Below are 72,089 nucleotides of genomic sequence, written 5' to 3'. Positions count from 1 at the left end.
CTTTCCATCTGTATGAGTATTTTCTGGAATAATTTCTTGAATATTTTGGATCACATGAAAGAAACATTTAAAATTTAATAGATAGTAATTAAGCAATTAGTACTTCTAAACCAAGCACTGAACACCGTCACTGTGTTAATCCTCCAACACTACTATACCCCAAACCATTCCCTAAATATACTCCAAAAATAAAAAGAAAAGAAAGAAAATAAAAACGAAAACCAGTGATAAATTCATTCACCTTTAAAAATGACCTTGAGAATTATTGCAAAAATTACACTCTAGACAATGGTTGTTTGATATTTTAAGTACAGGCATACCTGGGAGAAATTTGAGGTTCAGTTTAGACCATTGCAATAGAGTAAGTTTCACAATAAAGTGAGTCAAAGGAATCTTTTGGAGTCCTAGTGCATACAAAAGTTAGTTTCCACCATACTGTAGTCTGTTAAGTGTGCAACGGTATTATGTCTAAAAATACAATGTATATACTTTAATCAGAATATACTTTAGTGCTAAAAAAATACTAACCATCATCTGAGCTTTCAGTGAGTCATAATGACCGATCAGGGATCACCATAAGAGGTGTAATATTAATTTAAAAGTTTAAAATATTGTGAAAATTACCAAAATGTGATACAGACACATGAAGTGAGCATATCCTGTTGGAAGAAAATGGCACCAATAGACATGCTCAATTCAGGGTTGCCACAAACCTTCAATCTGTAAAAAATATATCTGTGAAGAATAAAAAATTAAGGTATGCTTGTAGTTGCCATCACAAGTTCTTTGTCAAAATTTCATCTTTGCTACTTCAATCATTTTTAAATTGTGTTTCTTACATAAGCAAATAGATTGAATGCAGACATTTTTACAAGACTGTTGTTTATTTTTTGAATTAACTTGTAGTGTTCTTTAACCCTTTTTCTTTGTAGTATGTACCTTGTTTTGCATTTGTAAATGTTCCATGCACAGCAATGATTTATCCTACTTAATATCAATTTGTTGCTAACACTTTCCCAGTATTCCCATTGTACTGCAAATTTTGCTTCTCATTATTTAAGTCTTATTTAGAATGATATTTTAATTTTTACTCATGAAGATTTTTTCCAATTTCCACTTTGACAAAATTATTAACTTTTGTTTGCCATTGGATTACCAGCTCTAGTGTCTTATATGGAGAGGATTTCCCCACTTTTTGCCTTTGCATATGTGTTTTTGTATAAAAGTGGGTGAAATCTCTCAAAAGAGAGAAATAAAAAGAAAAACAGAAAGAGAGAAGGAGGAATTTAGGCTTTTTTATATCCAGTTTCCCCAAATAATTATCGGAAGCAATGTAGGAAAGGGGGGAGATACAAAAAGTTTTAAATTAAGTGGATTTATAGGATAATCTTTACTTTTGACTCCCTCAGAATCTTATTGTCCTTACAAATTTATCTCCAGGTAAATTTCTTTTCCTTCAAACTTTTGGAAGTTGAGTCTTGTTTCAAATTGGATTCTCTTGAACAGTGATTTTCAAATGCCTGTCATATAAGTACATTTTACTCAGACTTCCCAATGGTCAAGTTCCCAATTTGATTACTCCCAAATTCATCATCTTCCTCACATGAGACCTACCCTTTTCCACAAAAGTTCAATGTCTCCCGATAAGAGGCAGCCCCATTCAGCTCAGTCCCAGCAACAGAAGGCAGTTCTCCTGCCACTGGCCATGTTTGCACAATCAATTTTGGCTTAAGAACTGCAGGTAATGCCTAGGTGATCCAACTAGAATTTGAATTATGATCCACATTCAGGTTCACTGCCTTCCTTCAAGCATGGGGACCTCTATGATTTGTCACAGGAGAGGGGGTTCCTGAATAACCTTATTCTGTTACCACTTGGTGATTATATGGGATACCCCCAATTACCTTAAGTACTATAATACAAATACTGTTTTTCTTAATAGATAAATGTACCATTAAATGCCTATATTTTGCATAAGCCACATGAAAAACAGGAGTGCTTGCACTTTCCTAAATTTTAGAGGCTTTCTTGGAAACATTTCTTTGGCAAATCTAGAAAGTCCAATCTCTAGATTTCTTATGAAGGCCAGTCTTTCTGTAGGTGCGTGTCACCACCCTCACATGTATGGTAGATTGATTTGGTACGGGGACAGCTCTTCACGTCTCTCGTATTTATTTTAGTCTTTCCAAGTGACATTGATTTTTTGTTCAAGAAGTTTGTATAGCAAACACTTTTGGAAGACAGAGACAGTGTCTCCCTCGAGGGCAGAGAACAGATTTTTTCCTTGACTAAGACAAGAAAGAAAACATATTTCTCCAGGGCACATTTTGGGTATATTTGCTGGCTTCTGTTGATATGATTGAGGGTTTCCCAAGTTTGAGGTTCTTCTGCTCTGACCCAAACTTACGGTATCTTCAGGATCTCCTTTTGGGAGCCAGGGGAGTTGATGTGAACACAAACCCCATGCTTCCTGCTCTGCTGAGAGAAATGAAATCCTTGGTCTCTGACCAGGAGTCTTCTGTCACCATCTATGAAATTGTGCCACTACTTGTCATTATAGAAGTCGGGTCAAAACTCAGACCCTTCACGTTTTAGACAAATTTATACTCTTAAAAGTCTCAATCAAAACACACTTAATTCAGTAAAATGTTTTTTGAGGAAAAAATTTTTAATTAGCCTGCAAAGCAGGGTGGACAAAAATGCTGTAGAGGGACCAGGTATATAAAAGAAACAAGTAAACTAGGTCACACGAGATAAAGGAATATCGGAAGGAATGAGCAAGCCGTGATGTACCTGTCCTGCATAAAGGACATTTTTATATTATGCTTCACATTTTTATATTATGCTGCTTCTTTTGTTTTTTCTCTCATTTATTTAACATTTGCTTGCCAAATAAACTACATAATTAGACCAAACTTGGCTTAAGCACTGGCACTGTGTGAATCTAGAGCATGAGTTTTAAATTTTGTGATAATTCTCTATGTAGCTAAGTGGGCTTACTTTCAACAAGTAGAATAAAGAGATCCCAAGAGAAGGTTTTGAAAAATCTCTTGCTTCTGCCCCTCTTTCTGGGTAATTTCTCCTGAAAATGAAGAGAATCTGAGGCATTCAGAAATTGTTTTCAATCCTTTACTCATACATGTTTTTTTTCCTCCTCCAGGCTACTGCATTCGGTCAGGATAGTGACTCCACAGGACTCTTTTAATTCAGTCTCATCATAGTTCAGTGACATTGCTGAAATCAGCAGTAACTTTTGAGAAGACACCTACTCTCTGAACATCAGTTATTCCACAAGGTCAAAACACTTGCATCAAAAAGAATGCTAAATTTTTACAGTTTGTAATCAGTTCATAGCATAGTTCATGTACCACATAAAAAATTTTAGCAATGTGTAATAAATAATCATTTAATCTATAAACTGTCTGCAAGAAAAAATTATTCTCTCTGTTTTCCATGACTCAAACTAATTTTGCTTTTATGCTCCTTCCACTGAGTGATGGAACTTTTAACTTCAAGTATTCTTAGAGTTTCCTTCCTTCCCATACTCTTACTGCCAAAGTTTCAAAGGTCTTATGCAGTGACAATATGTTGGGATGGTGTTCCAGTCATTTGTCCATAAATTTCTGAAATGTCCATTTACCTGATCAGCAGGCCTTCAAGTCTGGTGATTCCCTCCCCAGTGTTGCTTGAATTAAATTTGTATTACAAGATCAGAAGGGGCGCCTCGGTGGCGCAGTCGTTAAGCATCTGCCTTTGGCTCAGGGCGTGATCCCGGCGTTCTGGGATCTAGCCCCACATCAGGCTCCTCGCTAGGAGACTGCTTCTTCCTCTCCCACTCCCCCTGCTTGTGTTCCCTCTCTTGCTGGCTGTCTTTCTGTGTCAAATGAATAAATAAAATCTTAAAAAAAAAAAATCAGGAAACAAAGGACGGGTAGCCTGGGTGGCTTAGTTAAGCATCTGCCTTTGGTTCAGGTCATGATCCCAGGGTTCTGGGATCAGTCATGTACCTGGCTCCTTGCTCAGTGGGGGGTCTGCTTCACCCTTTCCCTCTGCCTGCCACTCTCCCTGTTTGTGCTCTCTCTCTCCCTCTCTCTCTCTCTGTGACAAATAAATAAATAAAATCCTTAAAAAAAAAAAAAGAAAACAAAGGACAAGAGGAAGAAGATGACTGTGGGGGCAAGGGGAACATGGTGGGGTTGGGGGGGAGCCATAGTGCAGGCAAGCTCCGTCAGTAGATTTTCATCTTTATAATGTTTTCCTTTGTCTATTTTGGGCCTGTCTAATTATAAAATCTCTATGTTGCTATCCAGGTTTTATACTTCCTACCTATTTATGTTTCTCAACAATTTCCTGCCACCTGGAAATTTTTGGCTTTGTTGTCATGTAACCTAAATAAACCTGGGATGCTTTGATACCATTTAAAGACTCACGTCAGTATGAGATCTATAAAACATACAGGTGCACATGCATACATGTCCAACACAAATAAGATTACACATTTGAAACATATGTCCTTAAAGCAGTATTCTAGAGGGTGGAAAAGGGATTACATCACAGAAAACATAATGAAACTCAGTTAAAATCCTTTTTACCCATCAACCTGTTAAAAATCACAATGGTTCATAGCAACTCTCCAGATGTCTCATCTCTTCCAACTTCCCATGTGTGTTGCTTCTCTCTTCACTTTTCTTACCTTTCTCATATTTGACTTTGTCTTCTCTCTTGTACTGTTTCGTTTTCTTCCAGAAAGTAGTGCTACTTTCTTTGCCTATAAAAGGATTCGTTGTCTCCCCAATTCTATTTTTCTTATCATCACTCATTTATTAATCAATTTTGGAGTACAACGTAGGTGAAAGTGGTCAGCTTATTCTTATTCCCAATATACCTATTATGTAAATCGTAACTTCTTCCATTGACACCGCTTTCCAACAATACATACACTTTGAAAAAAATAAGCTCCATAATACTTTTGTTAATTAAATATGTATTCGGTAACTACTATATTCTAGCTTGCCCTTCCACATTAAAAGTTGAGAGTTGATAATTTCATTCATATTTTAAATAATTTGATATTCTCCTTTCATAATTCTGAAATAATCTCTCAAGAATTACTGTTAATGAATTTAATATTACTTATTTTGAAGGAAATATTTATTTATTTATTTATTTTAAGATTTTATTTATTTATTTGACAGAGACAGCCAGTGAGAGAGGGAACACAAGCAGGGGGAGTGGGAGAGGAAGAAGCAGGCCCCTAGCAGAGGAGCCTGATGTGGAGCTCGATCCCAGAACGCTGGGATCAAGCCCTGAGCCAAAGGCAGATGCTTAACACTGCGCCACCCAGGCGCCCCATGAAGGAAATATTTAAAGTCTGTTGTATTCCACTTAACTTTCAGATGACCTTTAAACTTTAAGAAATGTGCTTTAAAATATCATATTCTTATTTATATTTGAATTTCATATTATAAATATAGGTTGGTTCATCATCTATATTTTTCATAGAGATTTCAAAATGCTTTTCAAAAAATGTGGCTAGAATTTCAGACTGAGGATAAAGTGGTTATTTTAATCTGGTGACTATAACAAAATATTTTTCAACTACATATATACTCTGATAATATTGTATCTGAATCAGAACTTATTTATTAAATGGTATTTCCTAACTCGGATAAAATTTCATATCTAATGTGACTACTTTTCAAAATATATCTTTTTTTAAAATAACATTATCTTTATCAGCCTCATCACAAATTTTAAATACTCATGTTATAGACTGAATGTGTATATCCCTCCCAAATTCCTATGTTGAAGTCCTAACCACCAGTGTGGCTGTATTTGGAGTGGGGAAGAAATTGTAGTTAAATGAGGTTATTGGAGTGGGACCCTGATTTGATAAAATTAGTGTCTTACGAGAAAAGGCACCAGAGCTGGCTCACTCTTGCTGTTTCTCTCTCTCTCTCTCTCTCTGCCTACACAAAGAAGTTATGTGACTATAAATCAAGAAGGTGGGAGTCTGCAGCCTAAGGGAGAATTGTCATCAGACACCATCCCTGCTGGCACCTTGATCTCAGACTTCCAGTCTCAAGAACTGCGAGAAGATAAATTTCCATCATTTAAGCCATACTCTATGGCATTTTGTTACAGCAGCCTGAGAAGACTAATGCATTTATAAGCAAGTTTTTTGCATATTCAAGATAAGTTCGTTAGCCATTCACTTACCCATTGTAGAAATTTAGATTTCTCTATGATCACTTTTTTTCCCAAATAAGAAACAGTTATTGTTAGAGATTTTTTTTACAGATCTTTACATTAAATAAGGTATGACAATGTATGTATCAATGATACAAATAAACCAGAAATACATATAAATTACATGTAAATATATTTCTGTTTAGGTAAATGTTAGTAGATTAGGAACACAATAAAATGGTGTTTGGGAAAAGAAATGAAATGTTATTCATGTAAACCTGATAAACAGTGCATAAAGTCCTTAAAATTTTTTAAGTAAGTGACTGGGAATGTTGGCTTAGAGTTGCTTTGGAGAACTAAATGTTTTTTGGTTGGTGGTTGGTCAATATGTTTTCAGTAGAGTTAATATGCCTAGAGGTCAAGAACAAGCTTAAAGTTGAATAAATCAAAAAGGAAGCACATATCAGTCTAGGATAAAAAATATAAAATAGATTTAACCTTATATGTCAATGATAAAATAAGAATATTGGGGCATGATAAAACTATAGATGAAGTGAAGTGAGTGAAAACATGCCAATAGGGATCCAGAGAACAAAATAAAAGAGAAAACAATGTTGTACATGTCCAAGTTAAGAACTGTGTTATACTTTGTTAAGAAAGAACCTTTTTAAACTGCTATAAATGGAAAATATTCAGTAGAGCTCAATTTAAACCACATTTGTAAAAAGGATGGGGACACAAAAGACTGAGAAAACTGTATCTATTCTATACAAGACAGACCTATGCAGAAAATTATTATTTGCAAATATATAAAGATGTTTTTTCTTTTTTAAAGATTTTTCTCTTCAAAACTTCTGAAGGAAATAAAAGGAAGGGGCTTCTATGACAGTAGATAAAATGTCCATTGTATGAGACACACATATATTGTTTGAAGATTTTTTTCTGTCATGTTGATCAGACAGCTTGCACAAGGGTTTACAGAAAGTAATTATTTTTTGAACACTTTGAATTCTTTAGCTGTTGATATAAAAAGCTATTTTGAATTTTAAATATACTATTCTTTCAGTAACAATCTATTGCCAGGACTTCAATTTTTTGTTTCTCTGTTATTTGGGACTTGCAGGTATATAGCTTTCTATAAATTATTTATTGATTAATGAGCCTTATGTTCACTTCTGCAAATGGAAACTTGGAAAGAAAAAAATGAAAATAAATACAAGAATAATATTATTTACATTGTAAAAAATATACTTGAGCTTTATTAGTTTTTGTTTATTTGAAATAAAAAAATAAGGATACATCTTTAAATCTCTGAATCACTTATCCTTAAAACACTAGCAAATGCGATGTATTGCGCATTTATAGGCAATGACATAAATATCATCTGAGAAGTTTGTCTACTTGCAGCTATGTAAATGAGTAAAACTGGATTAGTTCTAAAGACAGTGCAAAAAAAAATAACATTCTAGAGGCATTCTACAAGTAACATGGAGTCAAGTCTTAAAATTGAAAGACTGATAATGCACTTATTTTTTTTTTATTAAATACACATCCTTCTGCTCTCAATATGCTGATCTTTTTAAGGCAGTTTTCATTATTTCTTGGAAGACAATAGGTAACAATAGCCGATCCACATTGTAAGTGCCAAATGCTAAAGTTGAGGTATATGAAAGGGACACAAAAGCAGAGTATAGATAATAGCTAAGGCATTTGAAAAATGATATGCAGAATTTGTACCCATTGAGCTTGAACTTCGTGGATTTATTTATTTATTTATTTTATTTTCTTGAAAGAGAGAGAGAGAGAAAGCTGAGAGGGGAGGGGCGCAGGGAGAGGGAGAGAGAGAATCTTAAGGTGGGCGTGGAGCCCGATGTTGGGCTCTATCTTACAACCCTGAGATCATGACCTGAGCCAAAATCAAGAGTCAGACACTTAACTGACTGAGCCACCCCGGTGCCCCTGAACTTCATGGATTTAAGAAACTTTATTTAACCAAGAAGCAGTGAAAGCATTCCAAGAAACATGGACTATGCCATTCAAGACCTGGGGAAAATGAATTTATTTTTCTTTATATGTCCACCTATATAAAATGGATATAAAATAAGTACCCTATGTATCAATCACATATTAAATCTAAATCTCAATTTTTAAAAATATTTGCTAACATAATATAATAAAAAATCATTAAAAAAATAAAAATAAAAATATTTGCAATAGTAAAAAGCTGTTTCTCAGCACCCATTGCCCTTTTTCAAGGCACAGCAATTCACTACATTGGTCACTCTTAGAAGGTACAGGTGTCTGTGACAGAAATCACTGGAACTCACTGGGAACTTACTGGGAAAGTGTCCTCCTTGATGTTAAGCAAGACCATGTGACTTGATTTAGTCAATGCAATATAAGTAGATGGAATATATATAAGCATAACTGCATTGCCAACAATCTTTGGACATGTCATACAAGTGAAACATAGGCTTTTGTTATATTAAGTCACTGGAACTTTAAAGTTGCATTACTCTAGCATTATATAGTTCATACTGAGGGCCCTGGTGACGTTTCACCTGGTGATTTCCTCTCACCACTACAGCTTGGGCCAGTGAACTTTAAAAAAATTAATGATACAAGTGAGGAGGAAATACAACAAAAGTTGAAATGTCTTCAGTGGATACATGTAGGCAAAACTGATGAATTATTTCTTCTTCTAAGACTATGTGGAACTGCCTGGGTTCTGTTTTTTCCTGGAAGAATTTTCAACCTTCCCTTTGATTCAAGAAACTTTCAAATAGTTGTCAGTTCATTATATGTTGTTTTATGTTATCCTGAACAGAGAAACATAGCTCCTATAGAATATGATATTGCTGATAAACTACACATCTGCATTCAAATATACTATTATCGTCAACATGCCTCACGGTATTCACATAAAACACTACCATATTGAATTAGCAACCAATCCCGAGGGAATTTCCAAAACTACTTAGAGGTTTTAAAATATCTCATTTTTAATATAGCTTACTTAATATAGCTTACTTGATGAGTGATTCAAAATTTAAATAAATTAGAAAACTGATTTGCAACAGTCAGTGATGATTTCCCTAGTTATTCCTCGACATTCATCAAAGATCACCCCTCTTTTCCCACCATTGCCCTTTCTATATCTACTATGGAGTAAAGATTACGTCCCCTTTTCCACTATTTTCCTTTCTTTCCCTGCTACTCCTGGTCTCACTGTTCCTTGACTGGCTCACCTCCAAATATCTTTTAGTATTTCACATCAGCTACTTATTTGAAAAAAATATAAAAATAATAACTGTGCTACATCTTGTATCTAGATATAAAGAATTCCATTCTCTACTTAAATTCTGTCATTCATTGGCTGTGGGAATCACTCCATTCCTCACACTCTTAGTATCTTACTTCTCTCTCCCTCCATATCTCACATTGTCTAAACCCAAAATTTGTAAGAGTTCAATCTCTGTATCTTATGTGTAATATTGAATTGATTATCATACCTATCTGAGCATGTTGTCATAAATGAGTTTATATATTTAAAATACTTAGTACAACAATTACTACAATAATCATTAGTGATTACAGTTAGCCTAGTCTATACCAGCACCTGCACAACCATCTGTAGCTGGGGAAATTAACATTCATGTTGAGTGATCTCTAATTCATCATCAAAAATCTCAAATACTAACTCAACATTGCCCAGAATTGTATTGTCCTTCCCTATGATGTGTGCTCTCCCACATTCTATAACATCTATTTTTACACTATTTCTTTCCCCCTCAAACCTCCAACACTGTCTCTCACTTCTCACTCTAAATGGGTGACACAACTTGTATTTCTCTCAAATATGGGTATTGCAATAGGTATCTACACAGAAACTGATAACAGATATAAACTTAGTTGCACAGTAATGACTTCATCTTCCCCACACCAAGTGTATCAAACCACCTGCATCTTATCCATGTCCTCTGCCTTCCTTCCTGCGTCCCTGAACTCAAGTCAGAGTCTGTCCTCATTCATGGGCTTTAGAATCATCTACCTTTTTACCTTCTTAAGGACATTTGATCCTATAAATACAGCTTTCTGAATCACTCTTCTATCTTCTTTATCAGATCAATGTCATTAACGAATTTCAAACATTGCACATACTTCTAAACATGCAGATGCACAGTAAAATTTAGGTCACTCCCTTGAATGTTTCTTACTTTCAGGAGGTATAGTCATGGTCTTAGAAAGTTTCTAATACAAAGAGACTGAATCTGGGTTGGAGCCAGGAAAAACAGTTGGCCTGCCTTGGTGTTTGTTGGGTGAGTAAACACGCAAGTACCTTCTCACTGTGACGCACAATACATTTTTGAATTCCTTCAAATGTATTTTCAGCTTACACTGCAAAACAGTCACAGCACTGTATGCCCTCTGAAATGTACTGAAAAATATTAAGACTGAAGAATATTTCAAGTTGAGCAACCGCTATTTGTGTTTTCCAGCCTCCCAATCCTGTTGCTGTGTTCATGTATTTCCTGCCCAGATTTTCTTAAGGCCATTTACCAATTAAAGACAACAGGACTTTGTGATGTTGTAGATTTAATTAATTTAGAGAGCTGAAGTTAATTAATGTATTGAGTTGGCTAATATGTTGAACTGACAAACAAAATAATTATAAATATTATCAAAATATACACATTAATACAGTAAGAGTAAAGTTCTTCTATCAACAAATAGTAATATTTCATTTTAAAATAGAAGTAATTAAAACTAATTCCTCTGAAAAAGATTCTAATACTTGGTGCAAAGAATATTTTCGCATTCATCTTAAATTTTCCATTAATTATACCAGAGGTTACAAACTAAATTATCAAGAAAGAAAGTCAAAGAATATAAATGAATAAAATGAGTTGGGGAAAGGGGCTATTTTTAACTGCTGAGCATATGCCCCATCTAGATTAGGAAGCTAATAGTTGACATTAACTGATTATTACCATGAGGAAAAGTAGACCCAGTTTTACTACTTACTTATGGAGTTTAAATTCAAATATATTTATTTTAAAATTTTGGTTAATAATTTACTTTTTAAATCAATATTACCAGAGCCAGATAAAGCTCATAGCTGGACCACATATGATCTACTATATCACTAGTTTGCAGAGTCTGCCAACACAGCTTGCTTATTAATAATTTTTTGCCTAGGTCTTATAAAACAGAAAATGCTAAGCCTGAAAAAAACAAATAACATAAAATCTCAATCTAAAGGACCTTATTAGTAAACAAGAGATAGTTACAGGCATATGGTTGCTATGAAAAGTGAATATATTCTTTCAAGTAATATTTATAGGGAACCTGCTATGTGCTTAACATGGGTAGACAGCAGTGAGCAAAACAGACAATATCCTTTATAGAATTTTCATTTGGTACAATATCTAGAATATTAACCAAAATAAGTATTTTCAATGAGAAGAATTGTCAAAGATAGAAATGTATATAGAATTTGCTAGGTTAGGGAGGGTGGTGATTGTAATATTAAATATGCTGTTTTGAGATGGTTCCTATGAGACTCAACTTGATAAATACCTACATAGGATTAAGTCATGTACTATCTAGAGATAAAGTCTTTCAAATAGAATGGATAACAATTGCAAATGCCCCAAGGCGAGAGATGACTGGCATGTGTGTCAAACAGAAAGGAGAGCACTGTGGCTTGAGCAGAGTAAGTGAGGAAGAGAATAGTCAAATAACCAGGGAGGATTTTGCAGGTGGATCATAGCATGTTGTGTGGGGCTCAAGATAATTGCTACTGAGTAAAATAAAGCTGGAAATGAAAAGGGGGTGCCAATTTGGGGTTAGGGGTATTTGTAAGCATGAGAAGTTTTTGCACACCCTACTCTTTGGTACACATCATAGTAATCAATAAGTAATGTAATGGTATCATTCTCCACTAAAAACTGCTCAGCACTTACACACCATTTCTGATCTGATGTGCATATATTTATCTTGACATACATGGTTTAGCTGATCTAACTCTAAGCAAGCCCTCCCAGGTTTTTATCTTTCTACTCCTCACTACATACTATGTGTCTCAGTCTAAATTAGCCATACTCTATACCTTTTAGAGTCCTTTTCTCAAGTACTGAAAAGCCATCTTTCATTCTTGCCTACTGAGGGAAGCCCTCGGTACATTTTTATATTTCTATTGAAGTATTTTTACATTTTATTCTTTTTTTCTTTTTTTCATTTTGTCTACCTAGCTGAGATTTTCTTCAGGATTAATAATACACTTAGAAGACACCATTGGTGCCCTACTCAACAGTTCTTCCTCTTTTTTCCCTTTTGTATGAGCCTCTCTCCCATGATTCAATGTGAAAGTGTCAGTCAATCCCCTTTAGCCTCTGTAGCCCGTTCTGCCTATGTGGATTGATACAATAAACAACATGTAAATTAAGTTTGTGAGCTATCTTCTAAGAAAGGTTTTCCTTTCTAATATAAAGATGGAGATATGAAAAACCCCACTCTTTCCTTTCCCCATTTAGATATTTTAAATAAGGATCTTATTCTCAGAGTTTCTGAAAACAGTATGCGTCCATGAAGACCTACACTTGGACACCCTCATGGTAGAGCCAAAGATGAGAGGTACTTAGGCTTCTGGTAAAATTTATGAACTTCTGAAATAACACCTGAATACCTAACTTTGAACTTCTGGTCAGGATGAAAAAAAACCATATATATATATATATATATATATATATATATATATATATATATATATATATATAAAATTCATTAAATATATATTATATATTAATTATATATGATTAATATACAAATTATATTTAATGAATTATAATTAAATATATAATTAATTATATATGTGTATATTATATATATTAACAAATATATATATATTTAACAAATATATATATTTTTATTTGTAAGACCAAAGTTCCTGTATATTATATATATAACTTTTATATATAAGTTTTGTTATATATAATATATATAAATTATATATATAATTTTTTGTTTGTTTATATGACCAAAGTCCCTGTATATTATATATATAATTTATATATATATAAATTTTATGTTATATATAATATACATAACAATTATATACATATAATTTTTTTGTTTTTAAGATCAAAGTCCCTGCTAAACTGTTGCCTTTTAACTCCATTATCTGATAAACTGTTCTTTTCTAGTTGTTTTAACTTTATGTTCTAGAGCTGCTCTGTCCAAAGAGGTAGCCATCTGTGGCTCTATAAAATGAAAATGAACTTAAATGCCATTAAAAATTCACTGTAACAAGCTAACCACATTTCAAGTTCTCAACAGCAACATGTGGCTCATGGGTATTTTGTAATGCATAGTACAGATATAGAACAATTCCACCTATTCATATATTTGCATCCTACAGTGCTGGTCCAGACTTTTCTGTTTCTTTAACTCTCAGTATAACTATAGTTGATCTCTATAGTCAAACGACTATAATAGTATTCCACGTATGTGTATTGGATCAGCATCATCCAGCTCATCCACAATCTTGGTAGAAAACAAATTATTCACTCTAAGAAACGTAACTAGGAACAATTTTTCTGAAGTTCATGCATAACCAGAAACCTTCCGTCTGTATCGGCCAAGGAGGGACAAATACATTACATTTAAACTGGCACCACCATTATGTATTTGGCATAGGTGTTCTGCAATGAAACCCATATCACTAATGTATTTTTTTGATGTTCCTATACTGCCTGCATTTTAACAAATCTGAAGAACCACAGTTCTTCATTGTCACTGCCTTGCCATCATGACTCTTCTGAATTTTGACCCTGAGCTGATAGTCTGTTTCATTATAATTCTGTCTTCATCCCTTGTCACAGTCCTCCCTCACAAGCAGAATTTGATACTGTATTTCCAAATGATAGCTCAGTCCATTTGGGAGTAAATAGATTGTGTACTACCATAGGAGGGTTGTTGCTTGTCAGATTCAACACATTCTATTACCTGAGTGCGTCACATTATACATCAAATCCCCTATGGTACTTGAACGATACTACCCAGCTAATTGTGCAGTACCAGCCTACATTGTTGTTAGTTTCTCAATTGCTTCCTCCCCCATTCAACTGTACATTGACTTACTTTAGTATTCCACTGTTCTGTTATGGTTCTAGTAAACTTTTTCTCTGAGAATATGCTAAACAGGTGTTCAGAATGGCTTCTGCAAGTATCTTCATCACTTTTCTTACCTCATCACAGGCAAATACACAGTATTTAACGAACTGACCATGATTAGAAAAACATGTAAGTTAAAAAAAATGAATATGATAAGAAAGCAATCCTTAGGGAAATAAATGTATTCATAGATCCAGAGATATGTTGACAAAAGGACAATAGTTCTAAAATGGTAATATAAAATAAAATAAAATGATAATGTAATTTACTACATTTAAAAAATACAAAATTTTGTTAAGCAAACTAATATTTCCTTTCACTGGCTCATGCCATATGTAGATTCTCATATCCACATTCAAAATATTGCTGTGATCATTAGGATGTTCCTATTTTTAATTTACTTTGTTTCTATTTACTAGCTTGCACAAAATAATTTCATAATGTGATGTGGCATTCTTTGATGTTTGTTTCACAAGGCATTTCTGCCCAGTGAAGTAGATCATGATATGCCTGTTACGGTTACATTCTTTGACTTCAGACACATGAAGATATTTCTCCCTATTCAAGGTACCATTGAAGTTTTATTTGAGTTTGCTTTTCAACATGTTCTCCATCCAGCTAGAGTTCTATCAGTGAGCTCTGAGGCAGGAGATCCTGCCTGTCAGCTTGCCACTTAACTAAAACTCATACTTCAGCCTTAGCTGAACAGACACTGCCTCTGATTTGTTCTTTTTTTTTCAAGCAATACATAAACTAAGCAACACGCTGTTACCCTTTTTTATGACTGTTCTGTCAAATGACATGGATTTAGATGACCTATGAATATCAGAGGAAAAACACATAACTTACCATTTAAACTTTACTTTGCTTATTAGTTCAAATATATATCTATTTATAAATAAAAAGAATTACTACATAGCATCACTCATATGATGATCTAAGGCCAGAGTAGTTTTATCTTTCAGTGAGTTTAATTACATAAGTATTATTTTCTCTTAAATGAAAATACATCTCTTAAATAAAGATACATCATATGGATTGGGAAATGAGGTGTCATTAAAAACATATTAATAAAATGGATGAGACACTCTCAGTTTTTTATATTAGTGAAATGTAGCACTCCTCACTATGAAGTTGGAAATGACAATTTATATGTTATTCTTTATAGTACAAGCTATGGAATGACACTAGAGCTACACATTGCAATCTCATACAAGAATAAGTCTATTTAAGAAGAAAGATTTTTCAAGACGGCTTTCATTTATAGGTATTTTTGCCTACACACCTTTTACCCTTACATGTTGCAGAGTTAAAGAAATTCCACTCTTGGGGCACCTGGGTGGTTCAGTCATTAAGCATCTGCCTTCAGCTCGGGGCCTGATCCCAGGGTCCTGGGATCGAGCCCTGCATCGGGCTCCTCTGCTGGGAGCCTGCTTCTTCCTCTCCCACTTCCCCTGTTTGTGTTCCCTCTCTCACTGGCTGTCTCTAGCTCTGTCAAATAAATAAATAAAATCTTAAAAAAAAAAAAAAAAGAAATTCCATTCTCAAAAGAAAGGGGAAAAAGATCATACTCCCCTTAAGGGACAGTTACTTTGGGAATTTAGCTACACGGATGGCAATCCCTCTTCCTGTTTAGTCTTGATTGACAGTTAGCTGTGATATTTTCTGCCTTTTAATAACTTTTTCTGCACCCTCTCATCCTTCCATCATGTTGAGAGTCAGAAGCAATAAGTCTGGCAATCTAAAAAACCATGATATAAGAGACCTTAAGTACAGTATGTACTACTTGCATTTATTGACATATACAATAGAAAGTTATTTTAAAAGTATGTGTATCTTCCCACCCCTGTTAGATAAGTCCTTAGGAATTGTAAACTTTGCATAGAGAAAGGGGGGGAAATCCTTATCAGAGATTAAAAATTGGATACTTTCAGCATTTCCAGTAATCTAAAGGAGTTCCTCTTTAGAAATGGCATCATCGGGGCGCCTGGGTGGCACAGCGGTTAAGCCTCTGCCTTCGGCTCAGGGCGTGGTCCCGGCGTTATGGGATCGAGCCCCACATCAGGCTCCTCTGCTATGAGCCTGCTTCTTCCTCTCCCACTCCCCCTGCTTGTGTTCCCTCTCTCGCTGGCTGTCTCTATCTCTGTCAAATAAATAAATAAAATCTTTAAAAAAAAAAAAAGAAATGGCATCGTCATTAGAAGATGACATAATTAAACGAATGAAAGACACAATAAGACTAATTTTATGTCAGCATTATAACTAATCATTATTCATGAAATGCAAACCAAAGCCCTTCCATAACATCAGGTATGATCTTATGGAGAGGCACACAAGATGTGTCCTTAATTTTTTTATTACTTTGGTTTTTTTAGAGACATTTTAAATTCACTTCAAAATTTTAATGATTTCCCAGATAACCCTTCCTCCAACACATGCATGGCTCCCCCATTGTTGCCATCCTCCACCAGTGGTACATTTGTTACAATTGATCAACTTATATTGACAAATCATAATCACAGGAAGTCCATAGCTTACATTAGGGTCACTCTTGGTGTTTTATATTCTGTACTTTTGGACAAAAATATAATGACATGTATCCACCATTTTAATATCATGTAGAGTATTTTCTCTGCCCTAAAGATCCTCTGTGCTCTGCCTATTTAACCCTCCCTCCTATTACAACCCTATCAACCACTCATATTTTTACTGTTTCCATTGTTTTGCTTTTATAGAATGTCATATAGTTGGAATCATACAACATGTAGCCTTTTTAGATTGGCTTCTTTCACCAAGTAATATGCATTTAAGTTTCCTCCATGTCTTTTTATGGTTTGAAAAGCTTATTTCTTTTTAGTGCTGAATGATATTCCATTGTTTGGGCGTACCACAGTATATTTATCCAGCCACCTACTGAAGAGCATCTTGGTTGCTTCCAAGTTTTGTCAATTATGAATAAAGCTGCTATAAATACCCATGTGCATGTTTTTGCATGGACATACATTTTCACATCCTTTGGGTAAATGCCAAAGAGCATTTGCTGAATCATATGGTATAAGTATATTTAGTTTTATAAGAAACTGCCAACTATTTTCCAAAGTGGCCGCACCATTTTGCACTCTCTCCAGTAATACATCAGATTTCCTGTTTCCCCACATCTTTGCCAGCATTTGGTGTTGTCAGTGTTCCAAATTTGGAGCATTCTAGTAAATGTCTAGTGATATCACACTGCTGGTTTAATTTGCCTTTCCATAATGACATATGATGAAAAGTGTCTTTTCATACACTTATTTATTTGTTAGCTGCTTTTCTTTGGTGAGGCGCCTGTTAATGTCTTTGGCTCAATATTTAATCAGGTTGCTTGTCTTCTTATTGTTGAGTATTTAGAGTTCTTATATATTTTGAATAATAGTCCTTTATCAGATGTGTCTTTTGCAAATATTTTGTGCCAGTCTGTGGCTTTTCTTCTAACTCTCTTGACATGGTCTTTCACAAAGAAGCTTTTAATTTTAATAAAATTTATCTTACCAATTATTTCTTTCATGTATCATGCCTTTTGTGTTATATCCAAAAAGTCATCACCTTACTCTAAGTCATCTAGATTTTCTCCTATGTATCCTCTAGGAGATTTATAATTCTATGTTTCATATTTAGGTGTGTGATCTACTCTGAGTTAATTTTTGTGAAGAGTGTAGGTGTGTGTCTACGTTCTGTTTGCTGCATATGGATGTCTAGTTGTTCTAACACCTTTTTTTGACAAGACTATCTATGGTCCATTGTATTGCCTTTACTCCTTTTGAAATATCAGCTGGCTATATTCATGTGGTTTTTCTTCCGGGTTCTCTGTTCTGTTCCATTGACCTAGCTGTCTATTATTTTAACAATTGACACTATCTTGATTACTTGATTACTGTAGCTTTATAGTACATCTTGGAGTTGGGTAGCATCAGTTCTTCAACTTTGTTTTACTTCAATACCGTGTTGGTTATTCTGGGTCTTTTGTCTCAATATCCACAATGTAACTTGTTGGTGCTTTGACTGGCATTGCATTGAAACTGTAGGTCAGGCTGGGAAGAACTGACATGTTGATAATATTGAGTCTTCTAATTCATGAATATAGAATATCTCCCTATTTAACTCTTCTTTGATTTCATTCATTGGAATTTTCTAGTTTTCCTAATATAGAGATACATATTTTGTTAGATTTATACCAAAATATTTCATTTTGGGGATGCTAATGTAAATAGGATCATGTTTTTAAATCCAGATTTCATTTGTTCATTGCTGGTATATAAGAAAAAGATTACTTGTTATATATATATATATATATATATATATATATATATATATATATATTTTAAGATTTTATTTATTTATTTGACAGAGATAGAGACAGCCAGCGAGAGAGGGAACACAAGCAGGGGGAGCAGGAGAGGAAGAAGCAAGCTCATAGCGGAGGAGCCTGATGTGGGGCTCGATCCCATAACGCCAGGATCATGCCCTGAGCCGAAGGCAGATGCTTAACCGCTGTGCCACCCAGGCGCCCCTACTTGTTATATATTAACCTTATATTCTGCACCTTGCCATAATTGCTTATTTGTTCTAGTAAAAAAAAAAAATCTGATTCTTTTAGTTTTTTACATAGGAAATCATATCATCTGTAAACAGAGACACTTTTATGTCTTCCTCCCTATCTGTATACCTTTTCTTTCCTTCTCTTGTCTTACTGCATTAGCTAGAACGTCCACTACATGTTGAAAAGCAGTGGTGAGAGGTGACATCCTTGCTTTGTAACTGATCCCAGTGGGAAGGCTTCACATTTCTCACCACTAAGTCTGTTGTTAGTTGTAGATTTTTTTGTAGAAATTCTTTATCAAGTTGAGGAACTTCCTCTTTATTCCTAGTTTATCAAGAATTTTTATCATGAATGGGTGTTGTGTTTTGTTAAATCCTTTCTCTGTATCAACTGATATGATCATGTGATTTTTCTATTTTGGTCTGCTGATGATTACATTAAATAATTTTCAAATGTTGAACCATTCTTACATAACTGGGAGAAATCACATTTGGTCATGGTATGTAATTGTTTTTTGTCCATTCAATTTGTTAATTCAATTTGTTAATATTCTGTTTAGGATTGTATGCTCAATTCTTGATTGTATCTCCAAGAAAACATACTGAATTTTGCTAATTGAGGTACTTCTAAACAGTAAATTATCTTTTTAAAAAATCTATTGATATCAAAGAATTTAAAAATATCAATTAAATATAATTTTATATTGAAACACATTTAGTTAACAGTAACAATGGTATGGGGGGAGGCCTGTTTTTCTTTCCTTTTTTGAAAAAGAAAAATATATAATCAGAGCTCCTAATGTATGCACTTAAAAATGAAGGGTCTTGTTGTATCAAGCAAAATACTCTGAATCATTAACCTTAAATTTGGGATCTATCCAAATGGATCTTAAGTAGACAAAAAATCATTTGTTTATTTCTGTTAAAATTCTTTTTTTTTTTTAAGATTTTATTTATTTATTTGACAGAGAGAGACAGCCAGCAAGAGAAGGAACACAAGCAGGGGGAGTGGGAGAGCGAGATGCAGGCTCCCAGGGGAGGAGCCTGATGTGGGGCTCGATCCCAGAATGCCGGGATCACGCTCTGAGCCAAAGGCAGATGCTTAAGGACTGAGGCACCCAGGTGCCCCTCTGTTAAAATTCTTATTGAAATTTTTTATGACAAATAAATACATTTTAGAAAACATTTGGTCCACAGGGGTTATTTCATTATTAAGAAAGGGAATGGTGGCTGTAGGCCAAAGGAAACTAGTAAAGCAGGTAAATCTCTCTTTCTCAATGTGTCAGTCACAAGTCCCCAGATGCTCACTATTAATTACATTTGCCAAAACTCAGTAAAATTAAGAATATTTGGAATTAACTTAACCAGAGACGTAAAGGATCTATATTCTAGAAACTATAAATCACTCTTCAAAGACACTGAAGAAGACACAAAAAGATGGAAAAATATTCCATGCTCATGGATCAGAAGAATTAACATAGTTAAAATGTCCATGCTACCCAGAGCAATCTACACTTTCAATGCTATCCCGATCAAAATACCAATGACATTTTTCAAAGAACTGGAACAAATAGCCCCTAAATTTGTATGGAACCAGAAAAGGCCCCGAATCACCAAGGAACTGTTGAAAAGGAAAAGCAAAGGTGGGGGCATCACAATGCCGGATTTCGAGCTGTACTGCAAAGCTGTGATCACAAAGACAGCATGGTACTGGCACAAAAACAGACACATAGACCAGTGGAACAGAATAGAGAACCCAGAAATGGACCATCGGCTCTTTGGGCAACTAATCTTTGGTAAAGCAGGAAAAAACATCCAGTGGAAAAAAGACAGTCTCTTCACTAAATGGTGCTGGGAAAATTGGACAGCTACATGCAAAAGAATGAAACTTGACCATTCTCTCACATCATACACAAAGATAAACTCCAAATGGATGAAAGACCTCGATGTGAGACAGGAATCCATCAAAATCATAGAGGAAAACATAGGCAGTAACCTCTATGACATCGGCCAAAGCAACCTTTTTCATGACACATCTCCAAAGGCAAGAGAAACAAAAGATAAAATGAACTTGTGGGACTTCATCAAGATAAAAAGCTTCTGCACAGCCAAGGAAACAGTCAAAAAAACTAAGAGGTAGCCTACGGAATGGGAGAATATATTTGCAAATGATACTACAGATAAAAGACTGGTATCCAAGATCTACAAAGAACTTCTCAAACTCAATATGCGAGACACAAATAAACAAATCATAAAATGGGCAGAAGATATGAACAGACACTTTTCCAATGAAGACATACAAATGGCTAACAGACACATGAAAAAATGTTCAAAATCATTAGCCATCAGGGAAATTCAAATCAAAACCACACTAAGATACCACCTTACGCCAGTTAGAATGGCAAAAATTGACAAGGCAAGAAACAACAATTGCTGGAGAGGATGTGGAGAAAGGGGATCCCTCCTACATTGTTGGTGGGAATGCAAGTTGGTACAGCCACTCTGGAAAACAGTGTGGAGGTCCCTTAAAAAGTTAAAAATTGAGCTACCCTGTGATCCAGCAATTGCACTACTGGGTATTTACCCCAAAGATACAGACGTAGTGAAGAGAAGGGCCATATGCACCCCTATGTTCATACCAGCATTGTCCATAATAGCTAAATCGTGGAAGGAGCCGAGATGCCCTTCAATAGATGACTGGATTAAGAAGTTGTGGTCCATATATACAATGGAATATTACTCAGCTATCAGAAAGAATGAGTTCTCAACATTTGCTGCAACTTGGACGGCCCTGGAGGAGATAATGCTAAGTGAAATAAGTCAAGCAGAGAAAGACAATTATCATATGATTTCTCTCATCTGGAACATAAGAACTAGGAAGATTGGTAGGGGAAGAAAGGGATAAAGAAAGGGGGGGGGTAATCAGAAGGGGGAATGAAGCATGAGAGACTATGGACTCTGAGAAACAAACTGCGGGCTTCAGAGGGGAGAGGGGTGGGGGAATGGGATAGGCTAGTGATGGGTAGTAAGGAGGGCACGTATTGCACGGTGCACTGGGTGTTAAATGCAACTAATGAATCTCAAACTTTACATAAAAAACCAGGGATGTACTGGATGGTGACTAACATAATATAATAAAAAAAATTAAAAAAATAAATAAAATTTAAAAAAAAGTATATTTGGTCACTTTAAAAGATTGTAGGGGCACCTGGGTTGCTCAGTTGGTTGAACGTCTGACTTTTGGTTTCAGCTCAGGTCAGATCAGGGTCAAGACATGGAGCCCTCTTGGAGCTCCAACCTCAGCACAGAGCCTGCTTGAGAGATTCTCTCTCTCCCTCTGCCCCTCCCCCCACTCATGCTCACACTCTCTCTCTCCCTAAGATAAATAAATAAATCTTTAATTAAAAAAAAAAGGATTGTAGAATTGTGCCTCATAATAACTACTCAATATGTATTACTTTTCTTCTCTCCTGTCCATCTAGAAAACAAAACAATCACCTACCCCAAATGATGCATTTTCCTTCATAAAGTCCAGATATTTGTCAAAATGGTTATCATGAAAATAATACACAAGCTTAAAGTTTCAATGATCAAAACACAGAGTTGGTGATAATACTAGGAGAAAATAGATAATTAATTCTATCTCTTTATTTTCTTTATTTAAATGGAATAGATAGTATGTGCCAAGTTTAGTAACACCCATCTATATATATTTAATTTTGTTTTATTTAATTAGCCATAATCTTAGAGGACAATTTTACATTTTCTGAACTTATTTTTGATAAAGAGAAGACAAATGTGCAACTGTCTTAAGGAAGAGATTAGTTGAAATGTTTCCTTCCATTATCAAGAAAAATCTTAGTTAAGATAATGTCTTATTTATTTAAAGATATTTAATTAAAGATGTTTAATTCAGATCCAGTTTTTCAAATGATCATACTGATAATGCATCTCTACCACTGAAAGCAACAATACCAAGAACAGAGTATGTCATTAGGTGCTAAAGTGTCTGCTCCTACAGATAGTAATAAAAATTACAAATCATACGCAATGTTGATGTGTTATGAGGAAAGTAACTGGAGTTCATGATGCACATTTCTGATGAATTTCAAATCAATGATATTGCCCAAAGTCCACTCTTTATGCTGATATGAACATATGTAATCCTATATATGACAGAATTATTACATTGAACATAATAAAAAAATTACAAAGAACTTTGTCACATATGATTAGGATCTCTGTTCTCACATATTAATCCCTCAGTTCTTATTTTCTTCAGTAATTTTCCCATTCAAAGCGCATTGTGGAATTGTGCATTAAACTTTCATAGCAATTAATTTATCCCCATGGATGAATAATATATATTCATTACTTTGCAATTCATTACAGGTGTTTTCCAGAACTGCACATATACAGGTAGACATTTGAAATTCCATATACTGTAATTGTATATTGATATCTTACAAATGTCACAGTATACTTTGTATTATCTAATGCTTGAAGAACTTAAGGATTAAGGACAAGATACCTACTTTACATTCTATAGCTATCATTATAAAAATTTGGATACACTCATTGTTAATGCCAGTGTGTATTAAGTATATTTATAAAATTATATTTTCAAAATTTCTGGAAACACATGTTAATTTTTAAAAGTCTGATCACATCAATAACTGCAATACAATTTAAAAATATTTAATAACCTAACATGTCATAGAATTCTCTAAACTTAATCTGTTACACTTTTCCTTTTCTAAAAAACAAGCAATATATATATATATATATTTAAGATTTTATCTATTCATTTGACAGAGAGAGAGAGAGAGAGAGAGAGAGAGAGCCAGCGAGAGAGGGAACACAAGCAGGAGGAGTGGGAGAGTAAGAAGCAGGCTCCAGAAAAGCAGGAAGCCCAATGCGGGACTCGATCCCAGGACCCTGGGATCAGGCCCTGAGCCGAAGGCAGATGCTTAATGACTGAGCCACCCAGGGGCCCCAAGTAATTTATATTTTGTTCTTAAATCGAAACAACTTGTATTTGCTAGTTCTGTGAGACTTTAACTTTCATTTCAGGAAATTGATATAATTAGGCAAATGTAATTTTTCTCTATATGTGTTACTGATGATATTTCCAGGAAAGATTTCATTCTATGAACATGGGCAGATGAATGAATTTATTTTAAACAGCTGGCAATGCTGGTAACAGCTCAAGTTTTCCATCACACGACAGGAAAGAGCCTCAATATTTTGTTCGAGATGGACCCTCCAACACATGTTTTGCTAAAGGCAAAATGTTAATTTTATTCTTCTCTCATATTCTAGAACCATGAGAATGAAAACAGGTGTAAATCATATTCTAAAGCACTGAGTCCCTCACCAGTGTCAGGTGTAACACCTACATCACTTAGGGAATTCTTAGAAATGTAAATTCTTGGGCCAACCTCAAATCTACTCAAGTGGAAACTCTGAAGCAAGAACCAGCAATCTGTGTTTTAACAAATCTTCCCTGTTATTTTACTGCATGCTAGAATTTGAAAACCACTGTTCTAAAAAGATGGCATTCATGATGCATTAGGTAAAAATAAATTTGAGTACTTATATCTGGCAAACACATTTAATGGGATATTCTATATGACTACAAAATATCCAGTAATATTTGAGAATAACACAGCGGGAAAAAAATTAGAATTTGCTCTCCATTAGAGAGGAAAAATTCCCCAGTAATAATAATTGGGTAAGAGTTTCTGGAGGACAAAACCAAAGACGTATTAAGCAGACCATTTTGTTCCTAATGAGTACGCCATAGCTCTTTGATTTTAGTAAATGAAAAAAAGTATAGCATGAGCCATATGATATAAAAAGTCCAAGGCTGACAGTAATTAAGCAGAAACTTAAAGGATAAAAATATTACATAGATATCTATTTTTTCTATATTTAAGCACACAGAACTACAATCTTGGGGCCCCTGGGGGGCTCAGTTGGTTAAGTGGCTAATTCTTGATTTCAGCTCAGGTCATAATCTTAGGGTCCTAGGATTGAGCCCCATATCAGGCTCCGCACTCAGCAGGGCATCTGCTTCAGGATTCTTTCTTTTCCTCTACCTCTCCCCCGACTTGCTCTCTCTCTGTCTCTAAAATAAATAAATCTTTAAAAAAAGAATTATAATCTTAAACAAAATATTAATGTTTAATTATTTTCACCTATCTTCATTGAAAATACTGTATGCACAGTAATATTTTTTCAGTGTGATTTTTTGAAGATTTTATTTATTTGAGAGACAGCACAAGAGAGAGAGAGAGAGACAGCAAACAAGCAAGAGAGAGGGGTAGAGGGAGAGGAAGAAGCAGGATCCCACCAATGTGGGGCTTAATCTCAGGACCCTGGATCATGACCTGAGCCCACAGCAGATCCCCAACCAACTGAGCCACCCAGGCACCCCTCAGTGTGATTTCTTGGCCTGGAAAGAAAAGTCACTCCAATTAAAATAAATTGTAAATAACAGAACATTCTAGATTTTGTGATTCCTGGCCAGATTTGAACCTGCAGATTACTTTATCATTCTTTAAAATACCTTCCTTTACATATTTATTTTATAACTGAAAGTATAGGCAATAATATTGTAAACACACTTATCATGGTAAATATGTCATTAAATATAACTAAATCACCATGCTATACACCTGAGACTAATTTAATATTATATATTAACTATATTTCAGTCAAAACAATTTTTAAGAAAAAGTACTATCCTTTAACTTCTGTGTAATTTCATGCTCTCGATAATTTTTTAGCTCTCTAACTTTTACAACGACTCCTTTGATCAATTGTTTTCCTTTTCATGCCATATTGAAGGCTTCTCAAGGTTGAAACCTTTCTTTTTAGTCCTTTTTATTTTTATCCATACTTTATGACTAATACACTATAAAACATTTTTGCATAGAGACTTCATTTCTATATCCCCATTACAAAAATATCTTCTGAAGGTTGAAATTTTGCTTCCAATGTTATGATAGTAGTTACTACTTTAAATGTGCTATGTGCTAAGCAATACCTGGGTTAATTAGTAAAGTATCTGTATTATCTCATATGACCCTTAAATCATATAAAATAGTGGTAAAAAACAATGATTAATTATGTAACCCATTCTGCTTTCCTATCAAGGATTCTTAGATTATTCATTATGTCTCTATGTAATTAGTACCAGTGTTCTGTATGTTCATTGATATTACTCTCAAATCATGACAATAATTCAAGTTTAGAATATCAGTAAACATACAGAATTTTTCAAGTGTGCTCTTTCCCTCTATACAGATTCTTTTTTTTATTTAGAATAGTTGTAGATATCCAGCATTTTACTATTTTATTTACCAACTATTTCTTTATGAGACCTTTATTAAATATTGAAGCACGTCCACTTAAGGTCAATTATAGTATAACTCCATGAACAAGTGAAGATTGGGAAAGAAGAGCACATCTTTTCCATTTCCTATGGGTACAATCTAAAAAATTTATAGTATTCCATTTAATTATAAGGATGCTGAAGTTATGGCCTTCTTTTGTAAAAACAGAGTTAAAACTCCTAGACAATATCAGAACATTCTACCTATGAACCTTGAGTGGATGTGACCAATGTCCTTCACCTTGAGAGATGTCATGTTACCAATATCTTCATATGATTTTTCTCTTTCTAAGTAAAAGGTTAATCTCAGCTGGTCTGTTGAAGTGCTGTGTTTATATTCAGAGATGCTTAGAGCCATTGTCCTGACTGATCATTGGCAAAGTTGGATCACTAACTACTGATTAATATATCCCAGGGTCCAAACAGACCAGGGGACAACCTGTACCAACATATCAGAAATGTTTATGGAAAGTGTCCAGATTGTCAATTTGTACCTGGTTTCTCTTACAGTCTTTTGGTTTCTGTTTTTGATCTTGGTCTAATGGTCTGGTAGAGGTTATGTGAGCAGAAATGTATAAAATATCTCTCCTCAGATGAGTCTGTGGGTTCCCTGAGTCCAAGATAATTTCATACATATCCTGGTGGTTCATGATCCAAATCATGATCCAAAGATGAAATGTGTTTTGTGTAACCAAAGAATCTTTGCAGCTATATTTGGAATTCTTAGACATCTCTGATGGGTGTTTGTGCTTTATTTATCCTGCTGTTCTATAACTTTTGCTTTATTAAAGTCTTATGTGAGTGTTCAATGTGAATCTCATGAATTATTTCAATTATACAACCATATGTAATAGCTGCAGGCCATCAATTTTTATTTTAGTTAAGTTCCTCTAAGATCCTGATATAAACACAGATATAAAGGATAAGATATTCTGATGATTCTCAAGGTAAAGATAAATGTCTTTATTTCTTATGTATTCTTAGCTATTAGATTGTTTTCTTCAAAAAAAGTCATGAGGAAATATGTTGTTATGAATTTTTAACATCTAGGAATAATTGGCTATAATACAATATTTTTAAAATTCATATCATGTTTTATTGATATACCTTAGGCATTCACAGCAATGTTATATATTTTTTATTTCAAGTACACAACTTAAAAAGACTCTAAGTCTTTAAAAATAAATTTCTCTTTAAATAAAAATGGTGCTTTGTATTTGATATGAGCTTTCCAAATTATGCAGGAACACATGCCTAGGTCTTCTCAAAGACATTATTTACTAAACATCACCCGTAATTGTTTCCATCTTTCTATTTTGTTTCACATAACTCGGAATTGTAAATATTTGTTTTTAGTTACTTTCAGAAAATTATTTTCATTTGCTTGCTTCTCCTATCCCCTGAGTGATATTTTGATCCAAATACTGGTTACATGTATTCTAGAGTAACTCCTGTGGGAAGACATCATTGTTCTTTGTACTTAAATAATTCTCCTCTTTCCACATTAAAAGGGACATAAAATATTTAGCTTCCCTTAGCTTATCTAGAATAAATAAAAACTTATTTCCCTCACATTCTCAAAAATATATTCTGATTACTGCCACCTCTTAATGAAAAAAAACCTAGTGTGAAAACGTCGACATTAAGACTATTATCACTACTTTTACGTTGATATATCTCAAGTGAAATATGCTAAAAAGAGATATGTCTATTGACTATATTTCTTTCGAATGTACCTAAAATAATTGTATTCAATAATTTCAATGATAATTTAATTAGAGAAGCATTGCATGAAATTATACAAAGAGTTCTAAACCTACCAAAGGCTTAATTGCAATTTTTCATTTTTACATTTTATATATGCCTATTGTTCTGATTCATAGGTTCCAATAGGGTTTGAGAGATACATTTAATTTTAGCAAAGAAGGTTGATTCTTCCATGTGTGCTGACTAGTTCCTTAACCCAACTAGAAAGCAGCTGCTTTATTACATCTAAAAGGACACCATTTTTTCTGCACCATTAGGTTTACACCTCTATAATACTTGCTTTTGTTTTTGCTTTAATAAAGCAGTAATAGAAATTTTTTCCTGCAGTTCTGAACAAGGATTGCAAAGTATTGCTAAATCAGTAATAATATCACTGACTATAGAGAAATTGAACCATTTGTCATCCTCTGTGAAGGGAAATGGGTAGGATAATTAGTCATAATAGGAGGAAATGAGGCACTATTCAATAAAGAAGCTGGAAACGGAGGAAATTTGGTAATTTTTCTAACAAAATATTCTGGAAAGAAATAGTAAACCATAGAGTCACTTTATAGATATATGTGTTCATTGATATACTTAAAAAGGCATAATTTAAAGGGCATTAATCATTTAAATAATTCTACACATTTCATGGAATATCAAATAAAAAATAAGATGATAAGGAAAGAGATGGATCAGATGGAAGTGAAAAAAGGCAGTAGCATAAATGATACAGCCAAATAAGAAATTAGCATTAGGTGAAGGGAAATGCAAATTTGACACTATAGAAATGTATCTTCAGAAAATCAACCAAATTCCAAACTATACACAGCAACAACAAAAATAAGTTGAAAATATACTTCATATGAATGGCATACAAGGCAATATAAAAGTAAGGAGCTAACATAAAATGTTCAAAAAGTGTCCGAAGATATGCCATAAGACACCTTTTTCTGAGCTATAAGAAATCCTTAATATGCAAAGAGTGTTCACTATTTACCAATCAAAACTTGTAAAAAGTAACTAAAAAAAAAAAAAAAGAAATATCCTCATGAATGTAGAGAATTTCAGTGCCAAAATAAGTCTTAATACAAAAGGGAGAAATAAGGCAATGACAAAGAAATAAATTAGCCTGACCTCAAAATGCAAATTGTCAAAAAACGGTGGAAGACCTTCCTTAAAGTATTGAGTGGAAAAGGTATAATTGAGAATTCTATACCAGCAATGATGGCACTTACACATGATTCCAACAGAAATATTTTTTGAAAATAAGACTTTATGTGTTCTCTAAAATGTATCCAGATCAAAATTTCAGTACAATGAATTAGTACACCAAACAGAGCACAGCTAATAAATGAATTAAAATAAAATCTAATGACCTGGGAATTTACAACAGCAAAAGAATAATGGATAAGTATCAGCTTAATTCATAGAATGAAATAAAAATAATTATCCTAAAAGAATAGAATAAAACTTAGGGAATTTTAAAAACTGATATAATTTCTATTATATAAGGAATAATCTGTTATTTTTTCTTTTTTTCAAATTTTTATTTAAATTCGAGTTAGTTAACATATAGTGTCTGTTATTTTGATAAGTAAAAATTATAGGATATTTAATTTCCAGGAATAATATACATAATATGTGTATATTAATATATATATTCCTGTGTAGATATAATTTTCTAGGATATGGAATTATAATTCTTCCAGTTAGTATTTCAGACTTAGAAAGAAGAATCTCAAGCAGAAAATTAATTTGGCAAACACAGGTCCTCCACTTTAGTACATACGGTGACTTATTTTATGAAGCCTTCAATGATATGATCCATAATAGAATAAAGCCTATTTACGAATGAAATAACAGACTTATTTTTGTGGTAATACATTTTCCCCCCAGAGTAATGTGCTCTGGTATGCTGTGTAATCATTACACGTATACCTAAATATATTAGTGTTAAAGATCATAACAGACTAGTGAAAAAGGAAGGGAAAAAATAATATGTGCATAGTTATCCAATTTGTGTGGAGCCAAACGGATAAATATGTGTAAATATATATAAGAGTAACATATGTAACAGGATGTTAAGAAATTGAATTTTCTTTGGGATTTCAGAAAAATAAAATTTATGATTGCAATATTAAGCACAGCATTCATTTCTAATTTTAGTTGAACATGTCTCTTATTTCTTTAATAGTACATTTGTTACAATTATCATTAACTACTAAAATTTAGAAAATACATATGCACACAGAGACCTATACACCCACATACCCACATTCAAAATAGCTAAGCTATAACTTATATTTTTAGTAAGTGAGACTTTCTTTTGTGAATTGACTTCCTTCACTGAAGAGTTTTGAGGACTTTTGCTGAAGTCTTCTATTAATCATGTAATCTGGTACCACTTTCATGGGATAAGAGATTAGTAAAATGTTCATCTATTTTATAACTGAGTGCCTATTTTCAATGTTTCCTGCACTGGTCCCTTTTTTCCAAATTAAATCATCAATAAGTGGGGTGCCTAGGTGGCTCAGTCGGTTAAGCATCTGCCTTCGGCTCAGGTCATGATCCCAGGGTCCTGGGATTAAGTCCCACCTCAGGCTCCCTGCTCAGTGGGGAGCCTGCTTTCCCCGTCTCCCTCTGCAGCAACCTCTGCTGTTCCCTTGCTTATGCTTTCTCTCTTTCTCTGTCAAATATATGAACAAAATCTTTTTGAAAAATCATCAAAACGTTACTTGCTATAAAAAGAAAATGAGGAGTATTATTAAAACAGTACCCAAGCAACCATCATTTTACCATATTCTAGAATATCCTGCATCAGAGCTATATGTACCATAATTATTGATTTTCAAATAAAAATTTAAAGGCTGTAGGTCAGATGTATCTGAAATAGAGGAACCCTAAATATTAAAGAAAGTCAAATATGGTCTAAAAGGTAAAAAGTCAGTGAATATTTTTCCTATCTGGGAGTGTTTGTCATCTGGATACAAAACTCATCGATCTGTTCCCCTGTCTGATATCAAGAAGCAAAGCATAAAGGCCACGAAACCCAATGATGTAAGCCCAGGTAGAACCAGAAGAATAGGTAATGTTGATTCTATAGAACTGCAGTTTAGATTTGACTCTGATCTGTATTTCTGTCTTCCTAAAATTAACTATGGAAATTCTATGACAAGCTAAATGTGAAAGATTGATACAAGAAAGCACTGAATTTTATGACACTACCTTTGCTACATGAGAAATTCAAACGTTGGAGGCCCATTTATAAAGCCTCCTTTTCCATGACAGGAATGAGGAAGGACACACAGAGAACTAAAACCCAATTCCCACTCTTGTCCCCGCACTATGAGAACCTTGGAAATACCTTCTTTTTTTTAATCCCAATTGTCATGAATATTTATTTTGGATGATTCTATGAAAATTAAAAAGAACTCCCAGTAAGGGCTGAGAATTTCAAGTTTCCATGAGTGACAGGGAACTGGCTAGAGAATCTCAGGGATAACCATTTAGTTCATTCCAAAAGGAGACTGTTTAATAACCTACCCCATAACGTAAATATATCCTCTATTCCAGTTCCATCCTGTGTTATTACCATCCCTTCAAACATTAAGGATCTATTTTCCTTCTTACTCACTATCGACAATCTTTCAGTATCCCTTAGCATAACGGTGAGGAGAATATGGAATGTTGCTGGAAATTTCCCTCAAAATATATTATGTGGATTTTTTGATTAATCTCTTCAACATCTAAATAAAACAGTATCTGGTTATCTAATTGCTGCTGATAGCAAAGCTTAAGTGATTTTATCATTAAATAATAAATGTATTTTATATTAAATTAAGTACACCTTAAAATATCTAAAAATCTAACACTTTGTACACAAATATCAAGGAGATTCTCTGTTCATAATTGCATGCTCTAAACCTATAGAAAGTGTTAAGTAGTACAAATTGTTTCATGGTAGCTGATAAACCAAAAATTAAGCAAATATGAAATAAATGTTGATTGCTATAATATGAAATCAACCTGATCATTATTTTGAAAAAAAAATGGCGGGGTGCCTGGGTGGCTCAGTTAGTTAAGCATCTGCCTCCAGCTCAGGTCATGATACCAGGGTCCTGGGATTGAGGCTCCCTGCTCAGTGGGGAGTCTGCTTCTCCCTCTGCCTGCTACTCTCCTGCTTGTGCTCTTTCTCTCTCTCAAATAAATAAATAAAATCTTTTTAAAAATGGCAATATTTAAATATAATGAACTAATTTCGTAAATTGGTAAGAATTCAGAGCTTTGACTCCTTAAAATGATAAGACCTGAAAACCCTCCAAATTTGAATCATATTTAAAAGTCAGCATGTACCTGATCACTAATTGGTGGAGTTATTGAGCCCAAGTTCTGGACACCTGCTCATTTCTGCCCATTCTCTCTGCTGAGGCAAGTTTATCTGTTTCTAAAACTTAATTTATTTATAGTATTTATTTGTGAAAACTCTGTAGTCTGTACCAAAACACTCAACTGCTAGAGAGGAATTATGCTTGCTTTTTTTTTTTTCTTTTCTATTTCTTTTAAACACTGCTAAATACATTCAAGGATACTTACTGGTAATTATTATTTGTACACACTAATACTATCACATACAAAAGAACTAAGATATTTTACTCTGAAGGGGAGTAAGTATGCTGTTTATGAACGATTACTTCTTAAATTCTAAAAATGATGAATTTATAGCTCAAAGACCAAGGTCAAAGCAGATTCTTTTATTCCATAATTAGATATTTTAACAATGGATTGGGGTGTTTGGCCTGGCATAAATAGGATGTTGTGACTCCAACTGCATTACAGGTATTTAGTTACTTATTAATATACAGGAATAGAATTTACTTTGCACTTCTTAAAAACCTTTCCTTTTTTTTTTTTAAAGTTTCAAGTTTTTATTTAAATTCTAGTTTAAATGCCACTTTTAGACCAACATTTCGCAAACAGGTTTCTCTTAAAACCTTCCAAAGCTTTAAGTCTGCATAAAACTGATTGCCTATTTTTCCCATGTACTTGAGTATCTAATTCAATCTTAGCACACACAACCTGATGTCCCCACCCTGTCCATCAAGTTTCTTAAACCAGAACTAACATGCATTTTTGTTTATAGCCCATTCTTAATCTATTAACGAATAGCATTCATTCTACTAATAATATAAAACCTTTTCTTTCTTCAAACTATATTGCCATTACCTTAAACCAAATTACCACCATAATTTTTTCAAGCCTATCATTTAATAATTATACCCTCATATCAATACTTAATAATTCTAAAATATCACATTTTAAATACAGTATTTTGCCAATTGTAAGATGTGCTTTGGGCAGTATCTTACTTATCTACAGCAATAATAGATATTACTAAAATATGAAAACTGTCATGGAAATGAGATGATGAGAGAAGGTAAAATACAAATTGGCCCCAAATTCACCTAAAGCACTCCAGTCTCTTTAACGTCGTAGAGGGGACCAATTAGTATGATAGACATACAAAAAAGGGTACTGAGAAAAGACTATGGCATAATAAGAAAACCACAAAAATGTATTTATGAAATAGACCAGCAGTCATTGGAAGGAGGTTGAATAATACCTTACTTACAATGAAAAGGAGATTATATTGATTTTTCTTCTTCCCATCATGATGCTCTGACTTTAAAAAACTGAGCATGTGGCCTTTAGTGAATGAAGTTAAAGGAATCACATGAGAGAAAGCTGTGCTGGTTCTTTATTATTTTTTTTTTCTTGCTCTTTCTATCTTATTTTGGCCTGGAGCTTTATTTTCTCTGCTTAAGAAGAACTATTGATTCAAGAAGACTAAAGGGGTCGCCATGGGACCCAGGGAGAATCAGCAAGGACCAAACTGCTTAGAGCTGTAGACTAGAATTTCAAGTGAAAAGAAGTCCAGCTGGGATCACCAAATAGGAGTAGAGTTAGGATTTCAGAAGATAATTTCTCTTAAAATATAAGAAGTGGACCTTTACCTAAAAATTTCTGGTTGAAATTTGTAAAACTTCCTGTGTAGCAATCCCAATGCAGGACAGCAAGTACTACCAACTTTACCTGGGCATGAATAGTTGCACGGATATGAATCTTCTGAAAAACTTCTAGCCATCAAGAACCAAAATAAATAATAACCTACTGCACTGATAATCGCTCAATTAGTTAAAACAGGACCTCAGCACTTCTCACAGTGGTTGCTAATTATTTCTGAGAATCCTACACATAGTATGTTTGTTCTACAAAGAGGTCTTCAGTCATCTTGTGGCATTTCCATCCTTCTTTCTCTCTTACTTAGAGAAGCCTCAGTGCTCCTACTCTCCCACATAAGCTTGCCAAGTGATTATGGTCACCATACCTGTTATTCCCAGAGCATACAGACTTAGGTTACCTGAAGTGTGCAAAACGGTCTCCACCCTTACGGCTTGAAGCATTTTTGCCTCTAAGCAGAGTATCAAAATATCTCCTCAACATTTACCTTTATCATATATTGCCTTTATCGTAATAACTATGAGATACTTTCACAATTATATACCTCCTCTTTTGCTAGGACTTCTTTAATAGAAATTTTTCTTCTTTACTCAGCATACAGAAGAGGAGTTTTGATGTATATGTGTGGTAACAATCAGAAGATCATTAGGGCGTACTGTTAGGGGTGTGTGTGTGTATGCACTTGTAAGGTAATGGAGAGGTGGAAATTGAATTTATTACATTAACAAGAACAGCACAAAACAACTAAAGTAAATTTTCCATTAGGATTTGATTTATTTTGTTTCTTTTATGTTCCTTGTTAGGCTCTTATTTATTCTTATCAAGTTATATATTAGTATCATCTGTATTTACACTTTGAGGTGCCTTACACGGTCACTGTCAGTCTTTCATAATTAAAAAGTGTTCTTGTTTCCCTGTGGTTATCAGCTTGCCCATTTGTAAATTACAGCCTCTAATTTCTTATAATACTGGAAACTAGCTAACCAAGCAAATTAAAATTGTGTGAAAATTGTCTATGAGTGAATAACCTGTAAGTAAATGCTTTATTTAAGAACTGTTAAAATTACTTTATGTTTCTTTTTAGTTACTGGCAATTCTCTTGATGGCTGAAATTATCAAATATGGGACTGTGTGCAGAGTGAGATATTGTGACATAGTTTAAAATACTGGTTAGGGTATAATTTTTAAATACTGGGACACGGGTACGGACTACAATAACTGAATGCTACTTGTCAAAATACACTAATAATTGGTGCTGACCTAAGCAAATACTATTCACCATCAGTTAAAATTTATATTTAATATTTACATATTAACATACTTAACATTCCGCACATGTTTACCTTCCTAGAATTAAGTGACTTAGTATATCCTGCACTGATGAGAATCAATAAACTTCGGATGCATCTCTTCATGTGGAAAGAGCCCAGTGAATATCCTTTCAAACTGAGTGAATAAAACCCACACATTTTGAGACACAGACACACATTCTATCATCATATCCCACAAAATACTTGAAGTTTGCCATCATCCTTAGATTCTCGAAAGGAAATAGGATTCAGGTTTTTTTTTTTTTTTCTCTCTCTCTCTAGAAGCATCCTTTCTCTCCCACATGCCTCTCAGCTCTTCACAATTATCTTTAGAAACCGACTTTTGTAGACTATTCAAGGGGAATAGGGTTTTAGAAACAAAACCCAGGCCACCTCCTATATACCTTCCCTCAAGGAAGAAACATTAGGCTAACAAATTGATTGACTTGATGTCATGAAATAAAGAATTAATAATTTTAAAAAATAGGATTTCCAAGTATTGTACTGTCCCATTCAGAACCTGAACGTTTTATCATTGTCAGCTAACTTTCCCCTTTCATAATTTCTTTATTTCTAACAAATAGTTCTTAAAAATCACTGCACAAAATTGTACATTATTCATGAAGCATTACATTAGAATGAAATTTATTTTAGGACTGGTGTTCAAAAACTCTGATGCTTAATATTTAAGTGAGCAAAATATTCTCAATTTCAAAAGCAATATACGTCACTAGAAACTATATCTACCTACCTACCTAACTGAAGTATCAAGGTTAACCGTGGCTTTTATTGAATAGTACACTTCACATAAATAGAGAATAAAATCTTACCCTTGATAATTATCTTTGCATTTAGTGGGTTTTCTGAAATAGAATTAATTTATCAAAGTAAATGATGTTTTCTAGTAGTGTGCTATTACTTATGTTCTAGGTGACTTATTTAAGAAAGCAAGCTATACGTGTTAGAGATATAGCTTTTGTATTTGCATTGAGGGTGCTTGTTTGAAGAGAAAAACATGTTGATAATATAAATATTACTTAAAAGAGTCACATTTTTAAAACTTGTGAAATTTATTTCCTTTGCCAATAAACATTCTTGATTAGGTAAGGAGGAAAAGATATTTTTGGAGACTTTTTTTGGTGCTTCCCCTTCTATGTTTTCTATTTAATGTATGACAGAATTAAATTTCATTTACTGCCTTCACTTATCCTTTTCTAAAGTGATGTCGAGAAATGATATTAGACGTGACATCGTCACCTCTGAAATTTATCTATGGAAGAAGCATAACCATTAATTGAGTCTCATTCCATATATGCTTCTATTGTACTACTTCCTTTAATGAATACAGGCTTTCTTTTTGTATGTATACTTGTTTTTTAAAAGTCAGGTAGGTACAGTCTTTACAGTACATCAAAAGTAACAGAGTTCTATTAGAAGGAACACAGCTATTCCAGAATGTTCTAAATATGGTACCTAGTATATTGAGAAGTCTCAAATCAGAGGGGTATGAATGAAATATTATTTTTTCCATTCACTAAATTTCATTGGTGTCTATAAATCTCCATGTTTCTCTCTTAACTACATCTTAAGCGGATTCTACAATTCTCTAGCAACCTGAATGTTTTGAAGAGCAATCCAGTTAAAGATGAATTGATTTAATTTTTCTCCTTTTTCAAGTCCATACCGCAGTTCATGTTTTATCTAAGACTCTAAATGTTATGAAGGGTAAAGGAAGTTTTGGTTAGCTTTATTTTCCCTCTTTAAGGCTAGGTTCTTCCATATTATTGAGGTGAAGGGAGAAAGGTGGAAAGGAAGTATCTTTTTACCCAACTGACACTTGCTTTATTCTACTTTGCTGTTTTTCATTCTATGGCTAACACTGATTGGTCATTAATGTCCTCCATGTGGCACAAGTCCCAGGGGTTGCTGTTTCAGGGGGTTCATGTGTGAGTTTTGGGAGTGGAGTTCTCACTATGGAGTTCTACGTAGTCCTCTTCTATAAATCCCTTTACCTCCTGCACCTCATGCATCCACCAAATCATGTTGCTGGTATTCACCATCTGGCAGACAATCCTCTTGGGAGAAATAACAGCAACTCTACTAATTTTTGGGTATCCATTTGCCCTATGAAAAACTCACTCCTTACATCTTAGAAGAACAATGCTCTGAGATATCTCTCCAATTCTCTTCTCCATTGTGCAGAGATGCACAGAAGAAGCTGGTAAACCTTATGCTGAAGCAGAAGTCCAGCTGACAAATGAACTTTCTCCTTGTTTTAGAGAACGCACACCCTCATACACATACATGTGCTGGGCTAATGGAAGAAAAAAACATACTCTTCCCCAAAGCTTGGATATTACATGCCTCACAATTTGACTACACTGATGATGCATATGTATCTTCTTTTCCGCATTGCCCTGTATCCTTCTCCTTCCTGGTAGGTTTATAGAGCCTGGGAATTTAGGATGTGTATCATGGTCAACTCTTAGTCCCAATAAAATCTCCTGACTCCGACTGACCCTGTCTTTATAAATGTGTGTGACTTTTGGGATTTCTTTGGCCCCAATTCTGTTTTAATGGGAAAAGCACTAGTAAACACCCAATTTTCTCATGGAGATCAGTATGTATTCTGGCTTTCACTTCGGACTATTCTAATTTGAGTTTATTTTCAAACTTCTAAGTTTTTCTATCCCAATTAATTACAATATGTTGAGTTTTATGTCCTTTTTTAGAAAGTTTGTATTTCATGTAACCATAAATAAATAATACATAATTGATGAATGCGTTATTGCCGTTATCACTGAATTCGAGATTATCGGATTAAATTTATAATGCATAATTTAATATGCTGGCACTTTTTCTTCCTTTTTGTTATGACAATTATTATAGTACATAAAATGTTTATTTTCTCTGTTCTTAAACTATATTTGACATCAACATAGATTCTTTTTAGAAACTTTGATATATTTCACTGTTTTATGTAAGGAGTTATCTATTATTTTAAAATTAAAAATTATATGATATTTAGTTTCCAGTAATTTTATATTATATATATATATTGTATATATTATGTATATATAATATATATATAAAACTATTTTCTGGGTAGATATCATTTTCTTTTATTGCAATTAATTTTATCTTTTAGGTTATTTTTCAGTTAACAACATTGAGAATCATATTTTCAGTTTGTTGTTGTTCTTATCCATCCCTCCTTCGAAGGATTTTGTTTTCACTGAGAAAAACTTAATTGCATTTAGTAATGCAGAAGAAAAAACACATATTTTAATTTGAATAAATTGATTTATTTCTGAGAGGTAATAATAAAATTTTAAAGACTTAATGTTTATAAGAAAGTGGACAGTTGATAAATTTTCCAAATACCCTAGTCATGCATATTTCTGATTAGCTGACACTTTAGAATTATAACCTTATCACCTTATCATTTCAAATTAAAAATGCCTAGATCTAATTTTACTTGAAGCTTTCTTACCTTGAGTATCAGATGAAACCATCACTCACTTTAATTATCATATTGCATTATAGAATTTTTTAGTGGCCAAAATTCATGTGAATCCTGTGAATTTAGCAATTCAACTCTATGTTTTGTATTTTTTTCAGTCTACCAACATCCTTACTGGAATGAAACAATGATTATCTCTATGACTAAAAATGCTAATACTGACAATGTTTCAAAATTTCTTCTGATCTTTGTTTTTCCAAAACTAAAATTTTTCCATAAAATAGAACATTCCAATGAGATTAAATTAATGAATGATTTCTGTATTACTTATGAAGGGGTGTTACATTTTCCCAGTACAAGAGCCTGATGTGGGGTGCCCATGTATTTTAATGGACTATTCCCAATGCAATTATAGACTCAATATCTGAGTAGATGATATACTCTTAGAGTGAGCTGACATGTTCATATGGTCATGTGTTGTCCTGTATCTTTAGGATGTAATTCCTAAATTTTATTGTTCATTTTTTGATATGTGAAAAGTCTTCAAAATCAATCATCTATTTATTTTCCTATCTACAAACTAACTTCCTTTGTAAACACAAGTACTGGCTTTATAGTGTAGCACAAATCTGAGTAATATTTTTAGTACTGGTACCTTCTTAATTTGGTAAATATACCTATATCAATTTCATCATTGCATTATAAAGTTCATATAAACAGATTAGATATATAAGACCATATTTTTTCAATTTTTTTTCTTTTGGACTATTAATTTTCAATATGCCTTATATAATTATTTTGCATTCTAAAAGTCACATTTTTTAGGGAAATTCTTTACTTTCATTTGATATCTCTATGAAAAGAATACCTTTATTATCATATTGCATTGTAGAATTTTTTAATATATGATACACTTAAATAATACTAGGTCTATAATTTTTTTAAAAATCCTTATTGTAAAAAAGGAAACAAACTAAAATTATAGATAAATAAGATAGAAACTAAAACCAGTAACTTAGAAACAAAGAATATAATCAGTCAGTTAGTGACCAATAGTTAGGGAAATATTATGTTTGCTGCAATAAGGGAATATGTCATATCTTGTTACCACACCTTTACAATATACCTGGCTCTATTCTCAGCTCTTCAGATGTATTAATTTGCTTAATTTCCACAATAATCTAGTGAAGTAGATATTATTACCTTCCTTTTACAAATGAGGAAACTGAAATACAGGAATATCATGTAACTTGCCCAAGTTCATATAGAAAGAGAAAAGAGCTAAGATTCACACCCAAATGGTCTGTATCCTTAACTATAGCTCTATACTGTCCCTTCATGAGATGCCCAAGTAGTTTTTATTCTTTATGTGTTTCTTTTAATTTTTAAATTATTTTTTGGTAAGTGGAAAATGTATCCTGAAGCTCAAAGTTATATAATTAGTTCAGCCACAATTCAACAAGTGAAGTCTATTGATCTTTCAAACTCATAGAAAAACTTATGACCTTGGCAGAATATATACTAAAGTAAATACATGCAATTGGGAAGAATTGTTTTTATGTCTATTACCACTTTTTGGGTACACCTAACATTACACTATAATTATTAGGGAAACAATTATGTCCTAACTTAATATAACAAAATTTATCAAATTGATTACTAAAGTGTGGCTTGTAATGCACTTGGTCATTTTAGCTTGAACCTGTGCTGAGTGCCAATGTTGGCCGGCCCTCTGCTTTCAGCCAGGTAGTAGAATTTATGTATGATCTTCTCTTAGGCCTTTGGCACGAACTCCAATTTTTTCTTTATTACTCAAATTAAGTCAAGGTTCTTCTAGACACTTTTCCATTCTACTTAAAAAGAAAGTAAGTACAAAAAGAGTTTTTAATTTTAGATTTCCCACTCCCGAGCTTTATATAATAGAAAATTATGTGTTTGCTTTCTAATATGAACAAAGAAAAGGACAAATTTCAGCAGAAGAATGGTGTGCTGTATATCCCAGACATGCCTGACCAATAAATAAAAATAAAAGCTGGGTAAAAAATTATGCTTCTCATCTTATTCATGATACAGAAGCAAGATAAGCCAGTAAAGCATACTGACCACTGTGCATGAGGCTTTCTTTTTTTTTTTTTTTTTTTTTGTTCCCCTCTTTTCTTTCTTTTTCCTAACTTCCAGTTTGGTGAGTATTTTGTTAAATATTTAAAGTATAAACTAACGATAAAATATTTTTGAAGTGCCATTTATAAGAAAGGATTTTTGAAAATCATTAATAGGTCTCAATGTGGTTGACATGGCATATGTGATCAGAATAAGCAGACATCGGTGAACTTTCAGCTCATGATTAAGAGATTTAACTTCTGCCCTTGAGTCTCACAATAATATCTCATTTCTTTTCATCCTCCTAGATTATGCTCCTTGAGCTCTTTTCTGCAAACACCAATCACTTGAAATTGAATATACAGAAGATTAGCCATTTCAAGAGTCATACGTCCTACCTTCTAAAATATGCTAATATAGAAAATTCTAAGGGATGTAGTTCCTTCTTTAATCTTTTGCTTTTTTTTTCCATTCAATGCAAATGTCACCACTAAATACTGAAATATTATTGCAGGCATATTTTTTATATATAGCAAACATTAAAATCTGTGATTTAGTTGAATTTTTCTTAGACTCCAAGATTGCTTCTAAAAATTATATAAGACTAACTCACATTCATGACAGATTTATTAAGGACAAGTGATATATTAAAACCCTGGAAGTTATATTTTACATTAAAGGTAAATTAAAACCATAAATTAAATGTGTGCACAGATGAGCCCAGTCTTAGCAAACAGTAATCAGGTACTGTTTAATTTTCCTGTACTGGATAGATTCATCAGGACACACTGAGTCTCTCTAGTAATTTTCCACATCCCCCTTATGTCTGACATTTGCTTCATTAGAATCAGGTCTCCTTATAATCATAAGGCAAAACACATTCTTATATTAAGGAAAAGGGATGGCATTGCCATCACAATATTTTAATCTGGAAAACATACATCTGCTGTTCTCTGTAATGACATATTTGGGAAGTCAGATAACCTTTAGAAAGAGGTTTACTATAATAAAGTCAGTGTACTCCTTAAACACTTAAAAGGGAATTTAGTTTTGTGTGTAAATGTATACTTAAGTTTAAAATGCACAGAATTTTAAAAAAAATTTTAGTCCACGTTCATTCAATTTGTTTTGTCAAAACAGGTGAAATCTTGAGCATTACTGAGCCAACAGGACATCAAAATAAAAAGCTGTCTAAAGTTAAAGGCACAGTACATTAACAAACAGATAATCCTGTCACAAAATTATAAATGCAGCTCAGGATAGGGGTAGGCAAGAGGGCAGTTAATCTAAATTACAGCAATGGAAGTCTTCAAACAATCTCTGAAGAGGGCTTCTGATCACTCTTCTCATCTCTTCTGGTGAGCTTCAGCTCCCTTAAGGAAAAAAAAAAATCGGTGGACTATCACAGTGGGTAATCTGTTGTGAGTTTCTGAGGCTATACAAGGTTTTGTCTGGCTAAGTTACATGTGGTTTCCATATCAGCTTGTTTGGCAGGGCAATCTTCTGCAAAGCAGATTCAGTCAACCCCTTGGGAGTTAAAATTTCCTCCAAATCCATCATTGCTGTAAAAACCTCCAAATCCATCTCCACCAAACTCTCTGCTACTGCTCAGAGTTGCTAACACTGTGGCAACTGCTCATACACATAGTTGCTACAGAAGCTGGAATTGCTGGACCACTACTATGTTGGTAGTTTCTGGCACCAAATTCTCCACTGAACCTACCACTCCTAGGATGTACACAATCGCTATCCTTGTAGTGGTATTCATAGGCCATATTTCTAACCAGGATGACACTACTCGTTTAGTCTCTATGAGAAGATCCAACAAATCCTTGGTAATATTCATGTTCCTCTTATTAGAGAACAAGGTAGCAAGGCCAAGTTTTCCTATACATTCTGTACAGCCAATGTGATACACATTTCTTCATTATCATTGCAAGTCAAAATTGAAAAGTTGTTTCATATTTGAAATCTCTAGTCTTCTTGATGCTATTGCTATAGCCACTAGAATTGGGCTTTTTTCCTGAGAGGAACAGATGAAAGCTCTTCTCTGTCTTTCTAAGACTGTTTTCCATGGACACTGGTACAAGCATATCCTTCCTGGTATAATAAATCCTTCACAGAATCTTCACTCTTTTTGTTATTCTCAAACACTAAGGTCAGTGAATCCTTGCCTGTTGAAAGTCAAGCAGAAATTATCATTTGTCTGACTCCTTCTGCGTGATATTCTCAGACATAGAACCAATCTTCCCACAGCCAAAAAGATATATTCATCCAAGAAATCATGAGCAAGCATCTTTATTTCTCTAGGGAAAGTAGCACTAAATATCATGGTGTGGTCAACTCCCTTTGATGACAAGCTATTTTGTTCAAGTATTCCACATATCTGAGCTTCAAACTCCATATCCAACATTCTGTCAGCTTTATTCAACACCAAGTATTTGCAAAAGTCTAATCCAATATTTCCTCTTTCCATCATATCTACTAGGCCTCCAAAGTGGCTACTAACAAGTAGCATCCATGTTCTAAGTCTCAAATCTGCTGACTGATATCAGCACCACCATAAATAATCCAAAGATGAATCCTAGATTGGTATGAAAATTTTCTGGCTTTCTCATAGATCAGCACTGCCAATTCTCTGTCGGTGTTAATACCAAGGAAACTGGTATGCAGATCCCAAACCTTCCATTTTCTTTTATGGCTCTCAAATTCTTTCCTGGATCATCAGAATAAATCTGACTCAAGATGGGCAAAAGAAATGCTGTAGTTTTTACAAACCCTGTTTGGGTAGAAGTCATCAAGTGTCTTTTCCTTCTGCATTGGAGTGAGGTGAATATAACAGGTAAGCTCAATGTCTCCCAAGATGATTTCTCCCATCTCAACATCACTGAAACTCTCAGTATGTGAGAGACAGTTGTTGCCTGTTGCCTCAGTTGGAATGTCATATTTCTCAAAATTAAATCTAGTCTTATCTCCAAAAAGAGTTTCTGTTCCAAGCATTCACTAGGTGCGAGTGGTTTTGACCAATCATCTTCATCTGATTTGTTATCCAGCAACTGTTTCCACCATGTTCAAGTTTGTCAGAGCCACTTTTGTAATTATGGCTGCCAATGCTGTCAGTCTCTTTGTCCATGATCATCAAACCTCTCCTTTTATCCACTCCCACAATCACTGAAAAATTAGACTTTCCCCTTGAATCACTATGAACCTCAAAACTGTTTTATACATCCTTTATTGGAAATCACTATGAACTGTCTTTATCAGAGTCTTTTAGTAACTTCTCTGTTTCTTAAGGGAGGAGGAATATAGCACCCTTTGCAGGCTGTACTTCCTCCATGCTGATAATCGGTAGAATTCAGATGTGCATTAGCAAACTGCTGGTTCAGCTTGAGCTCATTTTCCACCACCACAGGATCCATCCCTGAAGAGTACAGAGAACTCAGAGTCTTCTTCCACAGCTCTAAAGTGTGTAAAATGTTGTTACGACAAATTAGGTCTCCAGATATATATATATAACCATGTTTGAAAGATGTATTTTTGAACAACTTATGATTCAAAAAAAATTTTAAGACATTATTGCCCAATGATTCTAAAGCATGGCTGAGCAAATTATTTGATATAGGTCTGTTTTAATGCTTTATATAGTGTCTAAATGAATTTTAAATTATTTAATTTAAAAATCATCTCTTCAGATTTTGACCATAAATGGGTTTGTATCAAATATTATGTACAGTTAGAATCACTGTAACTATATGGATTTGTGAATATATTGTTCAAACAAACATAATGGCTCATATTTTTTTGACATATTTAAGGTTAAATGTTGACAACTGCTGTGCAAACTCTTCACCCTCCTCCTTTTAAATATTTCTTGTAAAATGCAACATGTGTAAATGCCACAGGTTAATAGATTTCCATAATCCTGTTCTATATATAGAATTCTTCAGGTCCCAAGATGCAATGCAACTAATCCAGTGCCCAAAAGAAATTATTTTATTAGTGATATTTTCTGGATCATGCACAGATGAAATAAATCAATATTTTCTGTACTTCTCATTTCTTTTCAATTGATAAGGGATGATACAATCTAAGCCTTCAGAATGATACGATTTTCAAGCTGTAAAAGACCTACAAAAATATACATCTAGTCCATTACTTTACGTTTGAAGAAATTGAGGTGAATTGCCTATGCTAAGCTTGCTATCTATGACAGATTTGAGAGAATGTCAAGATATCTGATTCCTAGGTCAATGCATTTTTCTCTACAAGATACAACCCTTCCTTTAAACTAATACAAATGCATAATGAAGGGATGTTTCACATAGATACTATTATTTCTTTAATGCAGCCTTCTCTGTTTCACAATTCTGGATTAACTGAGAAAATATCATGTTTCTTCTTTTTGTTCTGAGTATACAGTTGTTTCAAAACTCCACCTTATGTGAAATTATCTACCTCTACCAAAACCCACTGAATAACAGAAAATGAATTTCTTCTCTTTCTCAAATACTCAGAAATTCCCCAGAAATAATCACAGCAAAAGGCTTAAGGAGAGGACAAGCCATATGCTTGGAGATTTGCATTTTGTGAGCATTTAAGCATCCTTGGTAAAGAATCTTTAAGTATGGAAGGATGTATGCTTTTTCAGCATATAGATGACTTCTGAGGAAGGAGAATGAGAGAAGATCAGTCTGTAGTTCAGGAAGCTCGTTCCTTCTCTCCCTCCTTCTCTCCCTCCCTTCTGCTTCCTTTCTCTTCCTTTTCTTTTTTCCTTGCTTTAAAATAATAATCCTGAGGTGCCTGGGTGGCTCAGTTGGTTTCAAGTCTTCTTGATTTTGGCTCAGGTCATTATCTCAGGGTTGTAAGATTGAGAAACCTACGTGGGGCTCCCTGCTCAGGGTGGAGTCTGCTTAAAATTCTCTCTCTCCCCTGCCTTTGTCCCTCCTTCTATGCTCCCTCTCTTGCAAAATAAATACATAAAATCTTAAAAAAAAAAAAAAAAAAAAAAAAAAAAAACCAACCCAGGGTGCCTGGGTGGCTCAGTCAGTAGTCAGTTAAGTGTCTGCCTTCAGCTCAGGCCATGATCCCAGGGTCCTGGGATGGAGTCCCACATCAGGCTCCCTCCTCAGCAGGGAGTCTGCTTCTCCTTCTCCCTCTGCCCCTCCCCTCTGCTTGTGCACTCTCTCTCATGCACTTTCTCCCTCAAAATAAATAAATAAAATCTTTAAAAAATTAATCCAAAATGAATATGGTGGTACATACTGGAGAGTCTATTTTTTTCTATTTTTTTATATGCTTCAATATAGCATGATTAAAATAAATAATCAGAATATTTACATTAGAACAATGTTCCCTAATTGGTAACTACTGAAACTGGCAGGTAAACAAACTATATTTATGTAATTTTAGTAGAGAAGTTCAAATGATATAACCTTCAATACATACTTTAGCTTAAGTTTACATTCTGAACCCTCAACTCCCAAGTGAAATATCAAAACATTTTTCCTTAGGGTTATTTAAATGGATAGCAAATATTCCCAAAACTGTGTAGTGTGGGCTTTAATTAGAGAGATTAGTGGCCCCTCGGTCCCTTGAACTGAGTAGTTTGTTTCCTGAAACTTAGAAAGTTGAAAAACTAGATCTTCAGGCTCTTATTCCTCAAATTATAAATATTCCCCAAACAAGCATATGAGCTGAAAAAGAAAAAGAGTAAAGAGAAAAAGAAAAAACACAGATTATAAAAGTCTACATAATCTTCAAATACTTGCATTTCTAATCCAGTGGATAATTAGGCAACTGGTCCCTTATTATCCCTGAGTGGGAGGTGGTCATTGAGGAAGGCTTCTAGGAACCTGCATATTGTCAAACTACTAATACTATTTCCTTCACAGTCCCCTGAATGAAAGCTCTGTCACTAGGTACATATATATTTTTTCTAATTATGACTTCTTAATCCTTTTAATGATTTCCCTCCCACTCAAAAATAAAAGGAAACTATCTGATTTCCTAGATAATGGCTATGCAGAGTTATTTAGATTTTTATTATTAATATATAGTATATTAATCTATGCTGAAGTAAAACTCTACAACAGTAATTAGGTTACTTAGGAGTTTTTAGGAGTAATTAGTAATTAGGAGTTTCAAAAACAATCATATCCATCAATCAGCTCCATCTCTGAGCTATTTTATTCACTTAGTTTCATTAAATTTAGTTGTGAAAAACAATAAAGTAATACAAGGTTTTACCTTTTCTCTTCATTTCTAAATACTATTAAAACAATTTACTGAAGGTTATACAACTCATCAACTGTTTTAGTCCATTTGGGCTGCAATAACAAAGTACCACAGACTGGGCAGTTTATATTCAATAGATATTTGTTTCTCACAGTTCTGCTGGAATCTGGAATTTTGAGGTTGGGGTGCCAGCATGGTCAAATAAGATGATTCTCGTTGTGTCCTCACATGGCAGAAGGATCTCTTTGAAACCTCTTTTATATGGCACCAATCCCACTCATCAGGGTTCCAGCTCCATGATGTGAGCACTTCTGAAAGGTCCTACCTACCAATACCATCACCTCTGGGGGTTAGGATTCCAATGTATGAATTTTAGGGGGACAAAAACATTCAGCCAATAGCATCTACCTACACTCAAAAAAGCTAGAGGCTTTGGGATTTGAATTCTCATTTGCTTTTTAGGTTGCTTATAGGAAGGTTACTTTACTTCTTTGATTTATTTCTCAGTATCTTTAGTATTCTACAATAATTGCTTGTTTTGTTTTTTTTTTTTTTCTGGCAAGGCTGTTATGAGATCAATTAGATTATTTAAATACTAAAATTTCAGCCATATATCAGGTATTCATCAATGGCAAAATTAGGTTTTGCTTCTTTTTAATGACTTGTACTTCCCTTTTTAGCTTCAAAATTAAAGCAGTTAATATTAAATGTCTTTTTAATTGTCCATTGGTAAATTCTAAGTTATAAGACAGAAATTTTGTCTGGGTCTTATTTGTGTTGAATCCCCTTAAAGTAGAATCCTGGCAGATAGTAAAATTTTAATAAAAGTTTACTAAATAAATAATTCTGGGGTTTCCAGTTCTCCACGTAAGAAGCTTGGAAGCTACCACTCTATCCTACTAACAACAAGAAAAAGCTGAACGGACTGAAAAATCAGTCACTTTTCTAGAACCTCTTTCTAGAATCCCTAAGGTGAAAACACAAGGAGAACCAACCAACAGAGGATAACAACTTAGTGGAACAGGGACTCATGAGCAGAAACTGTGTCAAGAACCAGTGCCAGGGTAGGAACCCTGAGCTGTGATTGCCAAATCACTGGAGGCTCAGTGTGGACAACTCAGAGCTAAAAACTCTACGGGGAACCCAGTCATTGGGGGACTCACAATATGAGATTTACCTCCAGGAGCTCAACCAGTTCTCATAGTAAACATCAGAAAAAAAAAAAAAATCCTCTTCTGCTTCAGGCAGGGGTAAAGAAAAAGGAACATTTTAAAATATATTTAAAATATATTAAAATATAAATAAAATATTATATATTAAAATATAACAGACATGGCCTGCCCTTAGAAAAAACTATTTAAGCAGAGCTTAACTTGGTGGGGTATTAACAGAGCCTAACTTGCTTGACCTGGGAGAAGCCTGACCTGGTAGAGGGAACAACTCAACTTTGGACTCCTTTAGCCAATATGTCCCACCAAAGGGGGTTTAGGAGGAGGAAAAAATTAAAACACTTGTAAAGTTCACAGTCTAGAGGCAGAGGCTCACTAAAAAAAAATGAGACCTAATCACAGGACTATAGAACACTCCCCCACCCCCACAGTTCACTACCACATTACTAATGGTCCATTTCCAGCAGTTCTTTTACCAAGTCTATCCTGTCAGGCTAATAAGAAAAATTACAAGGCATACCAAAAGTGAAGGAAACACAATTTAAAGAGATAGAACCAGACATGGCAAAGATTTTGGAATTATCAGAAGAAGAATTTAAAACAATTATGGTTAATACGCTAAGAGCTCTCATGGATAAAATAGCAGCATCCAAGAACAGATGGGCAATATAAACAGAGAGATGGAAATCCTAAGAAAGAAACAAAAAAAAATGCTAGATGTAAAAAATACTGTAACAGAAATGAAAAATGCCTTTGATGGGCTCATTAGTAGACAGGACAGAGCTGAAGAAAGTCTCTGAGCTTAAGGATATCTCAATAGTAATAATCATGGAACATTGCATCAAGAACTGGGGATGTACTGTATGGTGATTAATATAACAAAATAAATATTATTAAAAAAATTTAAAAAAAAGAAACTTCCTAAACTGGTAAGCAAAAGGAACAAAGACTGAAACAAACAAACAAAAAAGAATAGAATATCCAAGTATTGTGGGGCAACGATAAAAGGTATAACATGATAATAGAAACACTAGAAGGAGAAGAAAAAGAGAAAGGAAAAGAAGAAATATTTAAAACAATAAAGACCAAGAATTTCCTCAAATCAATGCCAGACACCAAACCACATATCCAGGAAGCTAAGAGAACATCAAGCAGGATAAATGCCAAAACAAACAAACAACAAACAAACAAAAAACCCACACAGAAAATTACATGCAGACATATTATTTTCAAAATAAGGAAAATTAAACACTACTTATTAAAATAGCCAAAATCCAGAACACTGACAACACCAAATGCTAGCAAGGACATGGAGCAATAGGAACTCTCATTCATTGGTGGGGGAATGCAAAATGATACAGCCATTTTGGAATACAGTTTAACAGTATTTTACAAAAGTAAATATGTTCTTACAATGTGATTCAACAATTTTACTTCTTGGTATTTACCCAAAGGATGTGAGAACTTACAACCACACGCAATAGGGATGTTTACAGCAGCTTTATTCATAATTGCCCAAACTTAGAAGTAACCCAGATATCCTTCAGGAGGTGAGTGGATAAATAAGTTGTGGTACACAGACAATGGAGTATTATTCTATTATTCAGTGCTAAAAAGAAATGAGCTACCAAGCAATGAGAAGTCATGAAGGAAACTTAAAAGCATATTATCAAGTGAAAGAAGTTAATCTAAAAGGCTACTTATTATATGACATTCTATAAAAGCAAAACTATGGAGACAATAAAACGTCAGTGCTTAATAGGAAGTGGGGTTGTGAGTGAGGAGGGATGAATAGGCCAAGCACAGAGGAATTTTAGGGCACTAAAAATATTCTGTAGGATATTATAATGATGGATATATGTTTTTATACATTACATCAAATACACAACATCAAGAGTGAACCCTAATATAAACCACGGACTTTGTGTGATTACAATGTGTTAATATCAGTTTATCCATTGTAATAAAGGAGCCACTCTTGGTGAGGGAAGCTGATAATGGAGTAGAAGTCTCTACATGTCCGAGAACAGATTTATGGGAAACCTCTGCATCTTCTTCTCAATTTTGTTGTAAACCTAATAAAAGTCCTTTATAATAATAATAATAATAATAATAATAATAATAACAATAAAATTAAATTAAAGTTATTATTATTATTATGAAGCATATACATTTCTTTCTATATCCTACTGCCAATTCAAATAGGTAATACCATACTCACAAATTTAAGAATGAATATAATGCTATAAAAGTTAAAAGGATGAAAGTAAATTTACTATGCCATCCTACTGAAGTAATTGAAAATCAGTTGTAAATAAATTTACTTTAGTAAAATATCAAGGAATGGATTTAAAATTCACTTTTCCAAAATTATAGCTAAGTTTATACATTTATAATTATCTTCATTTATTTTATTTTTAAAGGTTTTATTTATTTATTTGACAGAGAGAGACAGCCAGCGAGAGAGGGAACACAGGCAGGGGGAGTGGGAGAGGAAGAAGCAGGCTCTCAGCGGAGGAGCCTGATGTGGGGCTCAATCCCAGGACTCCAGGATCACACCCTGAGCCGAAGGCAGATGCTTAACGACTGAGCCACCCAGGCACCCCAATAATTATCTTCATTTAAAAACATCTGAAGAGACTGACATATACTGAGGTTTAAAATACATATAAAGTGGCAGAGCTAAGATTTTAGCAGTGGCTATATGTCCAAAACCTTTCTTCCTACTCTCTATACTAAACTCTGTCCCTGCTGAACATATTGCACTGAATCCAGTGAAGTTACTTGAATTCATATGTTTTCCCCCAAATATAACCAGTTTTCTAAGCTCCCACCTCAACGATAAACAATGACCTCCCCACTGAAGTAGACTTCTGTATCTCTATATCTCTAAGTTTAGATTTTAACTAGATATGGTTCTGGGGATTGACATACAGAAAAAGCTTTACCTAAGCATTTTATTTTTGAACAGTGTTTTGCCAAAGATATCATTCACTATTGTTCCTATATATCTGTAGTGTGAACACTATAACCACTAAGTCGATACACCACAGACCTCCATAGGACATAATTTAATAAAGGATGAGTATTTTTTTGCTTCTGATACAAGTATCAAAAATAATTATGATGAGATTTTGCCTACAAGATAACCTTTAGAACGGAGGCTTTGAAAATTTGTTATTGTTTTTTTATACAGGTACTATTGTAGTAAAAATAATAAAATGTTAAGTAGTAGGAGGAACAGAAATGGCATGATTTAAATTACAATATTTTTGCGAGACTCTAGATTAATATACCCTGATTACATCTGGCATTTAATTAATTTATTTCATTTATTTCATTTCAATACCTGCATTACAAAAATGTCATTAATATGGCACTTTTTTTCAGATCGCCAAATATTGAGCGATGTTAGAGAATTGTGATCATCTGCTAAGCACTGGAGATTTTTAAATGAATGCCCTGTTCTCCCTCTCTCTCTCTCTCTCTTTATTTTTTTCCTTTGTAGTAGTACAGTCTACTGGGGAATAAAGTTACCATGTATTGCAACATATAAAATACTGTACTATATAAATGTAGATTATCAGTGGCAGATAAATGCAAAGTGATCAAAGTAGCAGGTACAGGAAAAGAGACGTGGATAGTGCATACCAGTAGAACTAGTTATCTAGTCCAGGCTTTTCCATTGCCCTAATGTGAAATCTTGAGCAAATAGTTTCACAATTGATCAAGTTCCTTTAATCATTAAATAACTGACCAAGAGTTAAAATAGCTAATATTTCTTGGGAAGTTTCACTTTATATAAAAACCTACTCTGGCTATTCCCATGAATATGATGATCTTATTGAGTGAAAAATGAAGCCTTAGAGGTAGTACATAAAGAGAGCATAGCATCAAGGAATCATATCATTGTGTTCTACCCCCTGCTAGTTAATGCATTCAGCACACAAATCACAATACAATTTTCTAAGGTCCCAGAGGGGAAAAAAGTGTAATTATCTAAAACATGATTAAAAAATGGAAGACAGCACATGAATTCAGCTACCTACATGAGGAAGATAACATTTTCTATTTTTTTCATTGCATTTCTACTAGTTTCTGTTAAGGTAGCAGCTATCAATAGAAATAAAATATAAAAGACATTTACAGTTATAAAATAAATAAGTCCTAAGGATGTAAAGTACATCATAGGGAGTGCAGTCAATGATATTGTAATAACTATGTATGGTGGCAGATAGTAACTAGACTTACCATGGTGAGCAAATTGTAATGTATATAAATGTCAAATAACTAAGTTGTACACCTGAAACTAATATAATATTGTGTCAACTAGAAATAACAAAAGAAGACATTTCCTAGTGTGATTTCACAACACCAATCAAAGTGCCCTGGATAATGTCAATACTTCTATTGCTGCTTTTGATCTAGATGGGGATGTTATAACATGGGGTAGGGGCTGATAGGAGTGAAGTTGCTAAAGTACTTCCATTAAAGCAAGTGAAATTGCAGAGTGAAACTGTAAAGCTTTCCCCAGCATAAAATAATTCCCTTTCATTGGAAAGGTACAGACCTGCTTGTACTGGCGGAACTCAGTTTCTTATTTGTAAAATTTGCGTCAGATAATAAAATCTATTTCCCCCTAACTGAATATCCCTTCCTTCTAAATTAAATTTTAAAAGTCACTGGCAAACTGATTTTTGTCTTACATTTACCCTCAAACATGGGGAAGAGGAAATGGATGAGGTATTAGATATCCTCATAAAAACACTCGGTTCATGTGAAAGGAAATTTTTATCTTTCCTGAAGGTATTAATCAAAAACTAGTACCCAAAGTAACTAACCTTGTGACAAGATAAATGAACTGTGGAATACACACAGAACCTAAGATGTACCTAATATATATAAATGCCATGCATTCTACAAACTTCTGTGTAAGTATATTCCCCTCCAAAAAGTGTTTTTGTGAGAGTTTTTGTTCTCTACTAATATTATGGAATTATTAAGACATGCAGCTATTAAATAGGAGCCACATGATGTTAAGACACAGAGTTCAGGAAACACTTTTAACAATCAGTGAAGATACTTACTGCCTGCTGCTTAAGAAAGTTGGTCCTGGGGATATATAAACCATTAGACCTTGAAAAAATGTCTAAAGAAATGTGATGTTACCCCATAGGTAGCTATATGCTCCATCTGGGTGAACTGAACTGTGCAAATTAGCATGTGATCACAAACCAAGACCAAAATAAATCCAAGTCATGAGGGAAAGATATCAAACAGGGAGGATGAGAGAAAAGTAAAGAAGAACCCCTGTCTCTTTTTCCAATTGCTTTCTTATTAGGTTTTCAAAGGAATTTGTGTTGGATGAGAAAGATTTTTATTCTTAGATCTACAGACAGATTTTCTTATATATAGGGGAAACAGTAGGGTGTGGAAAAATACGTGGACTTAAGATAGGATGAGCAAGTCAATAGTATCTGAAAAGATTCAATGAATCAGAAAGACTTGTCTATATTCTTAAATCATCCATAAGCTTGGTTAAATTAAATGTATCTAAAGAGAAATCATAATTCTATTTAGAAAAGGTTTAATAACAGCAAAAATACTTAATTGTATTTTATTTTTAAAAAACTAAATGTTAACTTCCTTATAATAACATTTTTGAGTACTATAATGGGTCATTATGTTATATTCTACATTTACCCCGTATGTGTGTAAAGCACACAAACACATATACTTGTGGTTTGGATGTAGAGACTGATGACACCACATGTGTGCCAAGAAGGTATGAAACAGGACTGACTCCTAAGTAGGTGTAAAAATAACTTGAAAAAGCAGGAAAGGAGTATTGGCTGGTGTTAAAGTGTGAGACTGTGGTGAAGGTTTCCTATGCAAGGGGTAGGGGTGTATGCTCTGAATCTCCCCTGAGCACCAAAGGTAGGAGCACTCAGGCTTTCTTATCAGTTTGTCTGTTCTGTATTACAGACTGAATGTGGTCTAACTCTGTAACTCTTTCCTGTGTGGTTGAGAAAAATGTGTTTTTGGTTGTAGTTGGATGGAGTTTTCTATAAATGTTAAGACAACCAAGTTAAGTGATAGTCCTGTTCAGGTCAACTGTATCTTTTTTTTTTTTTTTTAAGATTTTATTTATTTATTTGACAGAGATAGAGACAGCCAGCGAGAGAGGGAACACAAGCAGGGGGAGTGGGAGAGGAAGAAGCAGGCTCATAGTGGAGGAGCCTGATGTGGGGCTCGATCCCATAACGCTGGGATCATGCCCTGAGCCGAAGGCAGCCGCTTAACCGCTGTGCCACTCAGGCGCCTCCAGGTCAACTGTATCTTAACTGATTTTCTACCTGCTTAATCTACCAATTTATAAGAAAGGAGTTTCAAATTCTCCAACTTTTATTTGATTGTATTTTATATTTTGTCTTTATGTATTATTTATGGTCTTTTACAACTATTTTAGTGGTTCTAGAATTTACAACATGTATATTTAAATAATGTATGTACACAATGAAATTTCACTGTAACACTTCATATGTGGTACAGTTACTGCCAGGAGCTCAGCTGAACTAGAAAAGAGATACTGAGCTGCCAAAAGTCAGTTAGCCAATTAAGGCAACAAGCCGAAAAATGGAAGAGTTAAGTCTTTAATCATTTACTGCAATGGGAAATAAGCAAAAGGCTAAAACCAAGAGAGCCCATCCCCCTTCCTGGTCCATTTCGCCCTGTGGAACAGCACATCAATCAAGGGGCAGGGCAGATGGTGGGGGTTGGCTCACTGTTGGCTCAAAGTCTCTGGCACTTTCATGGACCCTGAGGTCAGGGAGAGCTAGAGGGAAAGGACACGAGTGGGAAGGTACTTGGTACTGAGTCATATTAGGGAAAAGTGTCTTCATGGTTTCCAGTTCTCCTCCCTCCCCCATATGAGACCTCAGCAGAGGGGCCTGAAGAAGGCCGCTGCCCAAGGCCTCAAATAAAGACACTTAGGAATGAAGGTGATGGCGGTAGAAATGGATAAGTGTGAAGAGCATGACTGTATAGAGGGCCTCACACCTTGACTCAACTTCCTTCAGAGACTGAAGTGCACATGAGCTGCACCTAAGTCTGCCTGTGTAGGGAGGGCAGCTTTCTTCCGTAAGACAGGACAAGTAAAGCCTTTGTAACTGCATATACACGGGACCGGGAAAGGTTTTTAACTAGGAGCCAAACTCCTCAGTTACCTTTAAGAACTTATCCTCAATTCCTCCTTCGCATACTTTATGACATTGCTGTCATTTACATCAATTATTCATAGGTTATACACACCCAATATTTGTTACTGTAGTGCTTTCAACAAACCGTTGCCTTTTACATCAACAAAGAATAAAAACATAAAAGATTTTATTTTGTTTTCATTTACGCCTTTTGCAACCCTCTTCTTTATGTAGTTCCAAGTTTCTGACCTATATCTTTTTTTCCCCCTGCCTGAAGAATTTTTTTTTTTTTTTTACATTTCTTTTAGAGCAAGTCTGCTAGAAATGATTTCCCTCATTTTTTTTTTCTGAGTCTTTATTTCTTCTTCACTTTGGAAGGATAATTTCCCTGGATACAGATTGGATACAGATTTCTAGGTGTTTTTCCCCCCTTTTAACAGTTGAAATACTTCAATCCATACTCCATTTTTCTTTATCTTCCTTTAATATTCTATTTTTTCCTTGTGGTTTAAATATATGCCTACTTTTATTTTTTTGTTTTTTTAAATTTTGCTTGGGATTCTCTGACATTCTTCAATTTATGGTTTAGTACCTGGTATTAATATAGTAAAGTTCTTAGCCATATTACTTGAAATATTTCTTCTACCTTTTCTTTCTTATTTCTGGTATTCCAATTATGTGTAAGTTACATCTGTTGTTATTATTATTGTACAGTTCTTGGATGCGCTGTAGTTTTTTTAAATTCACATTTCTCTTTGTGTTTTAGTTTGGAATGTTTCTATTGACCTATCTTCAAGTTCATTGATTCTTTCCTCAGCTGTATAGACTCTATTAAGAACCTGTTCAAGGCATTTTTCAGTTTTGTTACCATATTTTTAACTTCCAGTTTCCTTTGATTTTTTTCTTAGCATTTTCATCTCTCTGTTACATCAGCTACATAGTTTAGCATGCTATTTATTTTTTTTCCTTTTGGTCCCTTATATTGTAATTATATCTCCTGTCTGATAATTCACACATGGGTCATATCTGAGTCTGGTTCTGATGGTTGCTTTAATTCTTCAGAATGTTTTTTCTTGCCTTTTAGAATGCCTTGCAATGTTTTGCTTTGTTTTGATTTCAAATGATGCCGACATGCCATACAGAGTAATAGGGACTGAAAGAAATAAGCCTTCAGTGTGAGGATTTATGTTAATCTGGCTAGGAGTTAAGCTATGTTAGTACACATTTTAAGTATAGGTACCTAGACAACAAATTCCTTTAGTGTCCTTACTTTTGTCTCCTTATGCTTTAAAGTTTCCTTTCGTACAGATTCTCAGAGAAATTCTGTGTGACACTTCTTTCAGCTTTAATTCATAGCTATTATCCTGGCGGCTCATGGTTTGGTGGTGGGAGGTGGGGGAAGGAGGATTTTATAATTCCATGATTTTGTCTGTCTTTTCATGGACTACTTTTGGGGGGTATGGCTTTCACAAGTGTTTTGTCCCTCCTCCAAGGAAACAGGCTTTTGTTCCCCAGACATCTATTTCCTTTCCTAAAAGCAACATTCACAACTATTTTTTGAGACCTTATATTCGGTTGATCTTTCCCCCCTTTGGTAAAATAAGAAAATTGTAACTGGGACGTAATTCCCCTTTTCCAGTTGAGGTAACATTTCAGAATTTCCCTCTAGATAATTTCTTCCCCCTCAAGATTAAAACTTTTAATGGGAGAAGGGTTTCAATGGTTTTCCAGATCACTACTATCCCCTCACCCCGAGAAGAGCCAGGAAAGAATCTTTCTCAGATCCTCTCCATGAGAAACTGCGGGGAATCCTTATATAAAACTGCACACCTATGAGGGTTCACTTATGACAATGAACCCCTGGAGTTTCTCACTCTCACTATATGCTTCACTCAGCCTACAGCAATCCTATAAAATAACCATGTTAGCGTTCCTACAATCCTATTATTTCTACTAGCCTCTGCCGCAGGTAATAAAATCTCAGGATTTCTATCTCCCCGGATGTGTTGATTTTTAAGATCTTAGTGTAGTGGTCTGTCTACCTACAGCGATTATCTGATGGGTCTCAGAAAAGCCATAGGTTTTCCGTTTGTATAGCTTTTTCTTATCATAAAGACAATGATGACTTCCAAGCTCTTTATATGTCATATCTGATACTGGCAGTCCCAAAGAGCAACTTGTGATTCAGATGTCCAAGCAGGTCCAACCAATGGTGACCCAGCCAGAATCAAACATCAAACCCACATCTATGCATACATAGAAAAGTGTGCTTCTAGTCAATTTAATCAGAACTCTTTCAGAATGGCTGACTTTCAGACCATTTTGCCCAGGAATAATGCTATTCTAATTGTAGAGGGTTTTTTGCTCCTTTTTGAACTTAAAGTATTTTACCTAATTATGGTAATAGAACATGGAGGGTTGGCTCAGGAAATTAAACATTATACGATACCACTGTTCATGTGGGGAAAATATGTTTCAGGTTTTTCATAAGTAATGATAAACACATTCTTGAAATACAAGCAGGCAATAAATTATAACCTGCCTTTAAAGGGTAGATATTCTGAAACCTGGAAGAAAGTGTTAGAGCTTAATCTTAGCATTAACACTTCTAAGAAAAAAATGACTTGCTTAAAATGTGCATTTATTACTTCAATACCAGGGTGATCATTATCTGTATTTTGTCTCTTAATGTCATGTATTCATTATATAATTTATTCATTTTTACCCAGAAGCAACATGGAGCTACATTGTTTAGGAATAGGTATTGCACTTGTGTGAGGCTTCAGTTATTTCAAAGAAATCAATAAAATTTATTACAGCAAAGGGGAAAAAGGAGGGAGAGAGAATATGAGTCAATTGACTATACAGGTAGGAATATCTAAATCTAAGAGGATAAATAAGTACATATTCATATTCAGAAAATGTAAAATATGTTAGCAATAGGGACTCCTTTCACTCATAGGTAAAATCTGACTTCCATCTATATTTCACAATAGAACAAATAATTCTCCATTCAAAATGAATTTCAGAGTTTTACAATCTGCCTTATGTTGAAGAGTATACAGATGAAAATCCTTAAAGCATAAAGAAAAGCTTTCACCAAAGTAGTTTTGTGGAGTTATATACGTAATGGACCACGGTGAATTTACTATTTGATTCACATAATCATCACTGTCAAAGTCCATGGAATAGTATGCATGACAAATTGCAAATATAAACCACCTGATATTTTTTTCCTTTTTGTGTTCTGAGATGGAGCTGTTGTCTTTATAATGTATTCCCTATAAATCCTTCTTACTCTCTCTGCTATCTCCTCACCTTAAATGGCATTAAGTGAAGCTAGCTTGCTAAGTTTCAGTAGCCTCTGATTTTGTGGGAACTTTAGCCACCATAAGAAATTATCATAAAATGGGTTTATTTCTTTCTCATTGAACAAAATTTCTGGAAGTGTTTCCTAATTATGCCTAAATCAAGGCTCCCATAAAAACTGGGTTCTTGAATAAAGGCTTAGAAAAGACACTAACAGAGCTACCCCTTGAAAAAGGAAAATTGGGGTATGTCCCTATAATCTCCATAACCATTTTAAAAATCTTTATTGCCTATAACTTCTAATTTTATTTTTTTAAGTTTATTGATAAATGATTTACATTTTTAAAAATCACCCTTCTTAAGTATATGGTTTGGTGAATTTTGGCAAACATATGTAGTAAGGTAACCAATACCAATATCAGGATATAGAATGTTACCACAAACACAGACAAAAATAAATAAATAAAAATAAATAAAAAGTTGCCTAGAGTCTTTTGCAGTCAAGAGCCTTCTCTCTCCTGATTCTGGCATCCACTAAACTGATTTCCATCCTTATCATTTTGCCTTTCCAAAACTTTTATATAAATAGAATCAGGTAGTATGCCTTTCTCATTTCTCTTTCTTCAATCACACAAAACTTGCGATCCATCCATTTTGGGGGGTATGCATCTTGGCTTATGTTGAATAGTATCTTTTTTTTTTAAGATTTTTTTTTTTTTTTTTTTTTGAGAGAGAGAGTGAGAACAAGTGGAGGGGGGTGGGCAGCAGAGGGAGAAGCAGACTCTCCATTGAGCGGGGAGCCTGATGCGGGACTCCATCCCAGGACCCTGAGATCATGACCTGAGCCAAAGGCAGACGCTTAACTGACTGAGCCACCCAGGTGTCCCGAATAGTATTTCTTTTTATAGATGTACCACAATATGTTCATCAATATGCCAGTGGATGGGCATTGGTGATGTTTCCAGAACTTGGTAATCATGAAGAAAGTTGCTATACACATTCATGTACAGATGTCTGTGGGGATATTTTCATTTCTGTTGTATAAATATCTATATGTAGGATTACAGGGTCACATTAGAAGCATAAATATAATTTTATAAGCAACTGCCAAACCATTTGGCAAAGTGGCTGTGTCAATTTGAATTCCCATTGGCAATATAAAAGATACACAATTTCTTTGCATCCTATCGCCCACTGTTATTGTCAGGGTTGTTACTGTTGATCTATCTATCCATCTAACTACTTATGTATATCTATCTGCCTGTCACCTATCATCTTCATTTTAGTTATATTAGAATGTTTGTAATGACATCTCACTATGATTTCCATTTTCCTTTCTCTAAAACCAAAGACATTGAGCATATTTTCATGTGCTTATTTATAACCTTTATCTTTCTGTTAGCCACATATCCTCTCAAATCTTTTGCCTAGTTTTCTATTTTAATTGAGTATTTTGTCTCCTTATTCAGTTGTAAGAAACCTTTAACAGATGTATGTTTTGCATACGCTTTCTTCCAGTCTAGAACATGTCTTTGCATTTTTTAGAGCCTTTCAATGAGCAAGAGTTTTAATAAAAATGAAGTCCAATACATCATCATCATTTTTATGGTTTATGGTGTTGTGCCAAAGAAATCTTCCCATAACCCAGGATCACAAACATATTCTCCCATGTTTCTTGTAGAAAGTTATGGTTTCAGTCTTGATTTTGAGCCATGATCCACTTTGAGTTATTTTTTTAAGTGGCATGAGATGAAGTTTAGGGATCAGTTAATTTTTTATGGACATCCAATTTATTCAGCACTATTTGCTGAGAAGACTAACTTTTACTACATTAGCTTGGCAAATTCATGAAAAATCAATTGACAATATGTATTTCCCTGTCATTTTTTTTCTTAGTGTCTTTATGCTATTGTATCTATCTCTTCTATCTATCCATAACCCAATTACGCACTGCTTTATATATGGTAGCTTTATAGCATGTCTCAAATTCAGATGAGTTCTCTTTTACTTTTTTTTAACTATTCTAGTTCTTTGTTTTTTTTATGTGTATTTTTAGTTTCAGCTTGTCAATTCCACAAAAAAAAATACTTCAAGGATATGGAGATTACATTAAATCTTGAAATGAATTTTAGGAAAACTACCATTGTCCGATACTAATTCTTCTATTCTTTGAAGTTTTTATTTTAATTCTGGATAGTTAATATACAGTGTAATATTAATTCTGGTTGTAAGATATGGTGATTCAACACTTCCATACATCACCTGTTGCTCATCATGACAAGTGCACTTCTTAATCCCCATTACCTATTTAACCCATTCCCCCACCCACCTCCTTTCTGGTAACCATCAGTTTGTTCTCTATAGTTAAGAGTCTATTTTTTGGTTTGCCTCTCTCTCTTTTTTTCCCTTTTACTCATTTCTTTTGTTTCTTAAATTCCACATATGAGTGAGATTATACGGTATGTGTCTTTCTGTGACTGACTTATTTCACTTAGCATTATACCCTCTAGATCCATCCATGTTGTTGCAAATGGCAAGATTTCATTCTTTTTATGGCTGAATAATATTCCATTATTACTCATTCATCAATTGATGGACACTTGGACTGCTTGCATATCTTGGCTGTTATAAATAATGCTTCTATAAACGTAGGGGTGTATGTATCTTTTTGAATTAGTGTTTTTGTATTCTTTGGCTAAATACTCAGTAGTGTAATTGCTGAATCATAGAGTAGTTCTATTTTTAATTTTTTGAGTAAACTCCATACTGTTTTCCACAGTGGCTGCACCAGTTTGCATTCCCACCAGGAGTGCAAGAGGGCTCACTTTTCTCCACATCCTCCCCAATACCTATTGCTTCTTGTGTTTTGATTTTAGCCATACTGACAGGAGTGAGGTGCTAATGCATTGTGGTTTTGATTTGCACTTCCCTGATGATAAGTGATGCATCTTTTCATATGTCTGTTGGCCATCTGGATATCTTATTTGGAGAAATGTCTGTTCATGTCTTCTGCCCATTTTTAATTGGATTATTTGTTTTTTGGGTGTTGAGTTTGATAAGTTCTTTATATATTTTGGATACTAACCCTTTATCAGATATGTCATTTGCAAATATCATCTTCCATTCTGTAGGTTACCTTTTGGTTTTGTTGAGTCCAATATTAATTATTCTAATCAATGTACTCTTGTAGGTCTTCATTTATTTTGTTCTGGTTTAACTACTCTCACAAATGTTTTGTACTTTTTATCACATAAATCTTACATCCCTTATATTAAATGTGTTAATTTTCTAAATTAAATGTATCCTAAATATTAAATCTTATTTGATGCTATTATGAATGGATTTATAAAAATAATGTCTAATGTTTACTGTCTTTGTATCATTATGTAGAAATGCAGTTTTTTTTATCCTGTAATCTTACTAAACTCACTTATTAGCTATAGGGTATTTTATGTAGGCTCTTTTGTATTTTCTACATCAATAATCACATCGTCATATTGTCTGAAAATAGAGTTTTACTTCTTTTTCAATCTGTATGACTTTTATTATATTTTCTCGCCTTATGATATTACCTATGCCCTCCAGTATAATGCTGAATAAGGGGTGAGAGTAGATACAACTTTGCCTGGTTCCTGATCTTAGGTGAAAAGCTCTGTCAGTTTTTGTTTTTTATCCTTTTGCTTTCTTTCTGTTAAGTATAATGTTAGCCATAGAGTTTCTTTAGATATCCTTTATTGAGTTGAAGTTTGCTATTTGTCCTAATATGTTGAGTTTTTCATGAGGAGATGCAATATTTTGTTAAATCCTTTTTCTGCACATTATTGGAATAAAAAAAACTGGTCATGATGAATTACTTTGTGTTAGTTATTGAATGTAATTTGCTAATATTTTAAGGATTTTTGTATTTATGTTCTTCAATAATATTATTCTGGGGCTTTCTTTTCTTGCTGTATCTTTGCCTGTAAGACAATTCTGGCCTCAAAATATGAGTGGTAAGGTTCTCTTTCCGCTTCTATTGATGGAAGAGATTGTATTGAATAAATTCATTTCTTCTTTCAATATTGGGAGAATTCAACAGTAACATCTGGCTCTAGAGTTCATTGTAAGAATTATTTTATTGTGAATGTAATATTTTAATAAATATATAGATATGAAAAATATATATTTCTTTTTGAGTGAACACTTTAATATCATCTCTCAAGAAATTAATCCACTTCATTTATTTATTAATTTAATCAAATTGATTGGCTTAATGTTGTCTATCATATTCCCTTATTATTCCCATAACATTTCCTAAAATTTTTTTAATGTCTATAATACCTGTATAAATGTCAACTTTTCATCCTTAATGTTAATAATTTATGGTTTCTTTCTTGTTTTATCAGTTTGGCTATATGTTATCAATTTTTTTTTAATCTCAAGGAAAATGTTTGGTTTTATGGCTTTATTTAATATTTTTATAATTTTAATTTCATTGCTTTCTGCATTTATATTTACTATTTCCTTCCATCTACTTAAACTGTTTTCTTCTTATTTTTCTATTCCTAAGACTTAAGATATAAGAGTATTTTTTCTTCTCTTATAATTCTATGAATTTCCATTTAAGAATGACTATAACTGAAAATCACAAAGTTATGTTTTGTTTTCATTTTTTGTTAATTTCAAATATTTTTTATTTTGCCTATTATTTCTTCCTTGATTCATGGGGAATTTAGAAATTTATTGGAGATTTCAAGATATCTTGAGTCTTCATTTCTAGTTTAGGTTTTTGTGGTCAGCGTATATTTTTATGATTACAATTATTTTGCATGTTGTGAATAACTTTACATGTGGTTTATGTTTGTAAATGTCATACATGCCCATAAGAAGAATGCAAATTCTGCTGGTAACACCACTGGATGGAGTGTACCAGTCATTTGACAGCGTTGTTCAAATCATCTGCATCATGTTTATTTTCTCTCAACTTGTTATATCACTTATTAGGACAAAACTTGGAAGTACCCAATTAGTGTGAATTTGTTCTTTCTGTTCTATCCATTCTATTTGTTTTATGTATCCTGGAGCTTTCTTATTAGATGCATATATCTTTTAGATCTCACATTGTTTTAGATAGTGACAGAGAAAATGCTTAGATGTTATAGCTCCCTTATACATAATAGAAATACTAGGTAGAAAGATAAGAAGACTATTTTTCTTTTTCCATTTTATTTTCTGCGAGAAACCAATCTCATAGGATATATTTTACTGTGCACTCTCTCATAAAGATCAATTAAATGTTGTAGCATTTTAGAAGAAAATGAAATTTAGAAGTTTAATGAATCAATTGTTATTTCAAGGTAATGCAATTGAAAAGAAATTTTAAAACTTAAACATGATTTTTTTTTATATTTGTTTATTTGAGACAGAAATAGCGAGAGAGCAAGAGCCCTGAGGAGAGGGAGAAGCAGGCTTCCCACTGAGCAGGGAGCCTGACACGGGGGTCAATCCCAGGACCCTGGGATCATGACCTGAGCTGAAGGCAGATGCTTAATGGACTGGGCCACCCAGGTGCCCCCCTCTTTTTAAAAAGATTTTATTTATTTATTTGAGAGAGAGAGACAGAGATAGTAGGAGAGCATGAGCAGGGAGGAGAAGGAGGAGCAGTCTCCCTGCTGAGCAGAGTTAAGCATGATGTATATACCTAAGCTATATACTAGTTAAGCCAATTTAAACTTAAAAATCAGATTAACTCCCCATATATTCAAGATCCCTGACTAGCGAAACTTTGCACTAACTCATGTTGAGCAGTATAGTTAGTTCTGCTGAATATATCCATTATTAAAAAAGATGATAACCCAAAAAAGATGATAGCAGTTAAACATAAATAAGATATAGTTAATGATGAGAAAAATCAGCATCAGTAATATATCTATCCTTAGATTTAGGTCTACATTTCTCTAGTAAATCACTTTACTGATAGAATGAATTTAGTGTCTATTAAGTTAGTAAGATTTCCATGTCTCATTGTATAAAGGCAAACCTAAGGAGATAATAAGTCAACTAATAGTCACTATCACTATAAGTATAATTTTTTTAAAAAAGATTTTATTTATTTATTTGACACAGAGAGAGACAGCCAGTGAGAGAGGGAGCACAAGCAGGGGGAGTGGGAGAGGAAGAAGCAGGCTCCCAGCAGAGGAGCCCGATGTGGGGCTCGATCCCAGGACTCTGGGATCACACCCCAAGCTGAAGGCAGACGCCCAACAACTGAGCCACCCAGGCGCCCCCACTATAAGTATAATTTTAATCTTCAGGCCAGAAATATAGGGAAATAAATAGGTTGGACAGATTAACAGAAAGGAAAAAAAAATGTGTCCTTAATGGATTTTCACATTTTATTCAATTTCTCATAAACCCGTAGACCAATTTCAATTAATTTACATTGTTTTCACATAACATTAAGATTTTTTTCTTGAAAAAATTGTGTATTACCACTTATTTCAAGCTGACAAGAAATATTAATGTGATAGGTCTTCATGTCTTTTCAAAATTTTAACCACAAGGGGCTCCCTTGGGTATTTAGCAGAATAGGAGCAATTTACTCATGATGTTATAAAATGAAAATAGATAAGAATATTAGAAGAAAGGTATTATCGATATTCAAAATTATGACTTTTTTAAATTAGATAATCCATATTTTTAAATATATTTCCTGACTAAAGTCAAATGGTTTTGAAATACTTATAAAGAAGTGACTGCATAAAGTGTGTTACCATGGTGGACCCTTTGGATATTAAGAAAGGAAATAAAATAAAATAACTTATTTTCCCCCAAATAGCTTCTCAACCTTCCTGCAGAGTCTTGAAATACCTATGATTACAGCCATTATTTGGGCTGTTTGAATAGCAAAGGGGAAGATACTCATGTTTGTTTTCCTATTTGCTGTTATAGCTAGTGGGTCAGCTTATTCTGGGAGAGCATCGTGTGATGCCAGGATCATTCAATTGTGAGTCCACTGTCAGCCATGAATTCCTCTCTACTTAAAACAAGTTGATGCACCTATTAAAATGATCCATAGATTAAAATTTTAGGCCATTAGACCCCATACATGTGAGTGTGATCAGCACTGGCATATCAGATTACTGGATTAGGAAAGGGGATTTTGGAATGAGGTCTAGGGAAAATTGATCAAAGGCAGAGAGCTAAGAAGCAAGGAAAGCAGAGGCTGCAGAGTGAAAGACATTAGTTTTTTAAAGTCCTAGCACTATATGATAAGTATGCAGGGAAAAAGGCGTGTTCTCACCAAAAGCGTATATTGATCTGAACTCAAACTAGAGTGGTACCAGAGATTTTAATATTTTATTTATTCAGTTTTGAAAGTAAACAGGCTATAAGCTACACATTACAGTTGTAAGGGAAGTTAAAATTCAATAAGACAGAGATAGTAAAATTTCCAAGCTAGTTCTTTCAGTGGGTTTAATTTAAACATTTCAAATATATGTTAATGTAATTATGATTTCTACATTATAGTACTACAGATTTTATGCCCCAGTGACCTTTCATTTCAGAGAGTATAGGGAAATAAGGGTTTTAAATTGTTGATGATATCAAATGCTACAATTCAGTTTCATCTCATTTGTAAAACTATAAGGTTGGATTACATGCTATTATTAACTCACAATTCATTTCTTTGGCTCCATTAAAGCAATTATATTATGTCTTCTTGGAGAATGGAGAAGTGCCTCTATCTGTAGCATCAGAATAAGCCTTTTTCAAAGACCACTACATTCTTAGAGACAACATAAGATTTAAGAGGAGGGAAACACATAGATAACAAAATAAAGCTGTCATAAATTAAACAGTCCCATCCTTGCATGACTATAGAGACAATTGATGTCAGTTAACAACCAAACTTTTGGTAAGTGTAATCTTGATCTCCAACCGATCTCATAAGTATAAACACTGATACTGACTTTCTAGGAAGTTAAACTAAACCAGTGAAAATGTCTCCTGTGAGTTTAACCAAAAGAGAGGAAAAATGGGTAATGATCATTGTAATGGCTAAAAATGTACGGTAAGGTATGAAATGGAGAAAAATTAGAATAGAAGGTACTAGATAAGGATCAATGACAAGAACACTGACTCTTGCTCATCTCTATGCTATCCTCACTGCATAATTATGTTTTTAAAAGATGATAAGTTAGTTTTACATATAATGAGTTAGAGGCAATTTTAGTAAGAGCTATCTAAGCAGAAATAGATGTTTGGAAAACATTGATAGGAAGTTGGTGGTTGAAGATATTTAAGTAATTGCATTCATTTTACCATCATCACAGAAAAATTAAATATCTATTTATTGGTCACTCCTCTCTGTCTATGAAGGAATCTTTTCTATTCTGTGAACACATCATAAATGGTACTAACTTTGGGAATTTGTGCTTACTATTCCCTCAATTTGGGAATTTCCTTCAAGATATTTGTTGAACCAATTCCCTGAAGTTTTCAATTTCTTACTCATATGTCACTTATCAAGTGAAGCACACAGTCATTGTCTTTATAAAATTTTATATAACATTTCCAGAATGATAGTGTGAGCAGCTCCACAAGCCCTCTCCCCAGCAAAACAACCATAGCGTATTAAAAATATTTTTTTTCAAAAGACAACATTTAAAGTCTCTGGAAATTGTCCTAAGGGTTATGTGCCTAAATCATTACCATAAGTGGACTAATATTTATTACAGAAAATCTACCAAATCTTGGTAAAAAAACATTAAAATTCTATGCCCTTTAAGACAAGAGTCACTTCCTCCACATCTGACAAATGTCCACGATGTACACACAGAACACAAGGTTCCCGCTCTGTTCAGCACTTAGCTCTATTCCAGGAAAGAGAGATTGGAAGATGTAGGAATCCCTTCCTCCAACCAGCACAGAGCAGACGTTCTTCCTCAGGGATGAAAGATTGAGAATACTGAATCCTGATCATTTTTGCTTCAGCTTGGTGGTAAAATAGAGGTTCCATGCTAGATGGAACAAACCAAGAAACCCTGATAGTCTCACCTTATAGAGGACCCCAACTGTAAAGGCATTACTCCAAGAGAAGCAGTTACTGTCCCTGACCCTGGGTCTGGAGACTAGTAAAGAAGTTTTATCCATGGGGAAAGGCAGGCCATAAGAACTGAGACTTCTAGAACCATCCCCTTGGGAACAAACTTCTTTAGGAACAGAGTTTGGGCAAGTTCAGGCCTAAGAGTATTGTTGAAAATGATGGTTATGTCGGTGATAAGTAACTAAGAGGAGGCTGGTAGCTCCATGAGACAAACAATCCAAAACATAGACCACCTAGAAATTTAACAAAGGGAACTAGGGAAAGAAACTACTGAAGTGTCTTTCCAAGATTGGAACAAACCTCAGACTGGCCTCAAATAGTACCCCTGTGAAGAAGCCTGTATTTAGTTTTATCATTAAATATATGATAAGTATATAACATATGCTATATTACATATTATGTGTAATTATGTAAAATATAATACACTGTAAAGCAATTTATTACCTAAGGCATTTTCAAAAAATAAACAACAACCACAAAATAGAACAGGCAGCCAGCAATTAGTAGAGGCAAACAACATGCTCTGACATCAACAGATAGATGCAGACAACTTAACAGAAAAGTCAGGGAAAGAGAAAGTCAAAGAGAACACTGGAAAAACCACTGTCATCCTGGGGTAGCTGTGCACACATCCTAGGGTAGCTGTGCATACATCAAGGCTGTGCCATTTGAGAAGCAATGTTGGAGACTGCACACTGTGGAGGTAATACACATCATTAAAACAGTCCAGTCAAATCACCAAACAAATAAGCAAGCAAACAACAAGAACAAGCCCTAGACTTGGTGGGTCAGTATACAGCATTATACATTATCTAAAATGTCCATTTTCAATAAAAAAGAGAGAATTCAAAGAAACAGAAGAGTGTAACCCATAAGCAAGGACAAAAGCATGCAACAGAAACTGCCTTTGAGAAGGACTACTTGTTGGATTCAGCAGATAAGACATTACTTGTTATAAATAAATTCAAAGAACTAAAAGAAACCATACTGACACAGGTATAGGAAGGTCTGATTACAATATGTCATCAAGTAGAGAATATTGATAAAAAGATAGAAAATACAAAAAAAAAAAAAAAGAACCAATGGAGATTCTGAAATTGAAAAGCACAATAACTAAAATGATAAATTCAACAGAAGTAATCAAGCATTGATTTGTGCTAGCAGAAGAAGGAATCTGCAAACTTGAAGACAGATCAATAGAGATTTTGCAATTTGCATTATAGAGCAAAAGAATAAATACAAATGAAGAGTGCTTCAGAGAACTATGAGAAACCAACTGGGACATCAACATACTAAAATCAGAGGAAAGAGAGAGTAGAGCATAAAAAATATTAGAAAAATAATAATGAAAACCTTCCAAAATTATATGAACAACATTAATCCACACATCAAAGAATCTCAATGAACTCCAAATAGGGCAAATCAAAGAGATTCATATCTAGACTAGCTGTAATAAAAATGTTGAAAGACAGAGAAAAATCTTGAAAAAAGGAGGAGAAAAATAACTCATCACTTACAAACAAAGCCCAATAAAAGTAACAGCCACTTCTCATTAGAAAAAGAAAAAAAAAAAAAAGGTCTGAGGCACTGAAACATCATATTCAAAGTACTGAAAGAAAAAAAGAAAAAAAATGTCTCTCAACCAAGAATCTTCTATTTAGTAAATCTATGTTTCAACAATGGAGGCAAATAAGCAAAAATTGAGAAAATTCATTACTAGCAAAGTTTTAGTATATTAAATAATAATAGAAAGTTTCAGGGTGAAATAATGAAGCACCAGATAATAATTAAAATCCACATTAAAAAAAAACAAAAACAGAGTACCATTAATGGTAATCATGGAAGTAAATATAAAACAGTATGACTGCATATTTCTACTACTTTGAATCTCAAATAAAGCAATAGCATAAAACAACATGTATTGTTGGAATAAAGGAAGCACAAAGGAAGTTGGGGGGTACATTCTTATCAGAACAAGAAAATGACATCAGATCATAACTCAAATTCTTGGAAACACATGAAGACACCTGGAAATGGTAAGGAAACTTTTAAAAGCATATATTTACTCTTGTTTTTTCTCTCATCGCCTTTAAACTAATAAAATTATGTAAAGTAATAATAATAACAAGATATTATTGGGTTTTTCATATATATTGATGTAACAGTATATAAAAACAATAGCATAATAAGGGAGAGGAAAGAATAGTGGTATATAGGAGTAAATTTCCATATCCAATGGAAATTTTGAGACAATTGGAGTTATATTATAAACCCTAGAATATTACTACTAAAAATATAATTCAAAAAATATAATGAGGAAGTCATTAAAGGAATTATAATGTTACATTAGAAAGTATTTATTTAATGCAAAAGAAATGGAGGGGTGTATAGAGGAACAAAAAAAAAATGAGAAATTTAGAAACCAAAGTAGCAGACGTGAAAAATGACATATCAATAATTACATTAACTATAAATGGGTGAAATCATTCAATGAAAAAACAGAGTTATCCCACTGAATAAAAATATAAAACCAACTATATGTTACATATACAAGACACTCTTAGATTTAAAGGATACAAATAGGTTGAAAATAAATGAATAGAACAAGATGTATCATTCAAAATGTAACCACATAAAGGCTAAGCATATAGTACCTCACCCCTAAAAAGTGATGGAACACATATGAACAAGGAAACAGAAGAGTTACAGAACATAATAAACCAACTAAACCTAACAGACATCTACAGGAAAATCCACAGAACAAAAAAGAATACACTTTCTTCTAAAGTACATATGGAACATAAGACCAAAATAGAGGATACAAAACAAGCATCAGTAAATTTAACAGATTAACATCACACAGGATATGTTCTCTGACCACAAAAGAATGAAATTAGAAATTAATAACATACAGTTTGGGAAATGTACAAATATGTGAAAATTGAACATTACATTTATAAATAGCCTATGGTCAAAGAAGGGATCACAAGTAAATTAGAAAATAGTATGACACCAATGAAAACAAAACTCCACACAGCAAAAATTATAGAATGGAACTAAAATAGTGCTTCAGAGAAATTTATAACTGTATAAACCTATTTTTTTTTAAAGAAGATGTCAAGTTAGCAAACAAAATCTGGAAACACTGGAAAACAAAGAGAAAACTAAACCTAAAACTAAAGGAAGTAAGGAAATAATAAAGATTAAAATGGAAATTAATGAAACAGAGAAAATCAATAAAATCAAATTTGGTTCTTTTAAAAGAGAAAAAGACAAATCTCTAGATGGACTGACCAAATCAAATAGAAAGACATAAATTCCAGAATCAAGAAGTAAAGAGGGAACAATAATTCTGACTGAAGAGGGGAAAAATGATTGCAAGCAATATGAGCAGCAAAATATGCCAACAAATTAGAAAACCTAGATGAAATGCACTAATTCCTAAAAACATGCAAATGACTAAAACTGGGTCAAGAAAATATAGAGAATTGGAATACAACTATAACAAAGACATTGAGTTAATAATATCCCATAAAAAAACTCAGACCCAGATAGCTTCACTGGTGAATACTACCAAATATTTAACAAGAAGTTGAGAGGAATTACTTCTAATTCTTCACAAAACTTTCAAAATGCAGAAGAGAAAAAAAGAAACAACTATTCTAGGAAACCAGAATTATTCTGATGCCAGAACCAAAGCTATCACAAGAAAAATAGCAGACTGTATCTTTTATAGACCAAAAAGTCCTCACAAAATATTAGTATACCAAACCCAGTAGTGCATAAAAAGGAGTACACACCATGATTAGTTGGGATTTATTCCAGAATCTATGTTGTTTTAAAGTCCAAAAATCAGTAATGTAAAAAATAGAAATACATATTTATATTTAACAAAGACCACAGGATCATCGGAGTAGACACAGAGATAGCATTTGAACAAAATGCAACAACCTTTCATGATAAAAAACAATCATATGCTTATGGATTAGAATACTTAATACTACTAGGAGACGATTATTGACCTACAAATTCATAATAATCCCAGGTAGCTTTTGCAGCAGTCTTTTTTTGAGAGTCCAGAAATAAACCTTCATATTTATGGTCAATTGATA

The 72,089-nt window shown here is 33.8% G+C and overlaps 1 pseudogene; it reads right to left on the bottom strand.

Annotated features, from left to right (window-relative positions):
• Positions 1 to 42,494: 42,494 nt before the first annotated feature.
• Positions 42,495 to 44,424, bottom strand: LOC123801132 (ATP-dependent RNA helicase DDX3X-like; annotated as a pseudogene).
• Between the last annotated feature and the right edge of the window lie 27,665 nt (positions 44,425 to 72,089).

The sequence above is a fragment of the Ursus americanus genome, chromosome 10, assembly GCF_024610735.1.
Source record: "Ursus americanus isolate L20-20 chromosome 10, mUrsAme1.1.p, whole genome shotgun sequence".
NCBI classification, from domain to species: domain Eukaryota; kingdom Metazoa; phylum Chordata; class Mammalia; order Carnivora; family Ursidae; genus Ursus; species Ursus americanus.
The sequence above is the reverse complement of the archived record's forward strand: the minus strand, read 5'-3'. Positions and strand labels throughout refer to the sequence as shown.